General features: G+C 41.2%; 1 protein-coding gene across 1 annotated transcript; it reads left to right on the top strand.

Moving 5' to 3' along the window:
• The first annotated feature begins 16,023 nt into the window (after positions 1 to 16,023).
• SI (sucrase-isomaltase) lies at positions 16,024 to 58,256 on the top strand. Its single transcript, XM_030954261.1, has 47 exons — positions 16,024 to 16,144; positions 17,425 to 17,498; positions 21,970 to 22,090; positions 22,748 to 22,857; positions 23,532 to 23,683; positions 25,105 to 25,276; positions 27,543 to 27,642; positions 28,255 to 28,367; positions 29,312 to 29,437; positions 29,929 to 30,060; positions 30,224 to 30,340; positions 30,958 to 31,071; positions 31,298 to 31,382; positions 31,969 to 32,086; positions 32,452 to 32,623; positions 33,183 to 33,299; positions 33,749 to 33,903; positions 34,182 to 34,266; positions 35,030 to 35,086; positions 35,453 to 35,577; positions 35,929 to 36,017; positions 37,220 to 37,269; positions 38,609 to 38,779; positions 39,252 to 39,401; positions 40,652 to 40,858; positions 41,674 to 41,828; positions 42,854 to 43,022; positions 43,872 to 43,968; positions 44,374 to 44,486; positions 44,574 to 44,699; positions 45,435 to 45,563; positions 45,668 to 45,775; positions 45,871 to 45,933; positions 46,181 to 46,312; positions 46,929 to 47,013; positions 48,002 to 48,140; positions 50,163 to 50,296; positions 50,830 to 50,864; positions 50,956 to 51,072; positions 52,223 to 52,371; positions 52,890 to 52,974; positions 53,070 to 53,126; positions 53,717 to 53,841; positions 54,068 to 54,156; positions 55,383 to 55,432; positions 56,653 to 56,817; positions 58,194 to 58,256. Exons 1-47 carry the CDS (start codon positions 16,024 to 16,026, stop codon positions 58,254 to 58,256), a joined length of 5,418 nt encoding a protein of 1,805 aa, XP_030810121.1.
• Positions 58,257 to 72,089: the final 13,833 nt, after the last annotated feature.

The raw sequence follows: 72,089 nt of genomic DNA, 5'->3' as shown, positions 1-72,089 counted from the left end.
TGGCTGCTGAGATTCATTTTAATTAGTTTTAATTAGTTTTAATCAGTTTGATTGCTGCTGCACAGTTCGGTGTTGATGGCTCTGGGTTGCTCTCTGAGCCAGCACAGCCCCCTTGGCTCGGCACTCCTTGCTCCACTCTGCCTCACTAAAAAAAAAAAAAGGAATTTGGGAAAACTCTAAGGTTTACAGCAGTTTAAGGCTGGAGTCATCTAAACATGCTCCCATATTTGAGCTGGGATTTCAGCAGCCACCAGTGGAGCTCTTGTGACAGTTCCTGCTGCTCTCACTGAGCTGCACCTCTGGTGACACCTCGGGGCTTGTGCACAGGATCTGTTCTCCCACTGGACAAACAGGAAATTCACCCTGTTACCTCTGCCTTGCCTTGTCACATGTTCTGAGCATGGCAGAGAGCTCCGTAGAGGTTGTGGTAAATTCATTTTTAACAAATCTACAACCTCAGCTGGACATTACTTCTAAAAGAGGCAACAAAAATAATGAAAAAAGCCCCCAACATCTTTTCCTTTTCAGGAATTTGAGTAACCTGTAGGAAACTCCATAGTTCATCTCAGGAGAAAATTGTTCTTTGTGTGTAAAGTGCTTTTCAAGGAATAAAAACCATTTCTCAGTGCTTGCCCACTGGTGTAATAATGCTGTAATCTGTGCTGGGTGAATTGCCCTGAACTGGAGATTTATTTCACAGTCCTTAAAGAGTGTTTGATTTAAACCCTGAGATTAGGGGGCACGATTTCAAACCTGAATTATTTGTAAGTGTTGATAATTGAATAAGTTAGTGATGTAATTTATGGGGCTTTCAAGGCTGCTGTGTTTTCCTTTTGCCAGTGGGGTTTCTCTGGGTCTGGATGGGCAAGAGGAATTTAGAGGATGGAGTTCACCCTGATCACCCTCTGGTGCCTGGTGACAGTCGCAGGATGTGTCCTCCTTGGATTTTAGCATCGGCACAACCCTGCTCAAGGACCAGGAGACTCTGGGAGCAGAAAAACTCTGTGGAAAAAGCCCTATAACCATGGAAACATTTACTGGTACCTCAGAAACCACTGCCTGGCAGGGGTGTGATGCAGAGCACCTGCTTTACTTCCAGTCTCATTTTGTGTAATTCCATTCGCACACAGGGACTGGAGCAAACAGCTTGGAGGTGGAAATGGCAGAAAAATAAAAATTATCGCTTATACAAGGCAAACACCTCGGTGTTTTAGTAGAACTACCCATCCAGACTAATATCTGCATATTTTTTTTCCTGTTTCTGTCAAGAGCAGGAGTTTCCCTGAGCAAAAAGCACAAGTGCAGCTGATGCAAAGAGGCAAATCTGGGGGTGTGTGTCCATCTCAGCCCAGGGCACATCCCTGCACTTCACAGTTCCAGCTCCCAAATACATAAAGTAGCTGCCACTGCAAGCGACTCTGTATGTAAAATATTGCATGGGCTTACCCATTGAAGTTTTTCACCACATTTAGGGTCTAAAAATTAAATAAATGAAACCAAAGCCACCAACCCACAGGTGTCCATGTGCTCATGAATGTGCCCATTAAATCAGCCAGGAATGATTACCTGTCACAGGGCTGGGCCACTTGGATTAGCAAGACTTCGAGTTTCATTAATTAAGGGTTGTTTTTTGCTCTTATTAGTATTGTTTTCTTGCTTGGAATCCTCTGTAATGATTGATTTGCAATTACAGAGGGCACAGAAGATGGACTTGGCAGTCAGCAGTGCCTGACTGATTAAACAGGTACAGGGAGGGGGATGAGACACCTGAGGGACCACGCTGAAACAATTCTCTGGAATATTGTCTCTGGAAAATTTTCCTTAGGCCTTTGTTTAATTTCATAGAAGTACATTGTGGTCTCTAGAGGAAAAAATTACAACGGTGCACCAAACCTCTTAATTATCCAGGTAATTAGAAAGCCTTCCATACCCCAGCCCCCAAAAGAGAGCCAGTGTAATTCTCTGTGTTTATTTGTTTAAAGACCTCTTTAGGCATAAACATTTTAGTGGTGATGAGGTGATGTAGTGATTAATATTTCTATAATGAACAAATAATCATATATTATATAACTATGTACTCATAACTATCTCAGGGTGATAAATACCCTTAAAATTAATGTCTGTGTAAAGCTGAGAAAAAGTTGTGCAGCTCTCTCTATGTATCATGTCTGCTAAATGTCACAAATGTCACACAGAAAGAGAGACAAACAATTCCTCTTCCAAATAAAGATTATGGGGGGATTTAAATATTTAAGCCAAGATTAATTTCACTATTTTTTTTCCTTGGGGAAGGAGAAGCAGACTCCGGGCTGGCTTGGCCACCAAAGTTTCAGGTGTGACTCCTCCTGTGGTCCCTGATGGTGCCCAAAGGCTTCCCTGGGCATCTCCTCCTGATGGATGATGGGAAACATCCTCAGGGATCTTGTCCACAGGCAGGTGAGGGCCCACAGCACCACCAAAATGTGCTATTTTCTCTCACCTGTCCAAAATAATGGGATTTTCACACTTTGTTTAGCAACAAAGATAAACAACCCCCAAAGAAACCAACTGCACCAGATTGTTGGAACCACTCTGTGTTTCCCAAGCGACACCAAAGGGTCTCCCACAACCCTGGGAACCAATCAAAATACTACATTTCATTCCTTTTGTGGCTAATAAAGTTCATTTTCCTCTTAGATTTTGAATATTTCTACTTGGCAAATGCATCAGACTTGGAAGTGGCTCGAGTTTCCATCAGCCACCACTCTGGAAATGAAACAATCCCAAATAGGATGCAATTGTGAGTTAAAGCAGATTTAAAGCAGGGAGCAACTGCAATGAGGCTGATCCTGAGATTTGAAGGTTATTTTCAGCTTCATTAAACCCAGGGCTTACAGGGATCTGCAGGAACCCAGCCTTGCCCTGGAAGCACAGAAAATTGCTTACTTTGAGATACCAAAATACCTCAGTGTTTATAAACATCACCCACAGCCTCAAAGGAATATCACTCTATCCACTCACTCAATGGAGTTTTAAGTAGAAACTCCTTTTGTGTGATATTTGTGACACTTAACAGACATGTTACTCACATAGGGAGAGTAGCACAACTTTTTCTCAACTTTGCACAGACAGACATTAATTTTAAAGGTGTTTATCACTTCAGGCGCTATAATTGCGGATAGTTATTGATATATAATTATATAATATGTGATCATTTGTTCATTATGGAAATATTAACCACTACATTCTCTCCATCCCTGTGGATGTTTCCCACCATCCATCAGGAGGGGATGCCCAGGGAAGCATTTTTGGCACCACAGGAGCAGTCACACCTGAAATTTTGCTGGCCAAGCCAGTCCAGACTCTGTCACAGCTTTCCCCAGTGCTTCCCATAGAAAAATGGAGTGAAATGAAGCTTGGCTTAAATATTTGAAATCCCCATAATCTTTATTTGGAAGAGGAATTTTTTGTCTCTAATGAACAGGAAAGGTAAAATGCGCAAAATTAAATTAACAGAAGGAATGTTATTAATGGAATTGACTTTTGGTGTGTGTTTTGCTAAGAGCTGGAAAGAGGAATATTGATCTGTTCTTGTTGATTTATCTTGTACAGATAAATGCACTCATCTCTGAATCTGTTTTCAACTCCAGCTTCCCATTCCTTGTAAATTTAGCTGTTGCTTGATGCAGAATTTGCCCCTGGAGATGTGGCAGCCTTCAAATGGAACCTGCACCATGGTAAGGATCACATTTACTTAAATCTGAGCTCACCTAAGCTTGGTTTACTCCAGAGCTGGCACCCAGCCATAGTGTCTCTCCTCCCGAGGCGATGCCAGCAAAGGGCTCACACCAGGTTTTGTTCCTTTTCCCCAAAAGCTGCCCCTGATTTGCAAAATCTGATGGAACAGATTATTCCTGGATTGTCTCAGCCTGCTCAGAGCCCTGGGTGTGGTCAATAATTTGGAATTTGTGCCTCTTACCCCAAGACACATTTTCTGTTTTTTTTTTCCTGAGGGAAGCTTTGACCACTGGGTTGATGTTGGGTGAGGGGGTGAGTCTGATGGAGCTCCCTGGCAAGAACTCTGGTTATATATGGAGTGAACATCATTAGCAGCTAAATTGTTAATTAATTAAGCATGAAACATGTGGGTAGACACTTCTGCTGGGGAGCCATGGGGATTTATGGCTCTTTCAGGTGTCCCTCCTGTGTTTTGGTACCTGTTTGTCCCCCAGAGCTGGCAAGGAGGGCTCCCAGAAGAAGGTCTGTGCTGGAAGAGCAGGAATAGGATAAAAATTGCTGTGCTCAGCCTCCTCCTCTGGCAAATGGATATTCCTGGCTCTGCTGGACTCTCCACAAGATCTGAGCCTCCTGGTTCTTGTCTAGATCCAGCTGGAGTCAGGAAAATGGTGGTTCTAAATTAGCCCTGTGTGTGACTGCACTAAACACACACATCCCATGCACCCCACTGCTGCTCCTCGTGTCTCCTGGGCCTTCTACCTGCGCCTTGTTTTAGTTTTTATTTTCTTTGCAAATTTCATGGCTGTGGGGGAATTCAGCTTGAGACACTAATTATGCACTGTCAGGATATAATTACTAAAGAAGGCAATGCAGAGCATGATTTGGCCCAGTGAAACATCATGAAGTTAATTTGGTTTGCCAGGACTAAAATCTGAATCAGCTCACACTTTCCTCACAATAAACAAGGTCTGTTATAGAAATAATCACATTTCCTGGCTTTACTAATTATTCCTCCTATAACCTGCTGTGTGTTAACATTGAGGTTTGAAGACTTTTAAAATGCAAAGTTGAGTGCACAGCTTTACTCTGAAGCATTTCTTTCCCCAGCTCCAAGGCCAACATCATTATCTGTCCCTCTGAGTTGTCCCCAGCTTTAGATAACAGCTGATCTGATGATAACAGAGCTGGCTCTTTCATTTACACTTCAGCCACTGAGCAAGGAGCAGATTTTCTGGACAGCTCTTGATGACCTTAAAGCCCTTGGGAACTTTGATATTCTCACAAAGAGAGGAAATATCAGGGCAGTTTGGATGTGTGAGAGGATGCTCCAGTGGCAGCGTGCCAGGGCAGCCCTGCCAGGCAAGGCAGGGGTGAAATTGCTGCCAGGACAGGAGGCAATGGCCGATCCCTGTGCTGGCAGCCCAATCTAATGGGATTTGGGCATTTCAAGTGGGAAATAATAAACCACTGAGAGGAATATTGCCATCTTTGCTGCATGTGAACCGAAATGCAGCGACAAACCTCCTCCTGTTTGCAGAGGTACCCTAACAGAAATCACTGTGATAAATTACACAGCTTGGGCAGATATCCTTGCACTTAAATTTTTGAGGAAAATGTGAGTTTTAAAAACTGTCTGTACATCAGCTCCCAAGTTATTCTTTGCTGCCAGCTGAAGAAGCACTTGTGCAAACGAAGACACGTTGTAATAATAATTTATTCTGGTAGTAAACCTTCCAAGCAGGAAGACCTTTTGCATGCAAAACACATAAAACCCTGTAACTGAAAAGTGAGCATCAATATTTTATGTAACCTGGTGTCACTTCATTCCTCCATCCTTTAGGCACAGAAACTTGGGGATATTGCCTTGATGCTGTTCTTTTGTAATGAGGTTTTTGCATAGCCAGAGCTCTGAATGCAGGAACCTTTTGGAGGTAAATCCAAGCTTTTTAACATGAATAATTGCTTTCCATGGGTATTTTGGTTCAGGGCTAGAGCAGAGAGTTGCCACCCCAACAGAAAAACTCTTGAGCTGTGCTCATCCCTGAGCAGTTCTACATGTGGCATTTGCTGTCTTCACTTTTGGAATTTTAGCTGCCACTTCCAAAGCATTATTGACACAGGGAAAGCAAACAGAGGCTGCAAGTGTTGGATGGCATCAAACAAAGGAATAAAGGATCCTAGGAAAGTTTGTCTTGGAGGAAATAATTGTGGCACATTAGTCTGGTTTAATTGCTGTGGTAATTTAAGTGACTTGTGTATCTTTGCTGTAATTATGGTGTCACTAAAGCTGCAAATCCTACAGAAAAATAAGCAAATAAGTGCCTTAATGAAGCAGCAGTTTGGGCAATTATGGGGCTCTCACTTTGGAGAGCAGTGGGATTTAGTCAGGGCAAGTTTCTGACATGTTTTGTGTTTGATTTTTGCTGTAGTGATTCAGGGTGCAAAGGGATTGCTCCAAGGAAGTTGAGCAGAAATGCATCCACACCAGTCAGAGAAAGAAGTTTGTGTCCCTGGTTCTTGGTGGAGCAGCTAAGGAGCATTAACTCCCATGAATTGAGTGATACATTTAATAATTTGAGAAATGGAATAAATTGTTGAGTGTGCATTATGTATGTGACCATCAGGACACCAAAGGGAGGGAAAATGTAAGGAATTCTTTTTCCTTTCAGGTGTGAGGGAGTTCAGTCTCTCTGGAATAACTTATAAGCTAATGAGTTGTCACCTTCCACTGATTTACCTTGATTCTGTACATGATTTATTCCAATCAGATAATTTTTAAACTTTCAGACGGGAGTTGATATCTGTGGTTTCTTCAAAGACTCAGAGTATGAGCTGTGTCTTCCCTGGATGAGTTTTACCCATATTCCAGGAATCACAACCAGAAAGGACAAGGATGAGTCCCAGTCATGGTTTTGTGTCCACAGAGGGGCTGCTCTGGGATTTGGACACTTGAAGGAAGCCCCTTCTAACTTTGCTTTCACTGAATCAAACTGTAAATATTTTCCCCTCTGTGCCATTTGGATTTCAATGAGCTACAGCAGGGCTAAAATGGAGATTTTATGGCAACTGACCTCGGTGCTCTCAGCCCTAATTGCCCATAATTATAGAACAAATGAGAAAATGGGGCAGTGTAATAAGATGCTGGAGTGAGACTCAGGAATTTGTGTGCTCTGCCTGTTTGCCACCATCAGATATTGTATTTCTGCTGAAAGGAAAGGGAAATAATTGCCTAAATGCAGGCTAAGGAGTGGAGTGGAGAAAGCTGTAAAACAAGATAACTGGGAAAATGAAAAAAAGGGAAACAGCACTTGTGTTGCAGGGAAAGCTTCAGGTCCAGCAGAGTGGAGCTATTCAGATGGCAAATATCTAATGGATTAAAGTCTCCTTTTCAAAGGCAGCTGCTTTATCTCACAGCACACACCTTCCACGGGCCCTGAAAGCTTCAAAATGCAGATTCAGGGTTATCGTGGTGCTTCCAGCCCTACCCAATTTGCCAAGGTATTGTTCCTACATTTAATAAAGACTTGAGGCTCTCCTGACAGCAGTCCTTGGTGCCTCGGGCTCCTGGGTGATGTGCCCTGGGACGTGTCACACCTTGGGGACACTTTGCATTAAACATTTTTTCCAGGATTTCCCCTGGGTTTTTATCAGCTTTTCCCCTTTTTAGTTCCCTGATTATTACTGTTTTTGGTGTTGCTCGCTCCATGATCAAAGAATAAATAGATGGAGGTGTTTAAATAATTTGTTGAAGCGACATTTCGGTAGTCCCAGTTCTAAATCTCTGCATGGATTTCCATCCTCATGCTTTGAGCCTGACCAGGGCATCTCTGTGATCAAGGACTCCTAAAGTCAGCTGAAATAAATGTACGTAAATGTGTTTCTATAAATAAATGTGTGCAAATATATAGGAGGTATCACCCCTATGGAGAATTTTCCAGTTAGGAGCAGAACTACCGAGGAGTGACGAACACCCACAGTCTCACTGGTCCCCAGGCTTTGTTCAAAGTCTGACACTGTTTGATGCTTTCATTCCCACTCCCACTTGAATTACAAGAGACTGTAAAAATATCATTAAAAACCCCCAAACAAATACATCTTCTGGCTCTTGTGTTTGGAGAGGAAACTTGGAACCAGTATGATCAGAATCTGTAATGATTTGAGGCATCTAATGGCATGGTTGATAATTTTTCGTGGATGATTGGGATCCTTCATCCCAGTGATATAAGAATTACCCCTGGGTGCAAGTTTAGAGGTCACTAAGTGTTGGAACCCTGGTTAATGTGAATTTCAGACTTTCTGTTCTGCCAGGCACTGACCCCCAAGAGAACACTGCATTGACCTGAGGCCGTGGAGAAGCTTCCAAAATTGATGATGGAACTGGGATTGTGGGTGTGGAGTTTGGATAGAAGTGTGTGATATCACAGGGTGGGAAACTTAGAGTTTAAGGGTTTAGAATGTAGTGATATATATAAAGCAAGATGGAGGTTTTAGGGGGGAGGCTGCTCCTTCTTCTTCTCCACCTTCTTCTTCTCCTTTTTCTCCTTTGCCTTCTTCTCCTTTTTCTCCTTTTTCTTCTTCTTCTCCACCTTCTTCTCCATGGATTTGGGTGGTTTTGTGTCATTGGATAAGAAGTCCACATTGTGGGCCATGGGTGGTTGGTTGTTGGGTTAAAAGTAGAAGTAATTGAGGTGTCATTTCTTAACTGGACAGTTTATCCTTAAAAGGCCTTGTGGGAGAGAGAGATGGGGCTCCATTTTTAGTTTGTTGGAGTGAAGTGCTGCAGAACTCAGGGTTTGTGAGACTGTGACATGGATAAGAACTAACAAACATCTGAATCCCAGCAAGAAATATCTCACATATTTAATCACGACCTTGGCAAAAAGAAGTTAAGACTCAACAACTAGGAGTTGAAATTCCATGGAGGTGACAGTGGCAATGACGGTCAAAGCTGTGAGCTTTGAGTTTTCCCACATTCTGGATGGTGTTGGGATGAGCTGCTGGGTTCTGCCTCAGCAGTGTCCCTTGCCCAGCCCAGCCTTCCTGGGCAGTGCTCCCTGCATTACCACACAAAAACAGGTGTAAGGAAATCACTCTCTTGGCACTGATGTTGTGTGCATCTCTCAGTTGTTATTACAAATATCTGAATATTAAACATGCACCCCAAGCTCCTAAGCCTTTAATCCTTTTGTTTTCCTACAATAGCCATCTATTATCTTTTTGCTGGTAAGAAATGCAAAGCTGAATAATATCCAGCAGTATCATGTCTAAATAAGCAAAAAGCTGGCGAGGAATCAAGAGATGATAACGGTGGCTTTGCTTTGTTTCCTGCTCAGGAGCAGCAAGGAACTCAGGAATTGGCTGTTGGACCATCTGCAGCAAGGACAGGGAAAGTCATGGGAGCAGCAGAAAAGCTCTGACAAAAAAACTGCAAAGGGTCAAAGCCCTGATTTCATTAAGCAGCTCCTTTCAGAATTATCTTTTTCTCTCTCCAAAAGCTGGGGCATCATCTATAATTTCAGCTTTTGTTCTGTAAAAACATGAAAAAAACCTCAGTGGAATAGGGTAGGAATAGTGGATAATGAAGTTAGGACTTTATAAGGTGCATTTTGAGTGTTATTTACTAACTGGAGGTTTTCATTCCTTTTAGGTTTTTGTCATTATTGCAGATCTGTAATTTCACCTTAAAATTCTTTCTTTTAATTGTTATTATTATTGTAATTATTAACCTTCATTAAAAAAAACAAACTAAAATTTCTGGGTTTTCTGGTCGTAAAAATATGCATATTTACAAGCCAAGAAATTAAGAGTCTCCAGTTTATTGGGTTTTTTTCCTTAACTAGCATTACAGAGTCCATCCAAGGCTATTTTGGACCTGCCTGATGTATGACTCAAGGATCTTTGGAGCTGGCAGCCTCCTGGGTGTCCTGGTGCTCTGTGCATATGTGTCCCCAAACTGGCATGAAGAGGTGGTTGTGTCAATATTTATTTTATGTTAGTCAGTCTTTGGACAGCCTAGATACAGAGGGGTGATTTGGGCTCTTAAATCCCACACTCTCGTTTGCCCACATTTGAATTCTTGAAGAGTATCTGCTTTACTTAAGCACGTCACATTTGAATTTATGCATTTCTAGAAGGCACAGAATTAATGACATGCCTTGGGAGGTTTAAGAATTTCCCCTGTTTTTAAGGAATCAAAGGAGAAGGAAGGATATTTTTAAAGAGATTTGAGACATGATGCATCCTTTCTTAACCAGTTCTTCAACTTTTCACCAATTAGGTTTCATACGAAGCAATACCTATATTTTTATTTCAAATTTTATTCAAATTTAACTTGACTATTAACCTTGATATGTCCCTGTACAGAAAACATCTCTGCTCTTTCTAGGTCTGCCAGCAGGAGTGAAAATTCCTTTCTGCAGGTACATTCCAGGCAGGAAGGAACATGGAAAAAAATCACATAAAGCTGAAGAAGTTGAGAAAAGGATGATTTGAAAGGAAAACCTGACACTTGTTCCCAGCCAAAGGACCCCAAAACCAGCACCCACAGCAGGCTTGGTCTGAAAAATCAACAAATTGAGAATTCAGATATTTGAGGAGGAAGGATAATTGCTAATTTATTAAACTTATTTCTCCTTTCTATCCATTTTGCCCAAAGCAGAGCTGGGGGGATGCAGCTGAGAGTCACTTTCAGCTTGGTGCATTATCTGGAGCCAGCAATTAGCTGGAAGCAAATATTAATTGTCCTTTTCCCCTTCATTTACAGGCAGTGAACTCTATCCTGGAGTGAACATTGTCAGCTACAAATGCCAGGTTCAAATCTCTTGCTTGTAGGATATTTCCATTCTGGAATATCCCCGATGTTCTCTTATTAGAGCTTAAAGAAAAAATTAAAAAATCAAAAAGCAGATGATAGATTTTGATCAAGTAATAATGCCAGGCACATTTTGATATTTATGCATGAATGACCAAAAGAAAAATATTCTCTTTTTTTTGGTGCAATGTTGTAATTTCTTTGTCAGTTGAGAAGGTAGATAATAAATATTGGCAATACATAAGACTTGGCTGTACTAAGAGCTACCCTTTGCTATCTTGAGCAGCAGCAGTTATTAATTTTCAGACATAATCAAGTGATTTATATTCATGATTATGGTTCAAACCATCCTGACACTTGTTCCTTCTACATCTGACGCCTTCTCGCTTCGTGCTTTCTGTGTTCAGCAGCAATTAAAATGAGAATGAGAGGGTTTGGGGTTTTTTCAGAGTAGTGTTATAACATTCCTCCTCTGATTTCAGGTCTTACCCACTGAGTCATCACCTGAGCAGGGTGTTCTGCACTGACTTCCAGTAATTATTTTTGTGTTTTAGAGGCTCCCAGCAAGTAATTTCTTCATTTGCACTGAGAATTGCAAAATTTATTCCTCTTCCTATGCGCCATAGATCCATTGGAATTCTTACCTTTGTCATCATTATCATGATCACTGATTCTAATTATCACTGGCCTCTAATTTGACCTAATAAAAATTCATAAATACCACTGGCATTAAATTTTAATGTTCATCACCTCTGCCATACTTCGTTGGATCAAAAGTGGAATTGGCATGAGAATAAAGAGTCATTGTTTAGACATAAAGAAACATATTTATCTAAAAAAATCATTTCTCAAGAATGTCTATTTGCATTTCTTTGAGAAGAACTGCACATACTTCGAAAATGAACTTCAAATATGTTCTGCCTTTCCACAGCAATGAAATGATTCAGTTGATATTATTTCTCCGTCTGTTTGGTTAACAAAATCAAAATATTTTGGTTGTCAATTACTATAAAATGAAAACTGCTTTTGTCTGAGTCGGAGCTCACAGCATCTGATCTTGAATTGTGATGTGCTTTGGGAAAATGACACAACATGGGATGAATCCAAATTCGTTCTCTCCAGAGTCTCTTTGGGGGAAAATCTGTTTTCAGTGCCTTGGTGAGGTTTCACAGCTCCTTGCCGTGCTCAGCTGAATGTCTGCAGGAGACTCTGGGCCTCTAAAAACAGCTCAGCCTTTATTCTTGCTTGGATGTGGCCAGAGCCAGCCTGGAGAGCTCCCAGTTTGGAGAAGTGGGAGTGCAGGCTGGGTTCAGCCATGCACAGGAGGAATGTGGGGTTACAGGAGTGTGTTCCTGCTGGATCTGTGCCAGACATCCTTCCAGGATAATGGTCCTGGCTGGACTGGAAATATGCCAACAGATTCTTACAGAAACTAAGGGCTGTAAATCTAATTTATATTTAATATGTGACACCAAAACAGTGAAAAAACAAATCATATTAAACTGTAGACAAAGCATAAGCCATTTCTATTTCCTAGCATGGTCCTGAGCTGAAACCCCAACTTTTAGCCCTGCTGACTGAAGGAATGTCAGGACATCACCCAGCCCAGCTAACGAGCTTTGCAAGTTGTGTGTGATTTAATTAAAAATGGACCCGTTCAAAGCAAAGAGATAAATGTCTCTTTTTAAATTACTGCATTTTTAACAGCACCTCATTTCCTAGATTGCTTTCCTGTGCCATTTTCTCCAGCCCAGCCTGTACCCCTGGGTTTCCAACAGTTCTTCTTCCCAGCTTTTTGTCAGAGAGGAATCAGCTCTGAATTCCTGGAAACCAAAGCAGGAGCCAGCAGAGACCACGCTGCTCCAGCTCTTCACTTAATGGAGTTCTCCTTGTCTTTATGGCCTCTCAGTGTCCCTTCCCCATTCCTCCCCCTTGGAGCTTTATCTTACACCTTGCCCTGATCTCCTTTGTGGAGTAACAAAGCTGGAAAGGAAACAAAGGAAAGTGTCACCGTGATATTTTATGAAAAATCCCTTTGCCAGGATTTCTTCTCCTGGGAAGCTTCAGCTTCTCCCTGTTTTGCTGCTTTGGAATGTGATTTGGAGAATTGTTTACCCAGCATGTGAATTGTTTTAATTTAATGACCAATCCCAATCCAGTTGTGTCGGGACTCTGGTCAGTCACGGGTTTTTATTATTCATTCTTTCCTAGCTTCTGATGTATCCTTTATCTTTCTTTGGTATATAATATAATAGATGATATGATATTATATGATATATCATATAATAATAAATATAATATAATATAATATGATATAATATGATATAATATGATATAATATGATATAATATAATATAATATGATATAATATAATATGAGATAATATGAGATAATATGATATAATATAATATAATATAATATAATATAATATAATATAATATAATATAATATAATATAATATAATATAATATAATATAATATAATATAATATAATATAATATAATATAATATAATATAATATATCAGCTTTCTGAGCACATGGAGTTAAATTCCCATCTCTCACCTCGTCCTGAGGACCTCACAACAGCACAGGAAAGCTGCTGGGAACCCCTCCCTGGAGAGCTGGGTGTTGCTGGGCGTGTGCTCTGGAGCAGAGGGAAGCGTTCCCTGGGTGATGGATAACAGAGCTTGGTGGCACTGCCAGCTCAGGGAAGCACTTAAGCAAATGGTTTTATTGATGGCAGGGAGATTGTTAAATGAAACCACTGGAATATGCTGTGCTGGGCTTTCCTGGAACACTCAAATGAAATAAATAAACTTCGGAGAACAGATATCCATCAAACAAACCCCTCAGGCTTCTCCGGGCGTTGTCATCCTCATAATCCACATAAAACCTTTTTTGTTTTTTCATAGACGCTCACAAAGCAGAGTATCTGGCAATTTTTAGTAATGTTTCCAGCTTTTTCTTGGATTTGGGAGCTGTTCCCATGGAAAGGAGGGGTGAGGTTGGTTTGGAAACTCTGCCTGTGGTTCACCTGAGTCCCTGGGAGGTGGTGGCATTGATCTGAGGGGATGGATGGAGGGATGGACATGGATGGATGGATGGATGGATGGATGGATGGATGGATGGATGGATGGATGGATGGATGGATGGATGGATGGATGGATGGAGATGGATGGATGATGGATGGATGATGGATGGACAGGGATGGGGTGGGATTCATGATGGATGGAGAAGGAAGGAAGGAGGGAAGGAAGGAAGGAAGGAAGGAAGGAAGGAAGGAAGGAAGGAAGGAAGGAAGGAAAGGAAGGAAGGAAGGAAGGACTTCTCAGACATTTCTTTATTGTTGAAAATTCACTTGTAAATATTCATAATAATATGAATTGAAAGCTTTCCTTTGGAAAATGAAGATTTATTGTTAGAATCCCACCTATCATTTTCAAGAAAAAGAGAAAAACCAGTTAGGTGTGAAGCATTCATATTAAGGTTATGATTGAAGCCTCATGGCTATAAAATTTTAACATTTCTGTGTTAATCTTTCATCTTTTTCATCTGCTTTTGACATTTATTAGTAATATCCCCTGAAATCAGTTTATATTGATTTAAGATTAATCTTTTATAGTTAATTCCAATAAAAATTTTAATGGTCATAAATTTGATTCTCCCCTGCCACATGTTCAACAGCTCTTTCCCTCATTTGAGAATGTTTAATGACTTCTTGTGGTGATTAAGCAGAAGCGATACAAGAGGAACATGACAGTCCCGTGAAGGTTAAAGTAACAAAGATATGGAAGAACAGATTACAAAAACCCAGCCATGTAACTGGATGAGCTGTTTGGCATTTCACGGTTGCTTTTCACTCCTTTGCAGAACCTGATGCTTCAGATTGAGGTCCAAAGAGTGTTTAGTCCAAAGAGTGTCTGTAATCTGCCTGTAATTCTGGCTGTGCCTGCCATTGGCCCAGGGCTCTGCAAACACAGCTGAGAACTGATAACAGCAGCTCATAAAGCCCCAGGTTTGATGTTGAGCTTCACAGCCAGGAGCGGTAAATGAAGGAACCACAGAAGCTTTAAGGTAAGGCTCTCATTTTCTCATTTAAGTATATATATTATGTTACTTTTTATTTATTCCAAGGTTCTGGAGAGCTTTGCCTTCCTGATGAATGCTCATCACATAACATAACTTAGATGTATGAATTATAAGGATTTATCTCCAATGTTTTAGGGTTTGGAGGGAGACCAGGAGAAGAAAGAACTGAAATTCAACGAGATAGACTTTAATGACAAGAGCTTGAATAAAATCTTGCTTTTCAGGAGAATGAACATTGGGGTTTTTAAGTTTTAGGATGCTATCAGCTGGGGCAACACAGCACAAGGGGATTTTAGTTTGTGATGGGTTAAAAATGGCAACAGGTGCGCACAATGATTTAAACTGTTATTTCACACACAAAATAGTTCATTCTAAAGTATTTTTCACTTCTGTGGGTCATCACTAAAACATGTGAAAGTGTTCTGATGTGCCAGTGCAATGCACACGCGCTCCCACACTTCCTTAACTGAAAAGAACCAATTTCTCTGTATTTAACTCTGTTTTATGAGGTTAAATCCCTTAACCACAAGCTAAATGCAATGGTAGCTGCCAGTGTGTATTGATCTGGCTGCTGAGATTCGTTTTAATTAGTTTTAATTCGTTTTAATCAGTTTGATTGCTGGTGCACACTTTGGTGTTGATGGCTCTGGGTTGCTCTCTGAGCCAGCACAGCCCCCTTGGCACAGCACACATTTCTCACCAAAAATATAAAAAAAGGAATTTGGGAAAAATCCTCATGTTTTCCACAGCTTTTTAAGGCACTGACTTCATTGAGTTATTTGCCATATTTCAGTTGTGATTCCAGCAGCAACCACTGTGCCATGAGCTTGTACACAACGTGTTCTGCCACTGTATACAAAAAAGCAATTTATCTCTGTCTTGCCTTCCCCATGTGTCCTGGACACCCTTCAGGGTTTATTCCAGCTTTTCTCTGGTATATTTCTGACAAATCAAGTTCCTCTTGTTTTAAGTGAATAGACTTGTGTTTGCTTTATAGGAGAAAATAAAGTTTAGAAAAGGAAAAAAAGGGAAAGACGATTTAATTTGTTTTCTGTTCCAGGAATTTCAGTAACTTGCGGGAAATTTCATGGTTAATTTCAGGAGTAAATTGTTCTGTACTCAATGATTTGCAGGGACCAAAATACGTTTCTCAGTGTAATAATTTCAAAATCTGCACGGAGTGAATTATCCTGAACTGGAGACTTATTGCACAAAGTATTTAAGCAGAGTTTTATTTAAACCTCGGGATTGGGTGATGCGGCTTAAAACTGGAACAATTTATTAAATTTTTAATTAAAAATTATTAAATTATAAATGTTATTAGCAACGTTTATAAACTAGAAATGTAATTTAGAGCCGTTCCTCGTGTTTCTTTTTGGCTGATGGAGTTTCTCTGGGTTTCTAGATGGGCAGGAAGTTCAGTGGGCTGGAGCTCACCCTGATTGCCCTCTTCACTGTGGTGACTGTCATCGCCTGTGTCCTCATTGGGCTGCTGGCCACGGGACAATCAGGAGTCAAATCTTCAGGTGAGAGCTTCCCATGGCTTCTGCAGGAGCACAAACCCCACTGGCACCTGCCTCAGAGCTCCTGCTCTTATCACTATCCAAATACTCTTATCATTACCCAGAGGTGAATAGTGGCCAGTCCTTGCTGTGGGTGATATAATCAAAGTTATCAGCTATGAATGCAATAAATGGTGTGAGTCAGGGTTTATTGTCATGAAAAATATCTTATCTCTCCCTCCACTGATTGGACTTTCTTTAGGAGCATAGAGCTCAGATAATTGCAATTTTTGGAGTATTAAAAAAAAAAAAAGATAACTCTGAAAAAAATTTGCCTGATCCCTGTGTGGGAGTGGACAAATTGTGTGGAATATTATAATAATCCTAAAATCCCCCAGTGTTTCTTGCTGATGCACTGATAAATCAGGAAACCCTTGTGTTCCAGGGATGTGATGCAGAGCACCTGCTTTACTTCCAGTCCCATTTTGTGTAATTCCATTTGCACACAGGGACTGGAGCAAAACACTTGGAGGTGAAAATGGCAGAAAAATAAAAGTTATTGCTTATACAAGGCAAACACCTTGGTGTTTTAGTAGAACTGCCCATCCAAACTAATATCTGCATATTTTTTGCCTGTTTCTGTCATGAATAGGAGTTTTTTTGCGCAAAAAGCACAAGTGCAGCTGATGCAAAGGGGCAAATCTGGGGGTGTGTGTCCATCTCAGCCCAGGGCACTTCACAGTTCTTGCTCCAGACACAAAACAGTTCCCAAATACATAAAGTAACATTCAGTGCTCCCTTTAATCAGCTAAAGCTGCCCACCTTAAATTCAGTCCCACAAACCTGAAATCTGATGGAGCATTTTAGTGGAGGTGCTTTTCCCTGATGCTCCAATTCCAGCTCCTGTTAAAAACTCTGGCTCAGGGGAAGGAGCACCATGACAGCCCAGCTGAAGAAAAGTTCTTCCCATTTTTATTTTTACACGTATTTTCAATGAAGCACAGTGCATTGACAGGAGTCATTGAAAATTGGACTAATGAAATAAAATTATCAAAACTACCTATATGCTCAAAAACTTACAGTGGCATTTTCATATCTGAAATAATTGTGTGCCATTTTCCAAAGGTAAAAATGGAGCACAGAAGCCATGGTTGGTAGTGATTTGGATCTCTGTTAGGGAAGCAGGCAGCAGATGCAGGTGCTGAGTTCAGAGGGACTCAAGTTATTCCTGCAGTTTAGAGATGCTGGTATTAACCCATTCCTTTATTTCTTGGTATTAACCCATTCCTTTATTTCCCTGACAGACTTTTACCCACAATGTCGGGATACACCAGTAGCAGAGAGAATTGACTGCATCCCAGATCAACTTGCAACACAGGTTGGTAATGTCCTGGAAAATATTAGAAAAGAGATTTCATCCCAAAAGATCTCTTGTTTATTTGTAAAAATGTCATTTGTCTCTACTAGCTCAGGTGTCTCCTTAACCTGTTTAAATATGTGATTGCCCCAGTGTTTGCAGGATTTCAGCCCACTGACAGCAGGTCTGGTTTCTCTGGTTTGGGCAGAGGTGGCAAAAATATTGGTCAGACATCAAGCAGTTAAAAGAGTCACCCTTGGTTTTTAACAGCTTCTTCTGAATGGTTTCATTTGGTGTGATGGTCAAAAAGTGGCATTTACAGTAATTCAGAAATGATGGCCTTTGCTGAGATGTGCCACTTTACAAGGTGCGGTCAGAGCTTCCTTTCAGACCCACTTTGATCCCAGTTTGGTTGGGGTGTCTGAGAGAGCAGAGTATGGAAAAGACATTTTGGCTTAAGAATCTTGCCGTTCAAATTCCCATGAAAAGCATCATCTCAGGCTGGATGAGCCTTGGAGCAGCCTGGGATGGTGGAAAGTTCCCTGCCCATGGAAGGATTTGGAAAGAGAGGAGCTTTGAGGTCCCTTCCAACCCAAACCTTTCCATGATTTTATGATGCCCTTTATTTTTCAGTGCTTTCACATTGAGAAGGATTTTGTAATAGTTACTCCTGAAAGACTATAATTATTATAATTTTTATTATTATAATTAAATTATAAATATTAATTATTTATTATAATTATTCTTTTCATATTTACTATTAATTTTCTTGTTTTCTGGTGGATGCCTGGTATCTATCTTTGATCTGGGGAGGGGCAGCTTAGGAGAAAAAACCCCAGTGTGATGTGGGTTACTTCTGTCATTCACAGAGATATAAAAATCATTACCCAGCTGTTTGAACCTTGGAGGAAATTCCCACCTAATTCCAGAGCTGGCTGTTGTTAAAGCCTCTCCTGCCATGGGTTTTGTTATGATTTGTAGCTCAATAAAGTCCTGCAGGGGATGGGTTAGGAAAGGTTCAAATCACAGCCTGTTCCTCGCCTCCTCAGGCTCCTTCCCTGCCCCAGGAAGAGGCAGAGCACTGCAGGAGAAGCCATGCAGATCGTTTAAATCTGTAATTACTGCCTCTGAACCAGTCACCCCACTTGCAGGGCTGCACTCCTCAAGCAGGGAGGGCAGCAGTGGTGCTCTGGTTGCAAGGCTGGTGCTGGGAGAGAATTAAAAACCATCAAATCACAGCTCCCAGCAGAAAAGTAGATGCAGATTGTAACTCTGAGGGTGCCTGATCTGGAATTTAGAGGTAAAATAAATTATTTCTGAATATTAGTGAAGAGGAGGCAGCAGATTTGACAGGGTTAGAGATAAATATCACCTTTGCTCCATGGGGAAAGCCAGAATTCCATCCCAGTGATTCCATTCACTCCTGTGCTCGTGTTGCCCTGGAAGTGATTTGGTTGTGCCGGGCTGCAATAATGCAGGAATCTGTGAAACTGCAGGTCCTGCATCACTCTTCTGCAGTGATTTGTGTTTATTTGTGGTTCTCACAGTAAACAGCAGCTGGGAAAATGGTTTGGCTAAGCTGATCTGCAAGGGTTAGTGTCTGCCTTGAGTGCCTTGGTCACTGAAGGTGTCTGGGGTGGAGCCAGAAAGTGAGTGGGATTGCAGAAATGAGAAGTGAATAGGAGAAAGAAAATGAAAGGAAGGGAGAAGAGAAGAGAAGAGAAGAGAAGAGAAGAGAAGAGAAGAGAAGAGAAGAGAAGAGAAGAGAAGAGAAGAGAAGAGAAGAGAAGAGAAGAGAAGAGAAGAGAAGAGAAGAGAAGAGAAGAGAAGAGAAGAGAAGAGAAGAGAAGAGAAGAGAAGAGAAGAGAAGAGAAGAGAAGAGAAGAGAAGAGAAGAGAAGAGAAGAGAAGAAATGCTTAAAAGAGAAATAAAGGAAGAAAATAACAAAAGAAAAGAAATAGCTATTTTTATTTGATCATGTGGTTGGTGAAGCTAGAGATGCTGGAAGAAGGAAGATACTCAGGATCTATTCACTGCTGTGGAAAATTGCCTGGAGGTTTGCTCAGACAAGCAGAACACAGCAGTAAAACAAGAATTCCACTGAGCAGAGCTGGTGTAGGGCAGGCTGACACCTCTGAAAGCTCAGGGAAGGGGGAATTGTTGCTTTGGGCTTGGTTTCTGTGCTTTTCTCCCCAAAATGCCCTGCTGGAGGAGGCCTGTGTGGATGCACATGGAATTTCAGCACGTGGCCAGGCTCTTCTTGGAGCCCTTGGAGCTCAGCCCATGCTGTACCCCAGTGCACACAGCTTCCTCGTCTCCAGGGTTATTCCTGATGAAGCTCTGGGTGCTGGTATCTATTGTGCTGCTTTTACAGCCCCCAGCTTGGGATCACATCTTTATTTATAGCAGATGATTGCTTTTACAACAGGCTCCCCATTGTCTCTGGTGAACTCTGCTCCTTCCCCTGTGCCAGGCACAGCCAACCCTCAGCTCCTGTGTTCACTTCCTTGTGCAGAAAGCTCAATGTGCCACAGAAATAGGAATCTGCCAGGATAAGATCCAGCTGGAAAAATATCACTGGACTGTGAAGGAGCTGCTGAAAACAGTTGAGGAGCATTCAGGAGAAATAGCTGGGGAAAAGAAAAGGATGCTCAGGAAGCTGGGAATGTGGATGCTTGAACTGCCAGGTTTTAGGAAAATTATTCTGCTTTTTATGGGATGGTCTGGGAAGAGAGAAGAGGATGGAAGTAGGGAATCTGCTCTTATATTTAGGATATTCCCCCATGTATGAAGGAAATGAAGTGAGGGGATAAAGCTGAGATCTCTGCAGTATTGGGGAGTATCCGTGAGCTTCCTCTCCTTTACCCTGCAATGGTTTATAAATGGGAAATGGGAGATCTCAGGTGGCATCTGGGCAGGTAGGAAGTGAGCCTGGGTTTTTCACAGCCTTACAAAGGGCTTTACCTGTCAAAGGGGGAAATGAGTCCTTACAGCTCTCCTCCAGCCCTTAATTTTGGCTTGGAACCTGATGGGAATGACAGCAAGTGTTTTCTGAAGGGATGAATCTATGACAGAGAGGAAAAACATTCACCTGTTTGGTGAATCTGGGGTTTATTTTGGGTGGTTTTGAGTGATTTCTGTGCTCTGTGAAACCACTATCAAATAACTGCCCTGACACTTCCCAAGGCAGTGGCTTTGTGAGCTCTCTCAGTGCTTCCTCCAGCACCTGCCTGATTGCTGGGCTGGAGCTGCCTTATCCTTTATCTGCCCAGAGCCTCTGAGAATAATTTAACCTGCACTGAGCAGTCTGGGCTCTCCAACCCCAAAGCAAGGACAGCAGCAATGCAGGTTTGGGGTCATGCCCACCTATTTCAAGCTGCAGAATATTTTAAATATTTATTAAAAACACCAAAAGCATTTGAGCACGATCAGATGGAGGCAGAAAGAGCTTATGGCAGTGGAGAGGTGAAAGTGAGGTTAGGAAGGTGTCCCTTTTGGAGTTGGGTACCTGAGATCACTGATGGAATCACCCTTTGTCCTCAGTGAGAGTTGTCTTGCCACTGTCCTTTGCCCTAAGTAATGAATGGGGGTTTAAGGAGAGAAAACGGATGGGAACTTTGTGATTCATTGCCCCAATCTTATCACCAAACATAAACCTCACACAGAGATAACATGAACAAGTTCATTTCTAACAGCAGAGCAGAGGAATTTCCACTTTCTGGTGAATGTGTGTGTAAAGCATGGTGCCACTGCACTGAGACAGAGGCTTGAAAAAATAGGTTTATTTTTTTTTCAAATATATTTATCTCAGTTTGAGGTTATGCAGAAGCAGTCTGACTATTTCTGATATTGGAAAATTACCTTAAAATGTAGATATTTTACACAATGTTCAATTCTGCATATATAGATGTTTATTACATGTTAATCCCATGATAAATTTCAACCCCTCTCCAGTGTGTGACTTTTGGTCAGACTCTGCTGTATCTGTCACAGGGGAGAGAGGTAGATTATTGAACATAATCAATAATTCTGTATTATATTCTATATTATAATGTATTATAATTAATATAATTCAATAACATAATAATACAATGATTCAATAATTATTGAATGATAATTCAATAATATAACAATATATGCTTGAATAACATAATAATTCAATAACTATTGAATAATAATTGAATAATTCTTTTAAAATATTTAAAAAATTCAATAATTCTTTTAAAATATTTATTTTACCTGTGAATCTTGTGGTCTTAAGAAAGACTGCATCTCCAATAGGCAAGTTTACTCTGAATCCATACAAAACCCTCTTTAGTGCTTTCTGTGCCACTACCGAGTTCACTCCGTGGGGTTTTTCAAAGCAGGGCTTGAGCCGAGTGCAGAAATCGTGAAGGTATCTGGCGTTTGGGGTGAAATGTGCACTGAACTGGTTTGGTGTGGGTTTATTTGTGTAACCCCACTGATTTGTGCCCCTGCTCTCCTTGCTCAGAGCATCTGCTCCCTCCGTGGCTGCTGCTGGAGCCCCCAGAACGACGCCAACGTGCCCTGGTGCTTCTTCTCCCCCAACCACGGCTACCAAGTGCGCGGCTCACAGAGGTCCACCAAGGCAGGTGAGCTCTGGGCTGGGCCCCAGCTCCCACCCTCTCGGGATTTCTGCTGGTCACAGTGGCTCTGAGATCCGTACAAGCCTCTTTTCCCAGCCCAGCAGTCAAAGGAGTCACAATTCTTCTGTTCTCGTTCTCAAGGTTGTTTATTATTTCATATTTATAATATTCTTTCTCCGGCCCGCCGCAGGTCTGTCTGGCAGGTCAGGTTGAGGCACTCTGGTGTTACCTTTTTATACTAAAAACTACGTGTACAATATCTACATTAACTTCCCAATACCCATCACCTATGTTAGACAGTGAGCTTCTACTCTAAACCAATCTAAATGTGCCAACATGACCCAGAAGATGGGGGCCAAGAAGAAGGAAAAAGGACAGGGTATCCCCAAATTCCTCCATCTTGGGACCCCAAGCACCCATTCTAAAAACCTCAAAAATCTATTTTTCACCCCCTGACAAACAACTATTACTCTACTTAAACTTTCTTGACTTGTAATTCTTCATATAAGGTTGGTAATTGTTTTTTCCAAGGGCTAAATCAAAGGCACAGGGGTCTTGGGCTCCGTGCCAAGGTCTCTGAGCCCCTGGGCAGGGGATCGAGCCCTCCAGGGCAGCCAGAGGAATTTCCTGGGTTCTGACACACGCCCCTGTTTGTCTCCCAAGGGTTTGAGGCCACGCTGGACAGGCTGCCATCCCCTTCTCTCTTTGGCAATGACATCCAGACCGTGCTGCTCACAGCGGAGTATCAGACGAACAACCGCTTCCGATTCAAGGTCAGCTTTGTCCTTTCTGCTCCAAGGCCTGTTTGCTCTGCAAGATGTGGGGCTGCCTGTGCAGGGAGTGTAGGATGGATGCCTCTGGAGCACTCTCATGATTCCCAGTGAAGTTTTTTGCTGTCCTCCCTGCTGTTGCAATGCCTCAGGCTAACGGGGACTTGGCGCGTTGGGAATTCTGCATGAAAAATCACCCAGACCTCTGGAAAGCTCAGCTTTCCTATTATCCACCATTTGTCCTCATCACAGGAAGAATTGGGGGGATAAATGTATTTACTTACTTTTTGTTGATGGCCCAATCACACCTCTCAATCATTTTGACAGACAATATTAGCTTTTCCAATGGTTTGTGTTTTCCGTGCAGAGCTCAAGCTCTGTGCCATGGATGTGGGGTACCAGTGGCATATGGGATTGTCAACCTTCTGTGGGAGACTCTGTCCACCACTTTGTGGTGCGTTCCTGGTGAGCCAGGGAAACACAGAGTCAAATATTCTGAAGAAAATGGCTGAAAATGAGTAATTAAAGTTAGAAGTGGATAATAATAAAGGCAGAGGAGGAGGCTGGGATAAGGGTGGAAATACTCTGAGTCAGAACTATGAATAATGCTGGGAAATGTCTGTATTGGAGATTAATTTTGCAATGGCCCAACCCTTGTGTTGTGTCAATATGTGCAGATCACTGACCCCAATGCTCAAAGGTTCGAGGTCCCTCACGAGCACGTGAAGCCCTTCCAGGGATCCATGGCCTCCAACCCCAACTACAAGGTGGAGCTGAAGCAGAACCCCTTCGGCCTTGTGGTGACCAGAGCCAGCAATGGCAAAGTGCTGTAAGTCCTGGTGGGCCTTCCTTGGTGACACAGCTGTCACCGGGGCTCCCTGAGAGCTGGTGGTGCCACACCAGATGCCACCGTGAGGTGTCCTCGTGGACACAGACTCGACTTCTTCCCTCTTCTTGACTGGTGGATATCTCTCAAGGACCCTTGGGGTGACTTTGGGAGCAAAGTCTGAGGTGGGAAGCTCTGTCTGGAGGGTTTCAGGTGTAGCTCTCTGATCACGTTGCCCCAGTGCAGGGGAAATCGCAATATGGGGAATTTTTATTGCCTGAGGGACTCTTTGCCAGTTCTTCAAATCATGTGGGAAAACTCCTGATTGCCTTTTATCTTCTTTACCTTTTCACCTTTTTTTTTAATCTTCCTTTACCTTTTATCTTCTTTACTACACTCGTGCTGAGGCCCTGAACCACTAAAATCAGGCCGCCCTTTGTATCACCACCAAAATCAGGCCGCCATTTGTATCACCACCAAAATCAGGCCGCCCTTTACACCTGTGATATCCAAGGACAGCTGGTTGTGTAAGGCTGTGTGTAAAATATTGAGTGAACTTGAACATTGGATTGTCTCATCCCATTTATGTTCTAAAAATAAGTGAATGAAGCCAAAGCCACCAACCCACAGGTGTCCAAGTGCCCTCAGAGCAGGGAAGTGCCAGATGAAGGTGCCCATTAAATCAGCCAGGAATGATTACCTGTCACAGGGCTGGGCCACTTGGATTAGCAAGACTTCGAGTTCAATTAATTAAGGTTGTTTTTTGCTCTTATTAGTATTGTTTTCTTGCTTGGAATCCTCTGTAATGATTGATTTGCAATTACAGAGGGCACAGAAGATGGACTTGGCAGTCAGCAGTGCCTGACTGATTAAACAGGGAGGGGGATGAGACACCTGAGGGACCACAATTCTCTGGAATATTGTCTAAGTTTTCCTTAGGCCTTTGTTTAATTTCATTAAAGGTATTTGCATTTGGGTGTCTAAAGGAAAAATGACATGTGAAAAAATGTCTAAAGAAAAAATGACAAATGAATGTTGGACTCTGAGTTTGAGGCTGTCAAAGGAAGCTGTTGCTATCATGGGATAAGGACAGAGATAAATCCTTGATAAATTTCTTTGCACAAGGTTTGCACTGATTTTCCCCAGCTCTTAAACAGAGAGGCCTTTTTATAGAAGGAGAATGTGTCATGACAATTCATTACCAAAATCTTGAATATTCTGATAAAGTCTGTGACCTTCCACCATCTTTTGTGGCCCCAAAAGAGAGTTCTGATTCCAACAACAGCTGGAAGAAAACCTGAAAGATCTGTGTGGAGACCTGACTGTGCCACCCAGCTCCAGCTGAAATGAGGAGAAACAGTCCTTGCAACAACCCTTGGTAAAACCCTTCCTTTTATATTTTTTTTTTTCCACTTTTCCACCAGGTTTGACACCACCATTGGGCCCCTGCAGTATGCTGACCAGTTCCTGCAGCTCTCCATCAGGCTGCCCAGCAGCAACATCTACGGCGTTGGGGAGCACGTGCACAAGCAGTACAGGCACGATGTCAACTGGAGAACCTGGCCCCTCTTCAGCAGGGACACTCCCCCAGCTGCAGTGAGTCTGGGCTTCTTTCCCCTCTGTCCTTGCGGTTCTGTCACCCAAACCTGGCTGGGAACACACTCGTGAATCCGCCAGACTGAAATTAATTGTTGCGGATCAAAAGTTGATTCTGCGTTTGGGTGAGAATAAATTATTATGGAGTGTGATGGTGTTCACAGAAGTTCTTGGATGAGGGAAGAGACAAGGATCTGACTCCATGTTTCAGAAGGCTTGATTTATTATTTTATGATATGTATTACATTAAAACTATACTAAAAGAATAGAAGAAAAGGTTTCATCAGAAGGCTGGCTGAGAATAGAATAGGAAAGAATGATAACAAAGGTTTGTAGCTCGGCTCTCTGTCCGAGTCAGCTGGGCTGTGATTGGCCATTAATTACAAACATCCAAGATGGACCAATCCACCTGTGGCATTCCACAGCAGCAGATAATCCATGTTTACATTTTGTTCCTGAGGCCTCTCAACTTCTCAGGAGGAAAAATCCTAAGGAAAGGATTTTTCATAAAAGATGTCTGTGACAATGGATTCTTATGATTTAAAAGAAAACAGCTGAAGGAAAGGACAAAAAGAAGGATTCAGTTAGTCTTGGGTTTGACAGAAGTTACTGAAACAATAGAATTGGCACGAGAAATAAAACTTCCTTGCTACTTTATCAGTATCCTTCTTCAGTGAAAATTCCAGCATTCCTTATGGATTTACTAGAGGCTGTTGCCATAAAACAGAGGGGTTGCATAGCAGTGCTGTCTTGAGGAATTGAATTTGAGACAAGGCCGGGATGTTCATCCATTTAATTCAGCTCAAGATATTGTTTTTGGTGGAGACACCTTATGTGCCTAAACATTTGGCACATACGTTTCATTTTATTAATTTAGTGTTATTTGAAAACAGGAAGGAGTTCAGGTCAAAAGAGGAGATATTTACACTTTTACAGACCTGGGTCACAAGCTTGTTCTCCTTCTATTTCTTGTTCTAACATAATTTACATTAGAATATAACTCAGTAATACTAAATTCAGCCCACTGAAGCCCTTCTGCCTGTGGAGTTTTCCATGAAGATTTTTTTCAGGCACTGTGTTGTTGCTAAAAGCCCCATGGTAGTGATGGGTGTTCCCTGGTTTTTATGTTGGTGTGCAGTGGAAAACCAGTGGATAAACCTTAATAGATGAGTCTTCAGCTTCTACTGATAATCAGAATAAATAACATACTAGTAAATAACAACAGGCTTTGCTGAGGGCAGGGCTCAGTTCAGATGGCCTGGGCTGCCTCAGCAACATCCTTGGGGCTCAAATTATGGAAAAATTCTCCCTTACAGCTGTTTCCTTCCAAGATAAAATATGTCTGTCAGCTGTTATTTGTTGCTGTAGTTTTCTGGCTGAACCTTTATGAAGCAATTTCTGTGACACCCATGTTGTGGTAATTGTAAGATTATTTTCACCATTACCTCAGCTTCATAAAGCAGCTCCCTGCTTTGAGAGAACTTTTGTTCTGCACCAGGAGATGAATGGACTGAAACATGAGGGTGAGATAGCTGCATGTAGTTAATTAATAATCTGGAATTTGTACCCATTGCCTTGAGATTCCTCCTCACTCTTTGCTCTGGATTGAAGACAGCTCTTAACTGAATGACTCCGCTGAGTGTAGACTCATTAAGCTAAAATGACACTGAACAGCATCAAGTTAGGCTGATTTCAAATTGCTCAGGCTCTGTTTCTTGTTCATTTGAACTGAATTTGCTTTTTCAGGAGAAAAAGCACAACTATTGCAACAATTGTTAGCATCTCTCAGGGGTTATGTTGCTAATAATAACAGCAGAAATAAAAAAAAATAATTAGAAAGGAAATGAAAAAGCAGCAAGGCACTCTCCTATTTCCATAGATTAGGCATCAAAATTATTGCCTTGTAGGATGAATAGAAATATAGATTATATGCAAAACATAATCTGTGGTGAAAGGGAAGCACCTCTCAAGTTCTTGATGAGCACATTTATTCCCCAGAAATAGAGCTGCAGTATCTGCCAGCTTTCCTGGAGATCCATCAGATCTGTTATCTATTTATTGGGTAAATTCTTGTTTTAATGGGAAATAAAGGAGAATAACACCAGGAAAACCAGAACATATAAAACAGGGAAGTGTCAGGATTTAAATTCCTGCTGTTTGCTCCATTTTGAGACGTTTTGAGTTCTACCTGTGATATATTTTGGAATATTGCAGAGCAGATCCTGTTATTAGATGTTAATCAGCTTGCCTGTTCCCTTTATTTTAGTCAGTGGATAACTTGTATGGAGCCCACACTTTCTTCCTGTGCTTGGAAGACAACACTGGAGCCTCCTTTGGTGTTTTCCTGATGAACAGCAATGCCATGGGTAAGGAACATTTCTCTGGGGCTCTGAGCAGTGCACTTGAGTTTCTTTTGAAATTATTGCAATAAAACTGAGCTGATGCAAGTGTCCCTTCTTAAAAACACCCCCAATATCTCAGGGCAGTCATTACCCCATGTCTAATAATGTTTTAAACACAAGCAGTGAGTAGGTCCCTGCAGTTAACTGGAGGATTTTGATGGAAATCTGAGGGTCAGGAATTTATCCAAAGGCTGTATGGGTCTGCACTGGAATAAGAGACTAAATTTGGAGTGACCAACACTTTGAAGTAAATGTCCTGTAATCCCTTCAGAGAAGTGTATTTATATTTATGTGTAGTGAGCCCTGCACATCTTTGGGCTGGAAAGTTGTACTAAAAATTTCAGAGATAAATGGTTGAACCATTGGATTTCTTCTGATGCTCTTCTCTGGAGGATGTAAAGGAATGGAAATAGGGACACATAACGAGTTGTCTGATTTCCCCTTCTTTGCAAGTTCAATTAATGGTTTAGGGTTCTTTAGGCATTTACTTCAGTAAATTCTCTAATCATCAGTTAGAAAAGTTACTTTAGAATTTCCTGTCCTTCACAACTGTTTTTGTGCCCTCTTGTCTGGCAGAGTTTGTGGTGCAGCCTGCTCCAGCAGTGACATACAGAACCATTGGAGGCATCCTGGACTTCTACATCTTCCTGGGGAACACTCCAGAGCAAGTAGTCCAGGAGTACCTGCAGGTACCTTTACCTACAGATTATACATTGGATAGATTGTTTCAAAGTGCTTGGGATTTATTTGATCATATTCTTTTTCTCTGGGTGCTGGAGAGGAGACCATTTTCCAGGCCCAAGAGCTCTAAAATTCATAAATCTGTGATTTACACCGTGGCCATTAGGGCTCGAGATGGTTTCTAGAATAATTTATGTTTTCTTCCTCTTGTCATGAGGACAAATTCCTGTTCATATGGCAATATTATGGGATGGAGAGTGTGTTTACACAATGTCTGGATCTTATGATCACAAGGTATCACTGAGTGTCTTTTGCACTTCTCAAAATCTTCCGTGGTTCCAGTGACACCTTAAAAAATGGGCATTGTCCCAAAATACCAGTATTTATTAAATAAATAAATAATAGGGGAAAAATTATTGTATTTAGGAGTGGGCTATTGGAATACATTTGGGAAATGTGGTGATGCCTTACCAGGACTACCGAAAACCAGAGGGCAGACTGAGTGAAGGCAATAAGAAGCAGTTCTGTTGATTGAAGCCCTTCAGGTACATCCAGGGCAGACCAAACTGCCCCACGGCTCACGGGTTTCACACTTTTATAACTTTGGGCCATTTGCATTTTGGGGGTTCATCCTCCAATTCCAGCTTCAGGTAATGAAGTCATTGAGCCCCAGTTTGCTGCCCCAGCTCCCTTTTGTTTCCATCTCTGGGCCTGAGGCAGTGAGGTGTCCTTGATTGCCAGGCCTGGAGAGGAATTGTTGTGTCTGCCCAAAATGGGAAGCAGCAGCTGACCCTGGGTGTGCAGCTCAGAGTTACACACTGAAGAGCTGCAGGGTTACAGAGAGATGGAAATAGAAAAGCTCAAATCCTAAAGCATCACTGGGAGCAGGGAAAGGGAATGAGGTGACCCAGGGTGACCAGCAGCACGTGGGGTTTGTGTTTTCCCCTCCCAGCTCGTGGGACTGCCAGCACTGCCTGCCTACTGGAACCTGGGATTCCAGCTGTGCCGCTATGGGTACCTGTCCCTGGATGAGGTGAAGCAAGTCGTGGAGAGGAACAGAGCTGTTGGACTGCCCCACGTGAGTATGGGGCTGGGGAGCACTCTGGGATCCCACAACTGGCTCATTTTCCGTGAGCTTGGGTTAGGACACCTGTGGTGTCAAAGGTTTTTGGGCATTTTGATGTTAAACCCATTATCAGAACATTGGATGAGGGGTGGAACATTGAGTTGTCTCATCCCATCTAGGGGTGTCCCATCTAACTGCAGTTAGATTTATTCAAACACTTTCTTGTAATAATTTTTATTTTATTCTTTCCAACTCTATCCATTTTTCTTCTCTTGAAACATCTTCTATTGTCCTATAGACAGTTATGGAACCATATATTATCCTTAATTGACAGCCAAAGGCAAAGTACAATTAACTTTTAAAATTGGACTTTAGGGGGCATGAACCTCGTGTCTTCAATAGAATAAAAATAGCCTAATATTCAGCTAATATTTGGGAAGAAAAATAATAAAAATCCTTACCTATCACTTCTCATGGAAAAGCTGAACTCCCTTCTCTTTCAGGATATCCAAGTCATTGATATTGATTACATGGAGAAGAGGAAAGATTTCACTTATGACAAAGAGAAATTCAGAGACCTCCCTCAATTTGCATCTTATTTGCATGCCCACGGACAAAAATACATCATCATATTGGTAAGCACTTAATTACTCCATTTTCCCTTGTGAACCCTTTCATTACAGTTATTTATTATTATTATTCTTTACTTATTCTATGCAATTACTTCATTTACAGCCTGTAATAATGGATGGAATATCCTGATTTCTTCTTCTCTTTGTGGTTCTCTAATTTCTTTAGGATCCTGCTATTAGCACCCAAAAAATGGCTGATGGAAGTCCCTATGGAAGCTACGTCAGGGGAACGGAGAGGCATGTCTGGGTCAATGAGTCAGATGGAACAGCACTGCTTGGGGAGGTAATTGTGGTTTTGCACACTTGAATTTCATCTGTTGTCACTGCTGTGATTTACTTTAGCTCAGGGGACTTATCTCTCACTGAGAGCAAAGTTTGTAAGGTCTCTTGTAGGCTATGATAATTCTCAATTTTTCTTAGCTTTTTTTTTAGTTGTAATACATTAAAAAGGTATTTTTCATTGATTCTACATCAAAATTATTTTTTTTTAATTTTAATTTTTAAAGAAAAATAGAACTAAAATAGCAATTAAAATTACACTTGCTCACATTAACCCTATTTTTTTTTTTACATTAACACTAACATTTTTTTTTACATCAAAGGGTAGTTTGAAGGCTCAAGGGCCATTTCATCAACCAGCTCCTATTTCTTTCCAGTAGCTACTGAAGAGCCACATTATCCTTTTAATTTTTAACCTTAACTTCTGTTGAGAATTTTCTCAGCTGTGTATTGCTCCTTGTAGGACTCACAAGAAAAGCAATTGAAAAATTCAAAGTTAAGAAATTCATACTCTTTGTGTTCTTCAACCTCCCATCCAACCTGAGCAGGTCTATGATCCTTTGACAGTTTTTTTTAATCTCATTCAAAGTTTCATGAATTATTTTCCTTTGAATATTCCAGGTGTGGCCAGGGGAAACTGTGTTCCCAGACTACACCAGCGCTGAGGCCACAGACTGGTGGGTGAATGAGTGCAAACTGTTCTATGACACGGTGCCCTATGATGGAATATGGATTGTGAGTAATTCAAGATTTTTGGCTTTATTTTTTTAAATAGGGGTGATAGCAGATGTTTATTACATTGAATTTTTATTGGATTGAAAGGTATTTTGGCAATCAGAAAGGAGACATTGAAGAATAGCTACTAGTGGTTCCTTAAATGATGACAGAATAGAGTGGAAGACTTTTTTAGGGAAATGTACTTAAGGCAACTTTATTACAACCTGCATCTTTTCATTTCTAGGACATGAATGAAGTGTGCAGCTTTGTTGCAGGCTCAAAAAAAGGTTGTGCAGACAATGAGTTAAACTACCCTCCTTACACTCCCAGTAAGTCCAAATAGTTTAATCAGAATAATAAAATATGAAATAAAATGTTAATTGCCTTCAAGGATACAACATGATTTTAGTGTAGTTCTTATGGGTGGGGTTTGGACATTCTTATTGACAGAAAACAATATTTATGTGCTTGTATTTGTATACTTCAGGTGTGGTTTATAGAACTGCCTCTTTTATCTCATCAAATAAATACTGGATATTGTCATTGCCTTAATTATGTCTGATAATGCAGTGATCCTCTTGCACTGTCAATGGTTTTTCAGATATTTGCAGAACTAAAATAGAGTTCCTAGTTTGCATTAGTAGTAGATTTAAGTAACCTTTGCCAGTGTGCTGTCAGATGGTGATTGAGGAATTTAGAGCACAGTTCCCTGGATGGGTGCAAAGCTCAGCAGTGGAAATATCACAGAGCAAACCAATAGCCAAGAGCAGCGTTTTGGTTTTGGAGTAATAAACTGCCTGAGTGAAGGAATAAAGAGAAAAAAGGGGCTTGGGTATCATAAATGTGCGTTAAAGATTGGAAATATTAATAATAACTATGAACCTTACCAGTGCTGTTTGTATTCCTTCCTTCAAGGGATCCTCGACAGAGTCATGTACGCCAAGACACTTTGCCTGGATGCAGTGCAGAGCTGGGGCAAGCAATATGATGTCCACAATCTTTATGGATACTCCATGACCCTATCCACTAGGAAGTAAGGAATGCAAGTTAAATCCTGCAGGAAGGTTTCAGAACAGTCCATGACCTGTGTGTTCCAAAGCACCACGAGATGTGGCTGCTAAAGGAACGAGATCCCTGGAAAATTCTCCGTTACCTTTGAGCCAATTTAGCCAAGGCAAAATACAACACGAGTTGGTAGGAAAAGGCACAATTGGCCAGAGCTGTGTAAAGAGATTATTTCAAATGAGTATCTTGAGCTTTGCTAAAACACACCTGCAAAGGGGCCCCCATCCTTGGGATGAATAATCAGTGCAGATAGGTGTGAATCTGCTTTGTTCAGAATTTTCAATATTGGAGCTGTGTTTTCCTCTGTGTGATTCCAGCCTCATTCCTTTCCAGAGCCATCGAGGCATTGTTCCCAGGAAAGAGAGGCTTCCTCATCTCGAGGTCCACTTTTGCAGGATCAGGAAAGTTCGGGGGACACTGGCTGGGGGACAATGCAGCCACGTGGGACCAGCTGAGATGGTCGATCCCTGGAATGCTGGAGTTCAACCTCTTTGGAATTCCTTATGTAGGACATCAGTTCTTGCCGTCCTTTCAAATCAGAGAACAGATTACCAAGCACTCTCGAAATAACCACTTACACTGGCACCTCAAAATCAACCCTTTTTAGGAATCTCCGTTTGAACATTTCTTTTCAATAATCGATTTTTGATTTAGGCTGTTTGATTTTTGTGGCTGTAGTGACATAAAACTGGGTAACAAACTTATTATCTTATATATCCCAATCTACCTCTTATTTTAGCAATTTTTAACACTGGTGGGGGATGTGAAACAATTCCTGGTTTTCTTATAATTTCAAATTAGACACATCCACTTAGAAGGGAAATAACCAGAATCCTTTTTGTGATTTAAATTTGGCTTTGAAGCTTTTTTTTCCTGTGCATATGATCACCAAACAGGAAGGTAAAATTTGGAAGAAGCAGCATGATGGGAAGTGTTAGTGAGTGGTAGTCAGTTTAATTTTCTGGATAGCACAGCTGGATTTGGGAGAGGAAAGTTACAAATACATTGTACCTTTTGAGATGCACTGTACATTCAACACATTCTGATTTTTAATTTTTTTTAAGGTTGGAGCAGATATTTGTGGTTTCTTTGATGACACCACAGAAGAGCTTTGCAGACGATGGATGCAACTGGGAGCATTTTACCCATTTTCCAGGAACCACAATAGTGAATATGTCATAGTAAGTTGTGCTTTCTGTTCAAAACTGCTTGGTGTTGCATAACCACACTTCCTTTAATACCACTTCTAATCCTCGCTCTCACTGACCAGCTTGAAAACAGAAACTTAAGCTGTCTTTATGAAATTACAGATGGGAGAGGCTGGGTTCCATAAGGGTTAATTGAGAATGCAGCTCTTTGGCAACAATTTTATGAATATTGGTTGCTCAAAACACCAAGGAACATTGAGGGCTGTGTGAGCCACCAGGCTGAGCCCTGGGAGCTGCTTGGCATGAACATGAGTGTCAGGATGAATCCTGGAATAACCCTGATGGACAAGGAGGGACAGGACACAAGGTCACAGCACCAGTGTAGAGCTGCCCCACAAAACCCCAGCTGAAACAGCTTTTCACACGTATGGCAAAGTGTTTCTGAAAACCTGGCAATAAAAACAGTGGATATTTGTTTGCAGCATCAAGATCCAGCTGTGTTTGGATCCAACTCCTTGCTGGTGAACAGCTCCAAGCACTACCTGAACATCCGCTACACTTTGCTGCCCTACCTGTACACGCTGCTTTACAAAGCTCACACCCAGGGGGACACGGTCACCAGGCCCCTGCTCCACGAGTGAGTCTGGGAGTTTATAACCAAGAGGGAAATCTGACTCATTTCATATTGCTAGGGGACTTCCTAAACCTCTATCCTGTGAAAATGCACATTGGGATATCCGTAGGTGACTTCCCAATCGGTGAAACCCCATTTTGGCCTAATCAGGAGGTGATTTTTATATGGCATCCTTTAGTCATGACTGTGAACAATCAGTACCCTGAAACCTTGGGGTTGCTGCTGATATAAATCACAAAAAAAACCCAACAATTTCTGCTCTGTCCTTCACTTTTATTCAGGTTCTACTCTGATGAAATAACATGGGACATCGACAGGCAGTTCCTGTGGGGCCCTGGGCTGCTGATTTCCCCTGTTCTTGAGCCGGTAGGTTTGGCTGGTTTGGGATCTGTCCGGTGGCCATGGGCCATGTTGAGTCACCAGCTCCCTCTCCTTCATTTATTGCTTCCAGTGAGAGAGCCCACAGCACATTTTTACCCCTGCTGAAACAGAAAATCTCACAGTTAAATCCTGCTCCCGTTTTCCAGCCTTCTATGGAGTCAGGGATACCTGGTCTGATATTCTGCTTTACCTCATCTTTGCATCATCTCTGAAATCCCTTTGGAATTCCTCTCTGAATTTCCTTTGGAGTCAGCTCCTCTTGCTGCATTTCAGCTTCCCTGTGGTACAACAAGAAAACAAAAAAATTGTGGCTTATTCTCTGGCAGAGTATAGTAAATAATGATTTCTCCTGCCAGCAACACATTTGCCATGGAGAAACATAAAACATTTGTTAAAGACGAAGGGAAAGCAAGAATCTGGAAGGTGCCAACCCCAAAATAAATGGAAATAAAGAAGATAGAGATATCTGTGAATAGGATCTGGTTCACTGGGCTTGAAGCATTGTGGCTTTGGGTGGCTTTCAGTGAGCTGCCTCTCTGCAGAGCAGCAGTTCAGTTACACCCCAGCAGCTTTGCAGAAATCTGCTTGGATTGCCCTTCTCCCTGTCTGGACCATCCCAAACACCAGGAAACAGCAAAGTGTAGGAATATCAGTGATTTTCTTCTCACACTGAACTTCAGCTTTATTAGAAAATTGAGTTTATCTGATTAAGTTGAAATATGCATGTTGTTTCTTTATTCACTTTTAGGGTGTGGATTCCATTAGTGTGTACTTTCCTGAGGCAGAGTGGTACGACTACGACACGGTAAGGAATTGCAGGGATATTATGGGATTACATCACTTTCTAAATGGGATTGTGATGAAATAGGATTGTCAGCCCTGCTCTGGGGACAGAGACCTGAAGGAAAGACTTCGGGGTTACTTGGGAGACAAGGAATGAAGGGTGGTGAGATAAGCACAAGAACTGACACCTCAAGAAAGGGCTCAGATTATAACATAAAATCAGAGTGATATGCAATTATTTTATTTTATGTGCCCATTAGCCCATAGATATTTAAATAACTTAAGTTTTTTTATAAGGAACAATTTGATGAAACTCAGGACTTAAGAAAACACTCCCAGCAGTGGGTAATACAAAATTCCTGTTCTCTTCTCAATCTCTGCCCATAAGGGCGCACCAGTGCAACTGAAGAAAGTGTGGCACAATATACCAACCCCAGGAGACAAAATGGGGCTGCACCTGAGAGGAGGATACATTTTCCCTACTCAGAAACCAAGCACCACCACAGTGGAAAGGTAGGATCCCATTAACATTTATTTTTTTCCCCATAATGGGGCTGAGGACTTCTAGGCTACAAATTACAGCAGCCCATTGTATTTAGGATTTTCACCTTGAAATGTGGGAATAGCTGTGAGCCAAACCTCACTTCCACACCTTTACTGATGAGTTATTTGCATAGAAATTTGTAAATTCACCAGGTATTTTAATCCATTTGCACGAAAATGAAAGGAAACCAAGGATTAAACTTAATTAAGGCAATTCTCCAAGGATTTGTGACCCTGTTGGGTGTTTCACTCTTGCATGAACATGCAGGATGCACCAAGAATGTTCAGATGTTTGTTACACACATAAATCTCTTTCCACAGCCGCAAGAATCCACTGGGACTCATAATTGCCCTGGATACCAACAATGAAGCTTCTGGGGATTTGTTCTGGGATGATGGAGAATCCACAGGTGAGCAGCCACCAACAGTGAAATAAATACGGTTAACAAAGATCTAATGCGCTCAAATTTCAATGTTCCTGCTGAAAAGAAGATATTGTAACACGCTGCTGCTACTTGCTCATAAATCAAATGGTTTTCATCACTTTGAAGCAGAAAACTGTGACTGTTATTAATGTAGGATTGAAGTCACGACTTAATTCTGCAGAAGTTAAAAAAAAGACACAAGGCTCTATCTAAGGTCAAACCTCTGGTTTTCAGGAGAAATCTTTAGATTGTCAGGGGGTGACAGGATGGGGTTTTCCCATGGGATTTAGGCAAAGCACGGCCCATCCAGGGAGGTATCTGAACATCAGGATTGGAAAACTTTATACATTCCACTTGGACAACTCCTTTTCCTTGTGGCCTGTACCAATAGTACCTCCCAAGAAAACTCCCAAGCCTCTGCTTTTGGGAATTCAGTAAAAGCTGGGGCTGCTTTTAAGAAATAGAGCAGTGATTCAGCTGATTATTGCTGCCATAAATCCAGCAGGCCTTGGGTGGCTGCTGTGCATGGGGGTGACAGCTCCATGTGCTCCTCTGGCCTAAAATAACAAAGCCATTACTGCCCTCCCTGCTGCTGCCAAACAGAGCAATAAAACATTTCATCATTTTATGGCCTGCCCAAAACTTACAGGTCGCAGTTTTACAGGGGGAACCATTTGCAATTTGCTTGTGATGGCAGGATTTGTCTTTTTGTATGTGGTGGGAAAAAAAAGTGACTTTCACCACGCTTTGTATTTATTTTTCCTGGTCATGAATTATTTCCTCTCTTATGATTCCATGGCATTTATCATTATTATCATCATCACCATTATTTTTGTATGAAGAACCCTTATTTAGATTACATTAAAGGATTAGTTTTGATCAAAACTTTTATATTTAAGACAAACTAAGAAGAAATAACGGTACAATAAAAAAAACCACTACATTTTAGAAGAGCTGATTTCACTGAAGTTTTGTGGAAAAAATTAGGCCTCCTGGGAGACTGACCAAAGGAAAAAGAGACATTTCAGTTCCTCAAAGAAACATTAGTAAATATTTGAGTTGCTTAGTGCAGCTTTGAATGCAGAACTGACAATTAACAGTTTTTTTGGTCTCTAGCAGTGTCACAGCCATACTTTAATTTTGTTCTTTTCTGCACACAAACTGTAACATCTTTCCTTACCTTTTAGGTACAATTGACAATAAAGCCTACATTTACTATGAGTTTAAAGTTTCCAACGTAAGTATTTGATTTTAATTTCTGATTTTTATCCAGTATCTTTTAAGAGCATTCTTTTTGTCTCTTTATTCTCCTGTAAGATTTGCTGGAAAACAAAACATTTGCCAAAGCCAAGAGGAATCATGCTCAAAATACTCCCATTTAACTGAGATGAAATCTGTTGTGTTTTTTTCTCCTATTTAATAGAAATATCTAAATAACTCCTATTTCCTTCCACGTAATAAACTCAGCAGCAATATTCACTGAAAAAGAGAAGTCTAAATCATAAGAGGCATTTAAAGCAGAGTCAAAAAGGACGAGTATGGAGTGTTTGTGATTCTCAAAATAGTGGCACTGTAAAAAATATGTATTTTTATACTATGAAAATACATCTGAATGTCTCCAAAGAGTGAGGGAGACCCACACCTTTCCTGAACTCTCAGAAGTTACATTGGGATTAAGTTTTATTGTGTTATTTTCAGCTGAAAGTGCCTTTGCAGGGTTCATGGACATCAGGGTGGAGTCCGATAGTGTTTCTATCTAATATTGACAGTAACTATCACAAAACAAGGATTGCCAATAACATATTATGTAATAATGTAATAATTATGTAACACATTATCTGTACAATGATAATAATAATAATAATAACAACATTAATCTTGGGTAAAGGTATTCATTCCTTTGCCATGATGAAAGAACATAAACTAAGTGAGGGAATGCAGAGGAACATGAGTGAAGCACATGAATTAGTAATTTTATTAATCATAACTAATCAAAGAATCGTTTGTAGATAAGACACCTTGGTTGCTGTTGGAGTTTGAAACCCCAGCAGCCAAATCATGGCTTGACTGTGATGACATTTGAATTAACAATTAACCTCAAGGTTCCCAGGGAGGGCAATAGGGAAGTTCCACACACGTGTCGCAGCCACGCTGCCCTTCCTCTGCTTGGGCTCTCCATCTAAAAAATAACTAATGGCACAGAATAGCAAGTGGTATTTTTATACAGAAGTGGTATTTTTATATATAAGTGGTATTTTTATAACAAGAGAAGTGAGAACCTTTGGATGTTGGAAGCCAGCAAGTCTGGAGTTTATCTGCCCTATCACAGACCCACCCCAGCCTTTCTTTACTTCCCAAGCAAGGAAAAAAAGCTGAAACACAACTCTGAATATTAGTTTATACACGGTAGAAAAGCTTTATTGTGATAACAACAAGCAGAGCAATAATTAATATGTATGGAAAAAGATATTGGTTTATTTATGCTACAATGTGAAAATCATCGTTAAAAAAAAAGTTAAATCATGAGGACTTTTGGCAGATTTTTAGAAGAATGTGACCACTGTATTATTTTTCAGAATGCTCTACAAATGACTGCTACACACAGCAATTACGCTGATCCAAACAATCTGAAATTTGAGGAAATCAAGATATTGGGATTGTCTCAGGGAATTACATCGGTTTCTGTGTCTCAGAACAATGTTGCGCAGGATTATATCCCTAATATCACCTATGATCCTGTAACAAAGGTAAAGCAGTAACAGGGAAATGGAAAGTAAACATATTTAAAATTGCATCAACTTTATTTTATATATTGCAAAGGACAGTACTCAGTGCCAATGTTGTTTCAATGAAATACAATGTGAATTTTATTACAGAATAAAAGTACAATTGCATTCCGCTGTGCTCTATAAAAGTGCATCTAAGTTATTCTTGCAGTGCAGCAGACAGCTTATTTCATGTATTTATTCCTGTTTGCTTCCAAGGAAGCTGTGGCATTAACTCCATTTTTTTAGAGTCTTAATTCTTCAGATTTTATCTGTAAAAATATCAGTTTTGTGTGTTTGTAAAAGTGAGACTGTCTCAAATCTTACAGGATGGGATTTTGTGAATTTTCAGTTTTTAATTATATTATACTTAAGGACCAGCACCTTTTCTGACTGAAGGAAGGCTGGATGGGATGGAACATTTAATAACTGTTTATTGTTTCATATTTATAAGGTTGCTGTTATAAAAGGACTTCAGCTTGAACTGGGAAAATCTTACACAATCCAATGGAGTCAAAATATGAATGTCAATGAAAGATTTGATTGTCATCCTGGCCCTAACCCAACAAAAGAAAAATGTCAACAACTTGGCTGTTCCTGGGAAGTAAGTCATTATTTCTCTAAACTAATTAGACAAAAAAAAAAAAATTCAGAAAAAAAGGGCTTTCCTTTGTGGTTGTTACAGAATAAAAGTGGTCTGGGAGATTTGTCAGGTTTAAATAAAATGGGCCTCAGCTGGACTGTACTGATGGATTTTATTTTCCTCAGTAGCTGACAACCATTTAAATTCTACCACATGGTATCAGGAGTTGAGGAAAAATGAGGTATCTTTTGAAAGATGAACAGAAATAATATTAGAGGTAATTAAAAATCAGAAGAGCATCTTCAGCTGCCCCTTCTGCCTCGGTGGCACCATGGCCTGCAAGGCTCAGCCCTTTGTGTCACCTTTGGGTCACTAAGGGACATTTTAAGTCAAATTAATTCCTCTGGATCTCAGTTTGACAGGGAATCTTTGAATTCCACAAAAATCTTGATTCATTTGTAAGCTTGTTTATATCTGCATCAAGGAGCTACTTCAACACGAAGTTGTTTTACACATGGTTTTATGTATTAAAATATTAATTATTAATAAACATATGGGAGCAACAAGGTCTGGCAGGGTTGAACTTAAGAGCGTGCCTCCAAGTAAATTACTGCCTGTTCTTCTAAATCTAAAATGCCCATTTTGGGCCATTCCTATAGGAATTAAATCCAAAATTCAGTGCTGGCTGCTCCTGCACCAGCACCTGCTGAAGCAGTTGATGAGCTGTTCTGGTTTTGTTGCACTACTAAAGGGATTTTTTGTAATTTTGGACATTTGCAAACGTCAGATCTCAGATGAGTAGGATGTAATTTTCACTGGTTATATTAAGGATAATTTGTGTGAATAAAGCCAGTGAAAGATCTGCTCTGATGGTGCCCGAGTATGAAATGGGTTTTGGGCACATCTCCTTGAAGGTGGCCAGAGAGAAATGGGATTAAAAGGGACGAAGTTTAGGAATTCCCACAAGCCAAGATTAAACCATGTTGAGGGATTGATCTGAAGATCACAGAGATGGGGAAATTAAATGCTTCTTAATTACATGAGGATTCAGTTTCCTGACTGAGCTATTTGTGCAGCCTTCACTGGATAGCTTCATTACACCTGAGTCAGCGTAGAGATTGTTCTGTATTGTTTCTTTATTCAGGATTCCATTCATTTTCCCCCCAGTTCCACATTTGATACAGATCTGATTAAAAACAGGGTTCCATGCTAACACCTAATAAAAAATCCAGCTGATTTGCTAACCTGACACTCCTTTCTGTTTGCACCAGGAAACATCAAATCCAGATATTCCTTCCTGCTACTACAGCTCCAGCACTCCTTACTTCATAGAGAATGTTGAGTATTCCTCCACTGGAATTGTAGCCACCCTCAGCCTGGATGACTCCAGGGTCAGGGCTAACGAGGCTTACACTGCCCCCATCAGCACCCTGCGCCTGGAGGTGAAATATCATCTCAACAACATGCTGCAGTTTAAGGTAAAGCCAGCCCAGAACTCCTCAAATGTTTTATTTATGGAAATTCAAAGGGCTTTTTATGGCCAAATTTATATATTTCACAGACAGAAGCAGCCTTGTGTAAATATGCCTCTCCTTCTAAGAAATTATTATTGCTCTTAGCTTGCATCATTTTTTTTGTCCTAGAGTCCTAGAGCTCAATTTTACAAAGAAATTACATGAATCAAAGATATAATGGCAGTGTATGTGTGTAATGTCAAACAGGAACTTTGAAACTGAAAGTATTTTGTTAATATGCAGGTAAATTTATCTGTAAGTGCTCTCATGACTCTACAGTTTATTTTTACATCCACCATTGCACTTCTATTCTAAAATTGTCCATGCACTGTTGTTCGACTGTAATTTATTGCCATGTGTTTAACAATATTGAGCTAAGTGGTCAGACATCAAAAACTAAACTTCTATCAGCTTTCAAAATACAGAAAACCTGAAAAATAATCCTAAAAGTTGAGTGAAAGAAGAGCTAGAAAATTATTTATCACTCTTGCAAAGTATTTACACCTATGTACAAAGTATATACAACGAAGTGTATACACCTATATTCTAAATATAAGTATATACTTTAAATTCATGTAGATAATTAGACAAGCCATTCATGATCCAAAACAAGTCTTTGTTTCGTTGATTGGGATTCTTTTTTCCCCAGCAAAATCCTGTGAAAGATCAAGAATATGCATTCGAAAGAAAATACTCACCACAGCAGGTGTTCGAAATCTGAATCTGATCTAGATTTTGAAACGACTGACTTGTTTAAAGAAACTGATTTTTCTTCACAGATCTATGATTACCAAAACCCACGGTACGAGGTCCCTGTGCCCCTGAACCTGCCCAGCTCCCCCACGAGCTCGAGCCAGGAGCGGCTCTACGACGTCTCGCTCCAGATCAAACCCTTCGGGATCCAAGTGCGCCGCAAGAGCACGGGGACTGTCATGTAAGCCACTGCCACCCTCTGGGATTTTGTGCCACACGGTTTTGGTGGCTTTTTTCATGCCAAACCCTCTCCCTGTGCACGTGCTGGAGTGAAGAACACGCTGAAGTGTGGCTCTGAAGGCTGTTCCTTGTGCGCTCCCCGAGTTTCTGGGAGGCAAAAGGATTTTCTGCAGTTCCTAAAATATTCCTTAGGTTACCACAGCACTCAGTAAGGATTGGCCTGACCACAGCTCATTAAGCATTGGCTGTTTGGGTCAGTTTTGGGGAATGGTTAGGGAAAACAATAAAAGCAAGTGGTGTCCCAACTAACTCGAGATTGGTTGTGGTGACACAACAAATGAATCTGGCAGGAGCTTAATTTTTCCTTGATTAAGTCAGAGTTAGAAAATAGAGAACAGTTGAGTGTGGTTTTTTTATTCAAAAAACTAATTTTATTTAAGTTTTTTAAGTGCTCAAAACTTAATTGTGAGTTGGGTTTTCTTTGCCAACCAGAATAATAATTCAACCTGCAATTGAAGCTCCTGGAACAATGAAATTCTCTGGCAGAGCCCACCAGGCTGCAGTTTGATTTCTAACTGGAAAGATGCTGATTTATAATAAATGTGACCTGTGAATGCAAGTCCAGTGTAATCTGCACAGAAAGCTCAGTGAACTGTAAAAAGCATTTTGTTTGCTATATTCCATGTGGTGCCAGTGCTCTGTCTGGGAGGAAAATAGGATTGCAGTGTACTGAAACATATTCTCCCTCTAAATTTCCAAAATATGACACAACTTGCTCTGCACGATGCCTGTGTGCTATTCTTCTCTGAGGCACAGAGGATTTGGTGTCCCTAAACTCTTCAGCAATTCTTGCACACCCCCATTTCATGTCCTATAAGTTTTTTTGATAACCACAACAGTTTTAACCCACTTCTACTGAAGAGTGAGATCTCCAGAGAAAAAGAGTGGCTCAAAAGGAATTGTCTGCCAGAAACACAGCCCCGAGGATGGTCTATTCTAATTTTCCCTTTCCTCTTCCCACTTCAGCTGGAATTCAGCCCTGCCCACCTTCACCTTCAGTGACATGTTCATCCAGATTTCCACCCGCTTGGCATCCCAGTACATCTATGGGTTTGGAGAGGCAGAGCACCCCTCCTTCCGTCACAACATGAGCTGGCACACCTGGGGAATGTTCACCAGGGACCAGCCTCCAACTGTAAGTGGGCAAAGAAGAAGAAAATGTCATTTCTGAACCAATGAGTGCAGAACTGTTGGGCACAGCTTTAAAATCCAGTGGATGTCTGCTGGTACTGGTCATTGGCTCTGAGCATATTTATCCGAGTTCACAATTTTAGATCTCCATGGCAAAGGTCAACTGTAAACCCATTATTTGTGACCTGCAAGAACAATGTGAGGAGCTCAGGCCCTCAGTCAGATGTTGGAAGGTGACAGATGGCTTAGGAGCAGCAGCACATTCCTCCTTTTTTTATTCTCCTCTCCTCATTGTTTTGAAAATTAGACATGAGTCAGAACAATTCCTGTTGCTTGGGGATTAATTTTGTACTTGCACAGGTAAAGCAGAAATCTTATCTCTGTTTATTTGTCTCATTTCCTACAAGATAGCAAATTTCCAATTATCAGGGAATGGCCAATGAAATAGCAGCAGCTAATTATATCTCTAACTTCCAGTTCAGGCTGAACACATTTTGAGAAAATTAAATATAATGTCACCAGCACCTCCTGAGCACGCAGACACCTGGTTCTGTTTGCAAAGAAGGGAAAGGCTTGTCCTGAGGAATCACCTTCTCATTAGTGAAATTTAAGTGCAGCAATACCTTTGTTTTCCTGCCTGCCTGAGCAGCCTAGACAAGCCTGACAAATTGTGAAGCTCCAAGTGACCTTCTGCAGGTCTGTTTTGTGGTTAGGGAGGGTTTAGGTGCATAAATTTAAAGTTTATTTGCTATGTTTGGCAATTGTCTCATCTTTTATGAAATTTATTACTAAATGTTAATAAGCAAATGTTTGCAATGTTTTTCCAGTAAAATATATTTTATTTTGTTTGCAGTACAAGTTGAATTCCTATGGTTTTCATCCATTTTATATGGCTCTTGAAGAAGATGGCAATGCCCACGGAGTTCTCTTGCTCAACAGCAATGCAATGGGTAAGAAAACCTTCATTTTATGTCATATAATCATGGAATGGTCTGGGTTGGAAGGGACATGAAGCTCATCCTGTTCCACCCCCCTGCAGGGACACATTCAACTGTCCCAGGCTGCTCCAAGCCCTGTCCAACCTGGCCTTGGGCACTGCCAGGGATCCAGGGACAGCCACAGCTTCTCTGGGCAACCTCAGGGCCTCACCCCCCTCACAGGGAACAATTTCTTCCCAATATCCCACCTAAGCCTCCTCTCTGCCACTTGGAAGCCATCCCCCTTGTCTGGTCCCTCCAGACCTTTGTAAATTGTCTCTCCCCGTCCTCCTCCATGCGCTCCATTTTTGCAGTCAGCGTTTTGCACCGGCGGCAAATCCAGGCCTCCTTTTCTCCCTTCCCTCTCTCCACTTCCAGATGTGACCTTCCAGCCCACCCCTGCCCTGACCTACCGCACCATCGGGGGAATCCTCGACTTCTACATGGTGCTGGGCCCGACCCCCGAGATGGTGGTTCAGGAGTACACCCAGGTAGGAGCCTGGCTGCTGCTGGGCCTTGGTGGGTCAGGTTGGTTTCTCTTCCCTCTCCCCATCACGAGCATCCTTTCCTCTCTCCAGCTGATTGGGCGCCCAGTCATGCCACCCTACTGGTCCCTGGGATTCCAGCTGTGCCGCTACGGATACGCCAACGACTCCGAGGTCGCCCAGGTCGTGGAGGAAATGAAGGCGGCTCAGATTCCCCACGTACGTTGGGAGCAAATAACTTTGGGAGCAAATAACAAATAATTTGAGCTTTTGGCTTCATAGCATCGACTAAATGCATTTAAACACTAAAGCAGTAACCCACCAAAAACACCCCCGATGCGGTAGAGAAGAGCAGGTTTTGTGCCACGGACTCTGGGTTGTGTTAAAAGCTGCTTAATTTTCTTAACTCTTCACACCAAAATATGACAGGAAGGAGCAGTGATTAAGAAAAACCAGCAGGGAGAAAAATGAAGCAAAATAATCTCATTGCCATAATGCTCTGTGTCAAGTCAACTGTGATTTGGCCCAGGTTGTTGTCAGGGTAGTAGGAATAGCACCTAGACCTAACAAAATCAGGCTATAATTTGAATGTGGATTCATTTTAAATATAATAATATCAATGTTTCAATAGAGAACAGCTATTCCCATTGTTTCCTTATAGCTATGGAAATATAGGCGCAGTTTCTGTGTACATATGTACAGACAAATCAATTTTTTTCTATATTTTGTATCAATTTCTCCCATCAATTTAGATGCAGCAGTGAAACGTTTATTTTGCTTATAGATTGTGTAATATTAATTTAACAACTTCAGCCTGAAGTTACCACTGCTTCCAATTTTACACATTGGAAGTTCCATATTTTACTTATTTTGGCCAATTTTCAGTATTTGGCAAAAAAGAGGAGAAAATAATTTAAAATGAACTGTTTGTTGTTTTTTTTTTTTCAACTGCAGGATGTCCAATATGTAGATATTGACTACATGGACAGGAACCTGGACTTCACCCTCTCCCCACGTTTTGAAGGATTACCAGCTCTGATCAACAAAATCAAAGCAGACGGAATGAGATTTATCATTATCCTGGTCAGTTTGGAATATCATTTTTAAATTCAAATGCAGCATCACAAAATGGAGAATATATTCAATGTAAGTTTTGAGCCCAAGGGTAAAAGTGTTTCTATTTGTAGGATCCAGCCATTTCTGGGAATGAAACCGATTATCCTGCCTTCACCAGAGGTGTGGAAAATAATATCTTTGTACAATGGCCTGACACCAAAGAAATTTTATATTCCAAGGTACTGTCCAGGGATGAGTATTTAACTGTGTTTTGTTGATGCTCAGTTTGTATTTAGTGTGGCTTGATTATTTAAAATATTCTTTGTCCCATCAGGTCTGGTCGTTTCTTCCCAATGTCCAAATCAATGAGTCACTGCCTCATGAAGACCAAGTAGAGGTAAATACTGACATGGTTTGGTTCTAGACTCAAATATAGACATTAATCAATTAAAATAGCAGCAAAATCATTGATAAATCTCATGGCAGGAATAAGTTGCAGAAACTGGTTAACCCTTCCTAAAACCCCATAAAATTAGTGAACAAGCTATTATTTTTGTCATTTATTTTTAAGTTCCAGAGTTTTAACTGAGTTTTAACTGACATTCAGTCCCCTCATCTGTCTTGTTTTCCTTTTGTTTTTACAGAACTACGTATCCCATTGTGCTTTCCCAGACTTCTTCCGCAATTCCACGGTGGAGTGGTACAAAAGGGAAATCCTGGAGGTCTACAACAATCCCAACGCCTCAAAAAGCCTCAAGTTTGATGGGCTGTGGACTGTAAGTGTGGAGATGCATCTGATTTCTGGGTTGTTTTTCTCTGCCCGACACTGCTGGAGAGGGCCCAGATTTCTGATTCGCAGTATCTGCACTGCTGTGGCAGAAGTATCCAGTGTTAAATTCCCATTAAGGAAATGTTGGACTTGACAGTCTTGGAGGTTGTTCCCTTGAAACAAAGAATTGCTGAGTCACAGAACAGTCTGGGTTGGAAGAGATCTTAAAAATCTTCTATTCCCGCTCATTGCCATGGCAGGGACACTTCCCACTGTCCCAGGTGCTCCAAGCCCCAATGCCCAGCCTGGCCTTGGGCACTGCAGGGATCCAGGGGCAGCCCCAGCTGCTCTGGGCACCTGTGCCAGGGCCTGCCCACCCTCACAGGGAACAATTCCTTCCCAAAATCCCATCTAATCTTGCCCTCCTTCAGTTCAAAACCATCCCCCTTTTTCTGTCACTCCATGCCCTCATGGAAAGTCCTTTTCCTGCCTTTTTGTCAGCCCCTTTATGGAACATGGGATTTCCAGCTGAGGCTCCTGAGGAACCCTGCGACGCTGCTTGTGTGTAATTCAGAATTTATGGTGTTCTGTAGCAAACTTAAGGGGTTTTACTCTGCTTTTAGGACATGAATGAACCAGCAGCTTTTATGAATGGTGCCATGGGTGGCTGTAAGAACGACCTCCTGAATTATCCCCCCTACATGCCTCGTAAGTCTGATTCCTCCTTACAAGAGTTTTAGGTTTTTCTGGTTCCCAAATAAATTCTTATCTGGTACATGGGGCATAAAAGCTGAAATAAAGATGGATTTATAAACCCACAGATCCTCACTGAATGTGGCCCTTTATTCCTGAGATTATGGGCACACTGCAAGCCCAGGTACTTCAGCAGGAGCTGGGCAGCACTTTGTAAAAAAAAGTTCTTTCCAGCTCCTCACTGCATATGGATTTTGGTCCCAATTTTGTGTCTAAGTGCTTTGCTTGAGGCATGCCAGAGAATTGAGCTCTCTGGTTTTGCACTTTTCTCAGATGAATAATGCAATTAATTAAATATTTAGAAAATATCCACGTGTCTCCTCTCATTACCATTTATGTGAGCAGTCAAATGCTTGAAACGCTTCGCTTTCTTAGCTCGGCTTTCCTGAAGTACTGGTGTAAAGTAGTACTAATTAGGAATTATTTATTAATGGTTTATTAGCATACTCTCGCTGCTTTCTGTTGTATTCAGGTTTCATGAGTGGTTTCTCAGGAATTTCCAGGAAATTAATATTCAGATACACAGATCATACCCCCACCACATCCATTTTTCTGTTTATGTGATTAGTGTGACAGCATTCAAAAAGATTTGAAATATTTTCTGATATACTCTGTTTATTCTTTGAGCCTCTGTAGTAAGAGCATCTGTAACTGAACTATTAAAACATTCACAGGCTCTGATACTTGCATAGGAATATTGTAAATATTCCATTTTGAAAATGCTATTTTTATAATTATAAATAAATAAGTGACAGGCTCAGACACCTGCATAGGAATATTGTAAATATTCCATTTTGAAAATGCTATTTTTCTAATTATTAATAAATGACAGTATAAAGAGACTGAATGTGCCTAACAGATTATGAAAATTAAGAAAGAGTAACTCAAATGATTAATACATGATTATTAATAATAATAAATATATTTCTTCCCTCTCCACAAGATTTGGGATATAGGTCAACAGGATTAATCCACAAAACTCCCTGCATGGAAGGTCTACACTACCTGCCAGACGGGACCCCAGCCAGACACTACGATGTCCACAGCCTTTATGGATGGTCCCAAGCCAGACCCAGCCTGGAGTAAGTGCTTTGCATGTCCCATGCTGCCTCCACGATATGTTCTGATGCCTCAAGGAGCGGGAACAGAGGCTAGATGGAGTTAGGAGGAATAAAAGTGGATATTTATTGAAGTGCCCTCAAAGGCCACAGTCGTGGCTCTGCCTGGATGGCTCCAAGATGGGAGCAAAAGAGGGTTTGGTCATGAGATCTCACAATTTATAAGTTTTAGTCCAATTGCATATAGGAGTTAGCTGTCCAGTTAACAGCTTCAAATTATGAAGTTTCATCCTCCATGCTTGCTTGCCCGCCCTCCTGTTCTCGCGTTGTTCATGCTTTGGGCCTGAAGTTTGAACAGCTCCTGTTGCTGTTGGGAGCTGCATTTTCCCTTTCTTATTCCTGTTATCCCAAAGTCACTCAGTGATGGGCTCGGCCTGGGGCAGGTCCCTCTTGGCTCTGTCAGAAACAAGGCAGCTCCAGAAGTTTCTCACTGGAGCCACCCCTGCCAAGACCTTGTTGTGCACACCCAGTGGAGTAGACAAGAACTTGATAGGAAAAGGAATATCACCATCGTTTCTGTGTTTTAAACATGAACTGTTTTCCTCTGTTTTGTGAGGCGCTGCAACAGAAATCACTACAGTAAATCTCACTTCTCACAAAGATAGTCTCGCACTGGAAATTTATAGCAAATGTTATCTACAAAATATATATATATACACTCATATATTTCAGTCCCAAATTTATTTTTTGGCAGTAACTGAAGGGGTACTTGTGAAACTGAAGAAATGCAATAATTTATTTTGATACTTAACCACCCAAACAGAAAGATTATTTGCACACAAAACTCACAAAAGACTAACTGAGAAGCAAACATCAGTATTTTATGTAACCTGGTGTCATTTCAGTCCTCCATCCATTAGACACAGGAACTTTGGGATATTGCCTCGATGCTGTTCTGTTGTAATGAGGTTTTTGCGTAGCCAGAGTCCCTATTAGTGAATACAGGAACTGTGTGGAGGTAAATGCAGCCTTTGAGACCTGAATAATTATTTTTCATTGATAGAGCTACAGAGCTGCAGGCCTGAGGCTCCAGGCACTGAACACTCAGGTCCTGCTCATCCCTGAGCAGTTCTACACATGACATTTGCTGTCTTCATTTTGGAATTTTGGCTGCCACCTCCAAAGCATTACTGACACAGGGAAAGCAAGCAGAGAATTAAAGTGTTGGACAATATGTTATAAAGGAATAAAGGATCCTAGGAAAGTTTGTCTTGGAGGAAATAATTATGGCACATTAGTCTGGTTTAATTGCTGTGGTAATTTAAGTGACTCGTGTATCTTTGCTGTAATTATGGTGTCACTAAAGCTGCAAATCCTATAGAAAAATAAGCAAATAAGTGCCTTATTAAAGCAGCAGTTTAGGCAATTATGGGGCTCTCACACTGGAGAGCAGTGGGACTTAATCAGGGTGATTTTCTGACTAATATTCATATTGATATCCTGTCACCTTGGTCTTTCAGGAGGAACGAAAAGTCCCTGACACTTTTTTTTTTTATTTCAGCACCTTTTAGTCGACTAAGCTTATCCTGAGAAGTCCAATATTCCTGCTACCTCTGTTTTCACTCTTGTGAGCCTTTTGGTTTGATTTTTGCTAAATTATTTCCAACTGCTGCTTCAACTTTTGGGGTACTTTAAGAAAGGAATGACGTGCCCTCGCACACATTATGGAGCACCTAGAAAATGGGCTTAGAAAACTTTTGCCACATTCCTATTTTCCCAAAGAGGAGTTAGCCTGAGCTGGAAAACTCCTTTTTAATCCCTCACGTTTGCCAGTTCTCTTTGCAGCTGCAGGTTGGCCAGCTTTGCTGGGATTGTGTCTGGATCGTGCAGAATTGCCATAAAAAGCACAAACGGACTGGATGTTTATGAGGCAGCCCTTCACTAGGATAGCACAAACTCAAACATTTCTTTCTGGAGGCTCTCGTGCAGTAAATTCTGGTGCAGTGTTTCTCCTGTGAGCCGTTTCTGTGCCTGTTCCCAATGCAGGGCTCTGCGAGGCGCCACCAAGGAGCGCGGGATCATCATCAGCCGCTCCACGTACCCCAGCAGCGGGAGATGGGTGGGACACTGGCTGGGGGACAACACGGCAGCCTGGGACCAGCTGCACAAATCCATTATTGGTACGTGCCAGGGAAAGGGGCTGCATGCCTGGGAGCACCCAATCACGGAATGGGTTGGGTTGGGAGGGACCTTAAAGCCCTAAATCCAGTTCTGCCCTGGCAGGGACACTGTGCACACGCCAGGCTCCTCCAAGCATTATCCAGCCTGGCTTTGCTTCTCCTTCGCCTCCTGGCTTGTTGTATTCCTGTGATTTTTAGCTGAAAATAATTGTTCAGCAACCAGAATTTGTGGTCAATTCCTTTTTCAGTTTTTCTTCTTACTTCCTCCTGTACCAGGTGCTGGGAACTCCTTGAATTCCCTTGGGATCAGGCCCTTCCATGCCCTGTGTCCTGCCACTCTTTTTTTTTAATTTGCTCCTGTCCACCCACATCCAGTCTCCTTCTGTAGCAGGAAAACACAACACATTAGAGAAATTGTGGGGCTTGGATTTGGTTTTTCTCTTCTAAATCAGTAGTGTAATAAACACTGTCTATGTAACCATAAAATAAAAAAAAAACCCCAGCGAGTAACTCCAATTTATTTCTCTTTTCAGGCATGATGGAGTTCAGTCTCTTTGGAATATCTTATGTAAGCTAATGAGTTATTAACTTCTATTTAATTACCGTGATGTTGTACATGATAATACAGTTTTCCATTTGGGTTATTCTGAAAATTTCAGACGGGAGCTGATATCTGTGGCTTCTTCAAAGACTCACAGTATGAGTTGTGTGTCCGCTGGATGCAGCTGGGTGCCTTTTACCCATATTCCAGGAATCACAACGAGAAAGGAACACGGGTGAGTTGCAATTTTTTAATAGTTCATAGCAGCTGGGCCTTTGCAACACAAAGGCAAAACCAGACAGAACAACGCACAACTGCCCTGGCTCAAAAAAAACCAAAACATTCCGAGTCAAATGCAGAAAAACAGAACACTTTTGGCTCTTTCTCAAATTAAAATTGTCATTATTTCTATGCTGGCTCTGCTGTGAGCCTCCCCATCACCTGGGAGGTTTTGTGCCCACAGAGGGGCTGCTCTGGGATTTGGACACTTGAAGGAAGCCCCTTCTAACTTTGCTTTCACTGAATCAAACTCTGCATATTTTCCCCTCTGTGCCATTTGGATTTCAATGAGCTACAGCGGGGCTAAAATGGAGATTTTATGGCAACTGACCTCGGTGCTCTCAGCCCTAATTGCCCATGATTATAGAACAAATGAGAAAATGGGGCAGTGTAATAAGATGCTGGAGTGAGACTCAGGAATTTGTGTGCTCTGCCTGTTTGCCACCATCAGATATTGTATTTCTGCTGAAAGGAAAGGGAAATAATTGCCTAAATGTAGGCTAAGGAGTGGAGTGGAGAAAGCTGTAAAACAAGATAACTGGGAAAATGAAAAAAAGGGAAACAGCACTTGTGTTGCAGGGAAAGCTTCAGGTCCAGCAGAGTGGAGCTATTCAGATGGCAAATATCTAATGGATTAAAGTCTCCTTTTCAAAGGCAGCTGCTTTATCTCACAGCACACACCTTCCACGGGCCCTGAAAGCTTCAAAATGCAGATTCAGGGTTATCGTGGTGCTTCCAGCCCTACCCAATTTGCCAAAGTATTGTTCCTACATTTAATAAAGACTTGAGGCTCTCCTGACAGCAGTCCTTGGTGCCTCGGGCTCCTGGGTGATGTGCCCTGGGACGTGTCACACCTTGGGGACACTTTGCATTAAACATTTTTACTGTTTCTCCTGGGTTTTTATCAGCTTTCCTCTTTCTACTTCCCCTCCTGGGGCTGACAGTGACAGCCACAGTTTTCACTTGCTCCTGAGGCGAAGAATAAACAAATGAAGATGCTCTGCTTCAGAGAGGAAATTTCCTTGGTTTGTTTTGCTGTGTTGACTTGCTTTTTTTAGCTTTCTCACACAGTCCAACCCAGCTTCTCTAACAACACTCTCTTTCAGAGGCAAGATCCTGCTTCCTGGGATGAAAAATTTGTACAGATGTCCAGGGATGTACTGACCATAAGATACACCCTGTTACCTTACCTCTACACCTTGCTGCACGACGCCCACGCCCAGGGCAGCACCGTGATCCGCCCCGTTCTCCACGAGTGAGTGCAATTGCCCTGCTCTCCCCACCAAGAATTCCCATAAAACTCCTCCAGTTGTGACCCCCTAACAACAGAGTTGTCTCTTTGTTACAGCATTTCCCCCTACAATTAAAAAACACCAAGTCTTGGCTGGGAAAAACTGAGTTTTTGCATGTAGCAATTTGCTTTTTACGAAGAAGCTCAGAAAACAGTGGCTCAAATTAAAAAGTCTGTCCCAGTCTGTCCAAGATTTAATTACTGTATATAATAAGTGCAAGACTTTTAGAGTTTTGTTGTCCCAATGTACTTGAAAAGCAAAAGCAGAGAAATGGACCAAACCCTTAAAGCTAAGCACTAAGTTGCATTTCTCTAATGAGTGTCACATCAGGATCTTTGTGGAGCTGTTAATTGATCTCTGAAATATTAACAGCAATAATGAGGAAACAGATCCAAGAAAGAGTAGGTGAAATTACTGCCAGAAGGGTGTTAAAGGAGGAACTTTTTGGGAAAGCTCAGCTCTGGCTGTCTGCTCCTGGCAGGTTTGTGGGAGATAAGAACACGTGGGACATCGACAAGCAGTTCCTCTGGGGTCCTGCCCTGCTCATCAGCCCTGTGATGAAAGAGGTGAGCTCTTAAGCTTATTCATTACTGAAAGGCAGTTCAACTGAGCTTCACTTGTTTTTATTTGAGGTGCCTAAAATTTGTGTGTTTAACTGCAGAATGATCGGACTGTGAACGCTTACTTCCCCGATGCCCGCTGGTATGATTACCACACAGTAAGTCATCCTAAAAAAATTTTATTTTAAAACTTGGATTTTCTGTCTTTTCACAGTGCTGAGCATGGCAGGGAGGTGGGAACATTCTCCTGCCTAATTTGCATTTAATATAAGTTCTCAGAAACATAAAAAAAAATTATAAAAATCCTCGATTCCTTTATAATAATGTATAATAACACGACCAGAGTTATGATAAATGAAAAGGCGAAGTTAATACCTTTAATTTACAATTCTTTTCACTTTTTGTAACCCTCAAATGATACACAGAAGGTTTTTGTAATGGAATTCTCTAATGAAGAAAGAAAAAAACAGGTTTAGCTGCATAATTTTTCTTGGAAAATAATAAAAGATTTGGAAATAGGAAGAGCAGGATCAAAACTCCCTTCATTAATCACAGGTTTGTGTTTCACCTGCTTGGCCTCTTTGCCATCACCCATGGTCAGGCCAGCCTTTTATAGACCCAAAATTTCAGGGTTTCTCTTATTAATAGTTACTCCTGTAGTAACAACTCCTAATTAACCTCTCTAGAGAAATATTACATTTTGTTCTGAAGGAAAACCCTGTAAAAATTCATTTTTTTTTGTCCATAGAACTCAGATACTGGCTTTAGGAAACAATTCCAAAATCTGTCAGCTCCTTTGGAGCACATCAACCTGCACATCCGAGGTGGATACATCCTGCCTTGGCAAGCACCTGCTAGAACAACTGCTTACAGGTAGGAAGAAGTGAAAATTTTAAATGTAATTTGTCTTTTTGGTGGTTTTTTGTGGTTTTTTTTTTTTTTTGTTTTTTTTCCTAATGCTGTTTAGTAGTATGGGACGGGAAGATGGCTATGGGAGGTGAGTTGGGTGGTTCACGACTTTTCTGGAAAGGAATTACCATTTGGGGAATATGGAATGTGACCAGCTGAGGGAATTGAGAGGAAATTGTGTTTTGCACAGCCGGAAGAACCCGATGGGACTCACGGTGGCCCTGGATGATGCTCAGCTCGCAGCAGGACACCTTTACTGGGACGATGGGGTTCGCATCGGTATGGCCAGCCCTTCTTCCCTCCCTAAAACCCTTCTTTCTTCCTGTGAAAATGGTTGGATACTGCCAAGTGAGGCTCCATCCCTGGGGATATTCAAAGCCCCAATTCAAGCAGAAAAAACCAAACCCAAGGATGTGAACTGGGGAGAGAGGGAACGAACTCTGGGGTGGAAGGGGTGGACTTGGCCAAGGCCGTTTCTGGGGCACAGATCTGAACTCACCTTCAGAGGCAAAACTGAAATGAAACCTGCAGACCAACATTACAGAAACATGATCCTTCCTGACAGAAGCCACACCACGCTGTGATTTACAGAATTAATTTGCTGTATAAATTTGCTGTATAATTTCCTCATGCCCTGGGCCTGAGGAAAGGCAGGTAACAAAGATTCCTCCTCAAACCTGTGGGAACCATAACCACAGATCATGTGAGAGCTCTCACTGATCTCCTCAACGTGGCTAAATTTAAATTGTCTGCTGGTAAGAGACACTGAGCTGGCATTTCTCCTCCCCACCCAGAGAGCACTACCCTTGTAACAACAGTGAGATTCCCACCAGGAATGCAGGAAATGTGCCTTGCATGGGGACCTGGGGGGAGTTTGCAGGAGGCTGGAGGTGGATCTGGAGGTGCTTCACACCCTCGGCCAGCACTGGAATCCAGAAAGGACAGCCACATTTAGGGAAAGCTGGTGGTAAATGGAATTTGAGTGGGGCATCTCCCAGGGTGGCACTGCCAGGAGTGTGGGAAGGCAGGACAGGGATCAGCACTGCTCTGAGGGCAGTGACAGCTGAACCACAGCACTGGGGAAACACCAGCAGGGGCCTCAGAGAGGCAGCACCCGTCAGGTGTCACCTGGAATTGTCACCTGGCAATGGAGGGGGATGTGGGAAATGACTCTCCATTCCTTCAATGTTTCAAACAAACATTTTTCTCCTCATCTAAGCTCCCCTGATCTCCCTAGTGCTGTTTCTTTGCCTGCTTTTATATCCTACCCCTAAAAAGTTCTACTTTTATCCTCATTTCGGCTTTATATACACTGAAAGTATTTGTCTTTGATATATGTCTAATAGCATTCATCTCCTGGAAATGCACAACTTCTCTTTATTTACATATAAATACATCCCTTGTATTTGTAAGCTGTCTGTGGACAGAAATTTTGATAATGTATTAAATAAGGTGGCCAGCAAAAGACATTTTATTAAATTTCTTTCATTCTTTCTTTTTAACAGATGCATATGAAGATGGTGTTTACCTGCTGACATCATTTACTGCTAAGCAGGTAATCACATTAGCTCATATTTATTTAATAGCCACTTCAGGTGATTTTTTTTGTATTTTTAACTATGGGTATTTTAATTTGGGTCTTCCTAATGTCTATGTATCCCAACCTTACACTAAATTGTGCTCACAGATGATTAGGCTGCAAGAAATGTGATTAAATTGTGTTAAGAATGAATTTAGGAGAGAATCTGAAGAGTATTGTTAAGCACAATTGTCAGATTTCATTTCCATAACCAGTGGAATATCTGGAAATAAATTAGGCTCTAATTACAGGGACTTTTGGCTTAAAAGAAAAGCTCTTTCTATAGTAGGAGAAAACACACTTTCTTATTTCATTATTTTCCAGTGTGCCACAATGTCTTCTAATTTTATCCACACTGTTCTTTCCTCTCATCTAATTCTGTCTTTGTCAAATAAAAGGGTGTTAATTGCTAAGGAAGGGAGTTTGTTTTGCTAACGCTCAATATTTGCAGTTGTAAGGAGATTATAAAATAAAAGCACCTTTCCCTGCTCTTACAAAAACCTCCTAAGGAAAAGCCTAATTAAAGAGGTCTTGAATCAACCAACAGTGAGAAACACTCACCCTCTGAGCACCAAACACATGGAATTATGTCACAGCACTTTTGGGCACATCCTAAAGAAATCCAAAACCCACTTAAAATCGCAGTAACTGAATGAGGGGGAGCTGTGAGTGCTAAGGGAGGGCATGGGGAGGCAGGAACTGTTCTGGGAGGGGAAAAGCAGGAGAGGAGAAGAGGCTGGAGCAGCTCTCAGGGCACCTGGAAGGTGCCACAGGGCAGGGAAGGAGGGCTTTGTCCTGCAGCTCTTGCCGCCCAGCCAGGGGTTGAGAATTTCTTGTTCTTCACAGCTGAGTGGCAATTAAAGCACAGCAGAGCCCAGGGTTTGGCCATGTTAATAAAGTGGAGAAAAGCTTTCAGTATCTGAAAAATAAATAGCAACACACAGGTGTTAGGAAATAAAAAATTGGAAAAAAAAAAAAACAAAAAAACCTGGGGTGAGGATAGCAAATGAAAAGCTGAAGTGGATTTCACAGAATTAGAAAATAGTTTGGGTTGGGAAGGACACAAAAGCCATCTCATTCCATGGCAGGGACACCTTCCACTGTCCCAGCTGCTCCAGGGACCCAGGGGCAGCTGCTCTGGATTTGTACCAGCCTAACCCCAACCTCTGATATTCGCCTTTCCTTCTTCCTTCCAGAACGTTCTGGAGATCACAGTTACACATAAGAACTACACGGACCCAAACAACCTCATGTTCACTGAGATCAGGGTCCTGGGGGTGCCCAGCAGTGTCACCAAGGTGACAGTGACACAGAACGGGGCAGCAATCCCATCAAACCACCAGATTGACTACAGCAACAAGGTGAGATGCTGCTTGAAGGGTTGAAGACCTGCACTTGTGTTAAAATATTTTAATCTCTGGAGATTTAAAATATTTAAAACATTTTTTCTTACCATATTTAAAATATATATATATTTAGTACATTAAATTTTTTTATTAGCCTTTAAAAAATATTTATATATTTACCAAATTTACCAAAATATTTCTACTTACTATATTTAAATATATATATATTTATCACTATATATATAAATATATATATTTAAATATATATATGTATCACTATAATTTATATTAAAATTTTTATATATTTAGCATATTTAAAATATTTTACTTACCATATTTTTGTATAATAACATATATATTTACACTTAATATATTTTTACTTACCATATTTTGAACATATATATTTAGCATATTTAAAATTTTTATAATAGCCTATTTAAAATATTTATATATTTAGATATTTAAAATTATAGTATATTCATAAAAATATTTTATTTACCATATTTTAACATATATATTTAGATTTAAATTTTTGTACTATTTAAAATATTTATATATTATGTATTTAAAATATTTATATATTTACCAAATTAAAAATATTTTTACTTACCACATTTTAAACATATATATTTAGCACATTTAAAAATTTTATATTGGCCTATTTAAAATATTTATATAGTTAGCATATTTAAAATATTTTACTTACCATATTTTAAATAGTTGTATATTTACCATATCTAAAATATTTACCATATTTAAATATTTGTATGTTTACCATATTTAAAATATCTATATACTTAGCATATTTAGAATTTTTATATTAGCATATTTAAAATATTTACTGTATTTAAAAATGCATGTATTTACAATATTTAAAATACACATCTATTTACCATATTTAAAATAAAGAATATTTCAGAAAGAGGAACAGGCTGCCATCAGGTAATGGCACTTTAATACCATTTAATGCCATTTCTGGCAGTGAATTTTGTTCCCTAACTGCTTCCTTGCAACCTTGGAGATGTGACAGGAGAAAAACCTGCTCTGAGATTCTGCTGTTGAATTTTTGATGGGAAAAAAAATTCATTTGCACTGTGGCAATGTATTCCAAGTTTTTCTAGTTTAAAAATTTCCTTTTTTTTAAAACAAAAGGAACCTCAGCTCTAAAAGAGCCCGTGGATGAAGGAAGGGATCAGAGAGTCATGGTCAGACTCCCAAATCTGTGCTGGTTAAACTGTGTTTGCAGTGATATAAACACAAATGTAAATTAAAAAGGGAAATAAATTCCTGCAGTTTAAAATGAGAAGCCAGTTTCTCCCTGGAACACAGAAAACGCTGTGGATCTTCAGAGCTCAGTTACTAAATGTGCATTTTATGTGTCTTATTCCCAGGTCCTGAAAATCACCAATCTCCAGCTGGAACTGGGCCAGAACTACACCCTGCAGTGGAGTTAGGAAGGAAAATAAAATCGGCCACTACTCTGCATTTTCCCATATTTTTAAAACCACTTTTCAATTTCCAAAGCGCTTTTTTTGTCACCCTGGAATGCTTTTTTCCCTTCCCAACACAGCAGTACATTCAGTTCACAGCCAGGTGTTCTGTGTACAAAGCAGTCACGAGCCAGCAGAGCCACTTGAGGATTAAGTTTATCTTTCAGAGAGAGAACTGAAGGGAAAAACTCTGTTTTTTAGAGTGGAATTCCTGTCTGACTTCATATCTGATTAATTTTGTAAAAAAGATGCAGTAGATGTTACCAAAGTGGGTTGGAAGCTGTAATTTTGCCTATATTTAACTTCCATCCTAATTTTAATTATACCCATGCAGGTCATTATTATGGAGAATTTAAGGCCAGATAAAGTAGAAACAAATATTTTCAGATGACTGATTTAGCATGAAATAATGTTTCAAGATGTTGGTCTATAAAATATTCAGATACTTGAAAAAATAATTTGAAGTTGGGGGCGGGGGGTTTATGACTTCAGCCAGATTTGTGCTCCCTGTGTTTTAACTTGAAGTTGTAAAATAAAACCTGAAATTTTAAGGTTAATGAATGAATGTTGGTCTCTGTTTATTTCGCTGAAGGAAATGTTGTTGTTATTGTGTATTTACCATAATAATAATTCGCATTAAAGCCTCTTTTTATCCCAAGAGTGCAGCATATGAACTAAAGACACTGGGAAAACATATTTACAATTAAATTTGATGGGAATAAATGCTGCAGGAGGTAGTGGCAATCTCCAGTGACTGAGCTTTACATTCATTTCAAGGATTGTTCTTTGCTTTAAAATTCTGCGGTACAAAACTCAAAAACCAACATCTCATAGGTGGATTAATGCAATTATAGAGGGTGAATTTATTGAAATTTCACTATGGTAATGAAGTTAGCAAAGAAAATGCTCATTTAGGAGTAATTTTATCCTTTATATTTTGACACATAAACCTTCCCTGTTTCTCAGAGAGCTGATGCAGATGTGTCCCTTTGCTGCTGAGGGGGAACAGAACCTTCAGCCCACTCCCTCTCACATTGTCCCCCCATTTTGCACCCTCATCTGACACTGGAAACATCAGGGATAGCCAAAGGCTTCCAAAAAACCAGTTTTTCCTTATTTATTTGGGGAACCTTGTTACTGGATTTTCTTTCAGCTTTGAGACCCTTCCAAATAAAAAGATTTTTTTCCTTATTTACTTGGGGAACCTCATTCTTTTCATTTTTCCAGCATTCAGAGTCCCAGCACATCACATGAATCCTGTGTTTCAGCCCCAGGGAAGGTTTTATTGAGTCCCCAGGGTAAGAATTCCTGAGGAACTCACCCAGGCTGAGAAATCCCAGCTTCAAATCCCATGAAAGTCCATCATCCTGAGCAGTGGGGGAGTTTCCAACAGAATTCCACAATTTCCTGCTCGTGCTGGGATGGGATTTTTTAACTCTCACTCTCCTCATACTCTGACTTTCCAGCACCTGTAAAATAACAACACCCAGCTTGACACAATCCTGCTGTACATCCCAGCAGAAAATCCTCACTGAAGGCACAAAGGCTTCCCTGAGACAAAGTTCTGCATTCCAAATCTTTTTTCTGAGCTTCATTTTCTGGAACTCTTGGAGCTTTGCTGGAATTCTTGAGGTTTGAGAGCAGCTGAAGAGAAATGCCCACTTGGGACAGCTTAGAGGGAAGCCACCACTAACTGGTGTGGGCAGGAAATGATGGAAAATCAGCTCCCATTCCAAAGGGTTCCCAAACGATCCCTGCACTGAAAAGGCTCCTCCTGGACCCAAATTTTGGGAGAGACTGGATGTGGTAGAACAGGAGCAGATACTGCTGCACTGAAGGATTGCCCCTGGAATTACAATTCCACTCATGGAAGAGATAAAACCACGTCACACTTGGCTGTGCTTGTTCTAATGAAGCTGCCAGAAATGCACAGGTAATTGGATTTTTCCTTGGAGCTGGAAGGAGCAGCTGGATGGCAACATCTGGCAGCACAGCTGGAGCGTGGTGGGCTGGGAAAGGAGAGGGTTTGGCACCTTTGGGGATTTTCCTTTCCTTTTTCCCTTTTCCTTTCCCATTTCCTTTCCCTTTCCTCTTTCCCCCTTCCCCCAAAATAATCACTTTTGTGAATTTTGTACTCTGAGGAACTTCTAGGGTTTTTTTCCAGCTAAACCAGGAAACCTTTGACAAATGATGCAGAGTTAGAAGTTCCTCTTTACATTTCCTACATTGGAAATACCAATCTCCCGTGATTGCAAGGATTCAGTCAAGCTTGGTGGTGTTTTCAATAACCAATACAAGTATAATATAATACAGATTTTTGAGTTATGATTATTTGCAAGTAAAATGTTAAAAATTAATCCAATGCAGTGAACTTCAAATTAGCCCATGTGGAAAGTTTAAGTGTTTAAATACACATTTGGTGTGTGCTGTATTTACATCTATAATTCATAACTGCATGGTTAAGTGTGCACACTTAAACATACCCTATGTGTATTAGTTACATTATTAATATTTTAAATTCTATTATGTAAAATAAGGGGTTTTTCCCATTATTATACGGTTGCTCTCACATTCAGAGTCATTTCAGTAGAATATTTAATGCATATGAGGCATTATGCACATTATAATAATTATGGAATAAGAGATTCAGAAATGCTCCCTGACCAGTGGGTCCCTTTTAATCATCTCAGGAGACCTTTCAGGTGGATGTAGAGCCCCATTTCCTCCCCTTGATACAAACCCCACACTCAGGGTCAGCCCAGAAAGCAGCTGATACTGAAATATCCCAGCCCTTTTTAAAAATGGATAAAATTTGCATTGAGTACCCAGTACAGGAAAGGCAAATAAAACGGCATTTAAGCAGAATGTCCAAAACTACCTCTTAAAAACATTATTAACTGGAAGTACCACAGGCTTGGAGGAGAGCAAAGAATGTGATCAAGAGGATCCCTCCAGATCTGTGCGTTCCTTTGCCTGCACGGGAACAACTGGAAGAATCTTCTCTGTAAAAGAGAAAATATTCAAAAATCCAAACCACCTCATGAGGACACAGCCACAGCAGCTGGAATTAAATCAGGTGAGCCCAGGAGCTGATTTAACAGCTTCCAATGCCCTGTATGCAGGGATAAAAATATCCTCACAGCTGGTTTTCAAGCAATCATGGAATGGTTTGGGCTGGGAGGGAACTTCAAGCTCATTTTGTTTCACTTCCACTGTCCCAGGGTGCTCCAAGCCCCATCCAACCTGGCCTTGGAATCTTGGTTTGATAACTGGATACAAGTCCAGGACTGAGGAGTTTTGGATTTGGGTGGAATGCAAAAGAGCTGCTGCCTGAAAATGACAGAACTCAGCAGGTTTGTGTTATTTTCTCCTGAATTTGAATGTACTGCTGAATTACAAACTGGGATGTGTTTGAATTAAGTTAGAAAAGGGAAACCTGCAAAGAATTGGGCTTTGTTTCAAGTCCAACCTCTTGTTATTGCTTTCACCAATAGATTTAATTATATTGGTTATTATTTTTAACAGATTAATGAGAAATTAAAAGCAATTCTTAGGAGTGTTTACCCTGTAGGATAAATATTTATTAAAGGTTCTCTGTATTGACACTTCTCCTCAGAACAGCACAACTCTGGACATCCCTTGAAGACAGCAGCCACAAATCTCCTCTCCTTTCCTCTCTGTTCTGATCCCCACAATTCCTCCCACATGTCTCTCATGTTCAATAATGAAAGAAAACAGAATATCCTGCTCTGCATCCACAGCCTCCCCAATTACTCTGTGCTACCCGATATTCCCAGCCATGCTCCACTGCAGGGATGCTGGGAAGGGCATTTTGTTGTTTTCTATCCAGGCAGCTCCTGCTTCCTCCACAATACTCCAACTCCTTTCACCAAATCCCTCTCCCACTGCACTCCTGCTCCCCTCAGCTCTCCCTTTCCCATTTTTCCTGCCGCCTTTGGCTATGCTCAGTGCTCTGAGCTGTGCCAGGCTGGATAAAATGCTTTTCCAGGCTCTGCTATTCCATCTCTCTACATTATATCTCAGGTTTAGCTGGGTGTGTGTTCAATTCCCATCTGTCAGAGCTGGGGCAGTTCTCTGCTGTTCTTTGGGCAGTTTTCTTTATCTCTCCCACAGCCAATCCTCCCTCCAGGAGATCTCTTCTGTCCATGGGCCATTAATTATTAATTATCTTCTGTCCATGGCCAGTGAGTGTCCCTGCATGGCTGAGCAAATTCCATCATCCCATGGGGAGATGCTCCGCCCAGGGGAGGAGCCAAGCATTCCTACCTGGATCCAATCTGAGCTTTGGGACAGCACAGCAGCCTTTGCCCGCTGCATTGCCAGAGGAGCAGCTTTCTGCTGCCCTGCATTGCCAGAGGGAGCCCAGGCCCATCTGCAGCAGCCCTGGAGCTGCAGAGCGACTCTGGCAGTGGTTGGGTTTTGTTTTGTACTACTGCATTTATATTTTTAATTTTTCTAGTAAAGAACTATTCCTATTCCATATCTTTGCCTGAGAACCCCTTAATTTCAAAATCATAATAATTCAGAGGGAGGGGGTTTACATTTTCCATTTCAGGGGAAGCTCCAGCCTTCCTTAGCAGACACCTGGCTTTTCAAACCAAGACACATTAGAACAGGAAATATTTCCCTGCCACCTCTGCACGCTGCAATCCTGAATGGATCCCATCAGTTCTGCCCTCTGCCCTTTATAACCAGAACCACTTTGGAGGGAAAATGGAGATATCCCATCCTTTGGAGAGCCTAATCCCTTCCCACACATCTTTCCAAGCAAGAAAAACAAAGTTTGCCTGACTTTGAGAACTTCCCCTCAACACAAAAGCCTTTTCCAAGGGTTTTAATTGAAGCCAAGCACCTATTTGGGTTACGATGTCCTATATTTAACTTGAATGGAATAATTTCTTTTCTTGTATTTAACCTTTGATCAGCTGCCTACCTTTGAACTCTGGATATCGATCCCCTCCTTGTTATCCTTGTCCCACTTCTCCTGGAGCTCTTGCATAACCTCAGAAATCAAAATAAAATTCTCTCTTTGCTGAAATAGCTTTTTTTTTTTTAATTTTTGTTCACAGAGATGGCTTCACTTTGTTCTTTTGTTTTTTAATGTAAGTACCACAGAGATCTGGAATACAATAACGAAGATGTTTGTACAGTTTTAAATCAAATTCAGCACTGGGGGAATGTGTGGTTGCACAAACAATAAAAATTAAAGATAACATCAGGATAAATTTAAAAACTAACATTAAAAATCTTGTCATGGTCTGAATTTTCCTTTTTTAATATGACTTAAAATGTTCTAAATCATGTAATTACCTCTTTTCAAGTGCTTGCATTAGATGATTTGTTGTTTCAGAGTGATGCAGGTAAAAAGCTTCCTTAGTGATATTTGTTCCTAAATTAATTCCAAAGAGAGAAGCGAATTTCTACACGCAGGGCACACTGATAAACAAAATCTCACCAATCCTCTTGTCCCCAGATAATTTCAAAGTACCCAGACCTAAGTGATTTATAAATCCTGTGCCACTCTCAGGCTTGGGGCACATCCCAAAGTGTTTTTTCCCTTTTTTTGTCCTTTTTCTTTGGAAATATCCTTTCATCCCACATCCCACCCCACTTCTTTCACTGTCATATCCCAGATGGAAAGTGAATATCTTCTTACCTGGGGACACAGAGAAATAAAACTGGTTTTAGCAAGACCAACAAAAAGCACACCCTACACTGAGCAGGAGCAGCACCTCTGCATTTCCTCAGCACTCCTTGGAGCTGGATTTTCCCAGAATTTATGTCAGGCAGGTCACCCCTGAAAACCTCTGGAATTACACAGATAAACCTACCAGGAGAGAATTTCCACTTCTTTTCCAGCAAGAGATTATCCTGACTGTTTCTCAGAGTTTGCTGTGTCTCCTCTGTACCCCAAAAACTTAATTCAACCAAACATTCCCATTCCTGGACATCACTCCAGCCCTTCTTGTGCTGACTTTCCCCAAACTGAAATTTTGGCTATTTCTCCACCCTTTTTTCTGCTTTCCTGCCGTTCTAAAGTGAGTGTTGCCATCAGTGTCCTGCCCACCAAAGCCTTTCTGAGTCCTTTCCAACTTCAGAAATTCAGAAATGATTTAAATACCCAGGACCTAGAAAACAGAACCACTTATTAATATTTTATGAGAATAATTTTGGGTCAGGCTTTTTGCCTCTTACAATGCACTTTAATGCACTTCTTATTGAGTCTTCCATTAGAGCTCTGCAGAGGTAATTCAGATTTCCCTTTTATTCACTATTTCCTCACAAGGGAATAGCAAAAGCTGGAATTCTCCACATCCTGTGAGATAACTCCTGTGAGATTTTTGTATTTATTGCTTCTAGATGTCAGACAGGGAATTCACTTCCCACCGTGCCATAAAGCAGATTTATAGAATACAAATGCATATATGGGTCAAAATGAAATATATTTTTTTCCTTAAATAAAAGGGGAGCAAAACTAAAAGAAGCTTTTAAAATAATGACAAGGCAGTGAAAATGTCCAATTTCAGGTTATATATATCCAACATTCAAATTCTATACTGAGGAATAAATCAGGACTTTATTTTTTTTGTTGTTCTGGTGTAGAAAAAGCACCTGAGAGGGGAAATATTTTCAGCGGAGTGTGAGTGGCCTTCACACTCATCTATAGCATCAACCTATAGAGGATGTGTTATGATAAATATTTACATGTGCAGACATAAATTTCCATATCCTGCAGAACTGATTATGTCAAAGGAAAATATTTGGGTACTAGACAAAAAAATCCCACTTTTGATTTTTCTTTCCTCTTTCTTTTCTCTCATTTCTTTTCTTTGTAAATGAAAGAAAAAATATCATGCATATTATATAAAATGTAATATATTTTAATATTCATGCATCTTTCAAGGATAGAATCTTCATGCTATGGGTTTCTGTAAAAAGTCACCACTTTCAGAGGTTGTTTTTATTCAGACTTGTTTTTTATTCAGACTTTGGAGGTTTTTATTTATATTTATGTTTCATCTCCATGCCCTGTAGTCACATATGTCCACTTGTGTAGGATGGATATAAGCAGTCTGCTTCCTTAATTTTTTTGACATAACTTTTTTGCCACCCTACTGGAAGAGCAGGGGCAGGAAAATGTGGAATTCTAGACTCGGTAATGTTGGAAAAGGCTTTTAAAATCATCAGGTTCAAGCACAACCCAGCACCACCACCATGCTCCCACTGAACCCTGACCCTGAGTAACACATCCAGAGATCTTCTGAACAACTCCAGGGATGGGGACTGGACAGCTCCAGGGATTAGGACTCAACAGTTCCAGGGATGGGGGCTGGACAATTGCAGAGATGGGGACTGGACAGTTCCAGGGATGGCATCTCCACCACTGCCCTTCCAATGCTTTACAACCCTTCCCATGAAGGAATTTTCCCAAATATCCGATCTAACCCTCCCCTGGCCCAGCCTGAGGCCATTCCCTCTCCTCCTGTCCCTGTTCCCTGGGATCAGATCCCAAATCCCCCCGGCTGTCCCCTCCTTCAGGAGCTGTGCAGAGCCACAAGGTCTCCCCTGATCCCCCTTTTCTCCAGGCTCAGCCCCTTCCCAGCTCCCTCAGCCCCTCCTGGGGCTCCAAACCCTTCCCCAGGTCTATTCCCTTCCCTTCCCAGGCTCCAGCATGAGAACAGAGATAAGGAGGGACAGCCCAGGTCCTCCCAAAATCCCAACTCTACATCCCTAGAATCCCAGGGGCTCCCTCCATCCCTAAATCCCTGCAGCTCCTCAGCAGGATGGGAGGGATGAGGCCACGAGCAGGGGAGCAGCACCAAGAGCTGCAAACGAAGGAGAAAAAAGTTTGCTTGTAGTATGTGAAAAACATAAAAACTGGGAAAACTTCTCCTGTCTTTTCTTTTCTTCTATTTTAAATGCTAAGTCACAGATTTTAACAGCAAGGGGGGAGGAAAGAACATTGTTGTTGAAACCAAAGAATTTCTACTCCCCAGCCTTCCTTATTGTTGTCAACTTCAGAAATTTCCAAAGCCTAACAACATCACTTCAAAAGCACTTGGTCTAAACGAACACCAGATAATGAAAGAACATCTTTTAAGCATATTTCCAGAGACATAAAAACCCCCAGCAAGCTTCCACCAGCGTCACTTTGACAAACGACGCTCCCAAAAAAAAAAACCCCAAAAGAACAAACCCAAAAAATGTGGGCACGGAACTGAAGGTGCTGGCAAGAGTGACACTTTCCCTCCTGCTAATTGACAACTTGGGGAAACAAAGCCACAAAAAGAGAGACGTTCTGCTGCTGCTCTGGTGCCTGGAGCCTGTCAGGAGCTGCAATCAGCTCGGGTTTGATCTCGGAGCCGAGAGGGGGAGCAGAAGGATCTGCCTGCCAGAGCACAAAGAGACGCAAGAGGCAACCCAGGTGTGTTTGAAGGCCCATAAGGAGCAGCCAGGGAGGCTGAAAAAGCAGAATTTTCAATATTTTCAGTGCTCTGTGGTTTCTTATTTAACAGCTTAGTGAGGTTGCATTATTACAGCCAAGTGGGGAATAGCTTCAAGGTGAGAAGTTTGGGAGGGTGAGATGTTGGAGGCAGCACTCAGCCACTGCGTTCAGGACAATGAAACACACCCAGGAGTTCTGTTTGGAGAAAAATCCAGAAATTTTGGCTACAAAATTGTTCAAGGCCAGGTTGGCTCTGAGCAGCCTGGGCTATGGAGAGGGTCCCTGTCCATGGCAGGGGGGGAACCAGAGCAGCTTCAAGGTCCCTTTCCAGCCCAAACCATCCCACGATTCTTTGATTCTGCTGACTCACTGGTACTGGTTTTAAATAAATCCTAAACTGTTTTTAGTAATAAATGCTACATTTAATCATAAAAATGGGGATTTTTTTTTTTTTTGCAGTATTCTGAGATCAGTAATTATTTGATATGCTTGCTATAGAGCTCTCTATGTATTATACAGATTTATAGATATAAATCCCACTATTAGAGCAGCCAATAGCTTTTGTCTTGTGCAAAAAATCTGAAAAAATATTGAGCATTTTATTAACCCTTTTTAAATTCATTCTCTATGCAACCGTGAACCAGCCTTGGCTTTTACACTGGAAATTTCAGCTGAAATGATTACAAATCACAAGAAAATAAATTCAGGATTTAACAGCCTCTTATCAGATATTTTTATTATAATCAGAGATCCTATGGCTTCCGGATTAGATGCTCTGCTGCTTTTTTTCCCTTTAACTTAGCAATAATCCTGTGTCTATCTGTACCAAGAGGGCTCTTAAAATTCTACCTTTACATGCAAGAGCACTGCTCCAGCAGCTTTTTTCCCCCCATTTTTATTTCTGTCTCACATAAAAACCAATCCTCCATGAACTTACCACCAGTGAGGCCAATAATAGAAAACAAAATGCACTGATGGAGATTTTAGTGCCCAGTTTCATGCTACAACCCACTCTCATGGCCTGGTTAGAGGGGCAATAAAATCTGCCTTGTTCAGGGGAAAGCTGACACTTTCTTTTTATCTCTGAATCTCCAAAGGCTGGGCTGAGGAGTATGGATGATTTTGCCATGGGAATTATGAAAAAATTTATGAAAAAAGGCCAGCAGACGTCATATTTTGCATCAAAAAATAATGTATGGAGCATTCAGGTTTGTTATGGAGAATATTGATCATGCAATTTAGCAAATTATCAAAAATAATGAAAATTGCACACCAAATTCTGGGCATTTCCTCTGCAGGCTCAGCCGTGCTGTATTTTATTCCATTTTGCAGAGAATTGTGTTTGGTCTCCTGCAGAAAGATTAGCATCAAATATTAATAGTTTTCCCCTATGCAGAGTCAGAAGATGGGAAGTGTTTGACTGTTTTCCATCATTCTAATAAACTGTTCTGAAAAGAAAGAATTATGGAGTGTCTGAGGTGGTGAAAACATGGCACTGGCAGGTAAAAAATGAGTCCCAATTCCAAAAATCAGAACAGAGAGCAAGTGCAGAGGAATGATGGGAGAATGTTGGGGCTCTCCAGGTACAAATGCACCTTGTCAATCTTTGTATTTCCCTCAATACCAAAGCACTTCAGACATCTTTTCACCCTTTTCACCCATTTCTGAAGTTCTGTGGGAGGCAATGAACAGGAATGAAAGCTGGCTTGAGGTTTGAGCACACTGTTTTGAAATGCCACCCACTGAAATGTCCCGGAGATCTCCAATAAATGAGGTGAATAAAACCCTGTCTTTCAAAAAGGAGATGGGCAGAGCCTATCATTCACCAGGAACTTGTTTGCCTTCACTGCAAATTCAGTGTTTTGCTCTTTTAGCAGAAATTATTGACTTGGGGAAGGTGAACACATCAGGTACAGACTAAATTCTCATGCATAATATGGGCAGGAAGGAACTCAGCCTCCAGATCCACCTGGAGCTCTGTGTCACCTCTGGATCTCCTCACCTCTTTCCCTGAAAGTTTTCCAATGCTCAAACAGCTCCAATTCCTCAGAAACCTGCATTTCCTTCCTGAGAGGCTTTTAAACAAGAGCTGGCTGCAGGAGAAAACAGACAACGGCTCCGTCAAAAACGAAGCCGTTCCTTCCATAACATTTTAGATCAAATTAATGATTTAGTGAGTACAAGTATTGCTGCTATCAGGCTTCCATGGCACTTCCAAAAAAAACCAAGTAGATGGCTGGAAAAATCCTGTGGAGAATTATTGCTCACACAGACGTGGCAGCGCAGAGTTGCAGCTCTCGCCAGCGACGAGAGCAATAAAGTCTGACGAAGATAATGCAACAAACATAATGGTTTGCTTTGCATCTTAAATAGATAATGAAGCAACCAGAGGCAATAGATCCAGCAGTTACTGCGCTCAGGGCTCCATAACTAACAGCTCAGAGCAGCAGGATTTGCTGTGCCAATAAAGTTAACAGACGGCCGGATCCCGGCGCTTTTACTCGCCCCACTGGTGATGTTCTCCATGGGAACTGGGGGGGTCACTCCCAGGAGCAAAGTCTGGAACAGTGGAGCCAAGTATGAGTTAAAACTATGTCTTGTGGATTGGGAGAGGTCATCTTCAGGGATTGTGACTCAAATGCTCCCAGAGCAGGTCCCTTGGGAGCGTTCCTTCTCCCTCCACAGCTCCAACCCCCAGGAGAAGGCTCCAGACTCCTCTCCCTGTCCTGATCCACACCAGCCTCAGTGATTCAGTGATTCCATTCCGTGTTCCTGCTGAAGGAACCCATTCTGGGGTTCTCCTCACCTCCTTTTTGCTGCTCACACAGCTTCAAGCTGAACAAAGCTCCCCAGCTTCTCCAGCTGCAAGAAATCAGCCGGACTTAGAGCATTTAGAGCATTAGAGCAAAAATCATTTCTCCTGATTTAGGGAAGCGTCTCAGGAGGAGAAGGGGAGCAGAAGGGTTGCCCAGAAGCTGCAGGTTCACTATTCCAAGCGTCCCAGGCCAGGCTGGATGGGGCTTGGAGAAACCTGGGCTCATGGAAGGTGTCCCTGCCCATGGCACTGGAGGATCCTTGAGATCCCTTCCAACCCAAACCATTCTGGGATTCAGTCTGGAGAGGGATGAGCTCTGCCAACAACGAGGTGGAGATAAACAATCACCCAACAGCACCTGAAGCTCAGGCTGAAATGAAACAATCTTGTACCTAAATGTTCCCTTTCTATTCCCACCAAGAAAATCCTCTTGACATAATTTAATTACACCTAAGAGGACATTACACCTCAGCAGAGGCAGGGAATTCTGACAATGCTGTGTCAGAGCTGAAGACATTATCTGAGCCACTTTTGATGGGATTAATGTTGTTTAAGGGGAGCTGAGGAGAATTTTGCTGCACGAGATAGAAAAGCAACAGAACAACAGGTCCAGAGGGTGAACATGGCTCTTCCAGGCAGCGGTGGATAATTATGAAATGTAATTATCCTTGGAGTTTCTCAGGGAAAAGAGCAAGGCTTGATAAACATTTTAGCACATTCTTGCTGGTAGCAGGGAAAGAAAGGGAAAAAAAAAAGGACATTTCAAGGAAATTAAAAACCTAAGGCAGCAGTTTTGAAATACTGAATGCTGGGATTTGACAGGCCATTTAAATACGTGAAAATGTTATTTAATTCATGTAACCTAAAACTGTACGAAGAAAAGTAAATAAGAGGGAAGAGGACAATCCTACAGATGTGTGGGTGTGCATGCAGGATGGGAATTTTAAAATCTAGAACTAATCAGTGCCCAAACCCAACACAGAGCCCCCCTCTCCTTGCTGGTGGCTTCTCCCCATCCCTCAGTTCCATCCCATTCCAGCAGCTCTAGTGTGGAGTGGATCCAACCCAGGTGCAATTTTCTAAACTTTTCATAATATTCTGAACAAAATTATATAAAAATCCCCACATGGGAAAGGAGTAAGACAAAGAATCCTATTTATTCTCTTCCCTTTACTTGTACACTGAATTGTATCTCACATTGATATTGCCCAAATGGATTTTGAAATTCCTTTTCTATTATTAATTGGGAAGAAGAATAAAATAAAAGAAGACACTGGCTATGACTGCCAAAATCACCAAAGTGGATAAAGCAGCAAAATGTTTGTCCACTCCTTATGATTTACATTGAATTTTTTTTTTTTTTTGCAAATAGCAAAGAATAAATATTATGAACAATGTGCTCCCTCTCTGTCCTCTCCATTTCTACATTCAGAAAAAATGGGATGGGTTTTGCTGACGACCCTGAAAACACAAAGAAAGCTGTAAAGGCAAATATTTGAAGGGAAATATTTTTTAAACAACTCTATTTTAAAATATTTTTCAATATTACTTTAAAATAACTATTTTAAAATACAGTATTTCAGTATTATTTTAAAAAACCTGTTTTAAAATACTATTTGGATACAGTTCAATTCCAGAGAAGGTGACTCCTCAAAATTGTTGCAAGGTCTCAAATCCTAAAATTCTGCTCCTTGGCATCATCCCAGCCCTGGGACTCCACGTTATCCTGCTCCAGTTCAGGGCAGGTGTTGTGGGGCCAGGGAGGTGTGATGCTGCACAAACAGATGTGCTACAAAATGTGCAAATCTGGAGCTGCCTGAGCTGGCATCCCTTGTCTTTTGCCACTTCAAATCAGCATTGCCACGTGTGCTCCTGCACGGCTGGGGCCATCCTGATGAATCTGTTTCTGACAGGATTTTGCATATGTGCAAAGGAATTTATGGAATTTTGATTCCAGCAGATCAAAGTCTATCAACGCAATCAAGGACAGATTAAGAATCCTCTTTGTCAGGTTCAGCAGCAGTGACTGGGGGATACATCCAAGTGGGCATTTTTGCCATTTGGTCTCCCCCTGCACAATAAAACCCTGCCAGTTGTCAATGTGTCAAGGTGTGTTGGCTTCACAACGAGCCAGGGAAGGCAAAACCTTCTGGAAGAGCACAAGAATAGAAATGCTGCAAGAGAAAACCTTGGCTCAGCAGACATTTCTCAACATTTACTCAGATCAGGTCTCTAAAAATAAAGATGTCTGCCTTTCCCACTAAATTAGCCTCAGCCAGGTATTCTTGTCAGATACATACATTACATAAAGCCAAAAAGAGTCTTAAAAATAGAAGAAAAGCAAATAAACCAAAAAAAATGAAAGCTGGCAAATCTCTTGCTTTGAAAGGAGAGATTTGCTTTTATATACATATATACAAATGAGTCTTTTATCCTGGCATGTGTAGCCTTAATTAGAGCTGGAGGTACAGGAATTTCCAGGCACTACAGAGGAGGTGTCAATACAGATCACAAA

The sequence above is a fragment of the Camarhynchus parvulus genome, chromosome 9 (assembly GCF_901933205.1).
Source record: "Camarhynchus parvulus chromosome 9, STF_HiC, whole genome shotgun sequence".
Taxonomy (NCBI): Eukaryota; Metazoa; Chordata; class Aves; order Passeriformes; family Thraupidae; genus Camarhynchus; species Camarhynchus parvulus.
The sequence above is the reverse complement of the archived record's forward strand: the minus strand, read 5'-3'. Positions and strand labels throughout refer to the sequence as shown.

What these genes read in the sequence shown, in the direction of transcription:
- SI (XM_030954261.1), top strand. Translation starts at nt 16,024, where the DNA reads ATGGGCAGGAAGTTCAGTGGGCTGGAGCTCACCCTGATTGCCCTCTTC. An exon ending in ACCAGGCCCCTGCTCCACGA is followed by an intron (nt 33,904 to 34,181) that starts GTGAGTCTGGGA and finishes ACTTTTATTCAG; the next exon opens with GTTCTACTCTGATGAAATAA. An exon ending in ATGAGTTTAAAGTTTCCAAC is followed by an intron (nt 37,270 to 38,608) that starts GTAAGTATTTGA and finishes ATTATTTTTCAG; the next exon opens with AATGCTCTACAAATGACTGC.